The sequence below is a fragment of the Tauraco erythrolophus genome, chromosome 6 (genome assembly GCF_009769465.1).
Source record: "Tauraco erythrolophus isolate bTauEry1 chromosome 6, bTauEry1.pri, whole genome shotgun sequence".
In the NCBI taxonomy this organism is placed as follows: domain Eukaryota; kingdom Metazoa; phylum Chordata; class Aves; order Musophagiformes; family Musophagidae; genus Tauraco; species Tauraco erythrolophus.
In genome coordinates this window covers 26592819-26664907 of record NC_141470.1, presented here as the reverse complement: position 1 = coordinate 26664907, position 72089 = coordinate 26592819, and the positions used below count along the sequence as shown (strand labels likewise).

The 72089-nt window shown below is 42.5% G+C and overlaps 1 protein-coding gene and 1 long non-coding RNA gene across 2 annotated transcripts; one reads left to right on the top strand and one right to left on the bottom strand.

Annotated features, from left to right (window-relative positions):
* Window positions 1–29733: 29733 nt before the first annotated feature.
* On the top strand, window positions 29734–38492 carry LOC147528552 (signal peptidase complex subunit 3-like). Its single transcript, XM_086613803.1, is given in 7 exon segments — window positions 29734–29876; window positions 33560–33633; window positions 36212–36291; window positions 37702–37723; window positions 37726–37816; window positions 38299–38332; window positions 38334–38492. Coding segments are annotated over 7 exon segments (588 nt in total). The 3' UTR covers window positions 38478–38492.
* A 171-nt stretch (window positions 38493–38663) lies between these two features.
* On the bottom strand, window positions 38664–63175 carry LOC147528551 (uncharacterized). The gene is made up of 4 exons (XR_015222215.1): window positions 63094–63175; window positions 44030–44101; window positions 43339–43448; window positions 38664–39760 (listed from the first exon to the last, which is right to left on the bottom strand). It is a non-coding gene; the product is annotated as an uncharacterized LOC147528551 (long non-coding RNA).
* Window positions 63176–72089: the final 8914 nt, after the last annotated feature.

Below are 72089 nucleotides of genomic sequence, written 5' to 3'. Positions count from 1 at the left end.
ACCCACTCATAGGTGCTTTTTTTTTTACCCTAACCTCCTAAGGGCCTGGTTGCAAATTGCTTCCTGAAATCGGGCTCCTTCCCTGCACGCCGGCAAGCCGAAACAGTCACGCCAAGCTGATAGAGGCTCTGGAAAATGCTGGATCACGCTTGGCTCTTTCAGTGCCCTGCACCAGGTGCAGCAGGCGTTTCAGTCCTCGTGCTTCATTTCAATGCCATTGATATTGACCTTTTCTTTCCTTAACGAGAAAGGATTCAGGCAGGTAGGAGGGACAGGAAAGGAGGTTTGTTCTTTGCTCTTGATTTTTGAGCTGAGCAGAGGAAAGACACCCGGGACTGGGCCGGCTGGTGGTTATTTGCTCCTTTGTTGCTCTGCTGAGGTGTTTTGCTCACCTCAGTGCTCCCGTTCCAGCAACCAGTTTGGGGAACGCAGCACTGGCTCTTCCTCACTGGCAGGCGAGCACATGAAAAACTGAGTGGCCAACGTGCAGACCACATTGCCTCAGGGGACAGATCACCTTGACATTGCTTGAAAATAGAATTGCTGGGTCAGGAGGGTTTTGCTGCTTTCTGCACTGCAGGAAGGGGCTTTGCCACAAGGCAGAGGAGATTGAAAATTTTCAGGGACATTGAAAATCAGATGTTCTTTGGGGTTTTTTCCCCCCTCTTCAGTCCATAGATCAAATAACGGGTGCCCAGCAATGGCACCAGTTGTGCGTGCCACGGCCAGAGCATTGCAAAGTGCAGAATCAGGGTGTTCCGCGGGCACTGGCTGCTGCCAGCAGCCCCATGGCAGCGAGTGGCTCAGGTGCTTGCTGTTGGTGTGACTGTGATTTCCCCCTCTGCCACCTTGGTAACACCCTTGTGTCACTAGCAATTTAGGGCAGAAAGGACATGGCTGGGGTCCATCCAGGTCACTGGTTGTCACACCACCACATCTCCTGCCGCCCCCAGCCCGCCACTGCACAGCAGAACCACTCACTCCTGTGCTCCCAGAGGCTCCTTCTGTGCCGGGGAAGTGGTGGTCTCCCAAGGCTGCAATCCAAGCTTGAGACCTCCAAGCAGCACCAGCCATGGACAGCTTTTAGACACTGAGGACATTAGTCCTGCCAGGATATTGGCCAGAGCCTTGTGCATGGACCTAAAACTATTGCAAGGAGGAGAGGTTTATGTGCTTGGGCAATCAGGGAAAAGGCTGAGCAGAGGAAAGAAGAACTATCCTGTGGTGTCCAACCCCTTGCCTAGCCAGGAAAACTTCCCAGTAGGGCTATTCCTGCAGGTGCAGCCTGGAGCAGGCAGAGGTAGCTGTGATACCTCTGCTTCCCCATCGCAAACACGGCTCCCAGCACAGTGGCTCTGAAGAGCTGATGAAACCATGGCAGCGCAGAGACCCTGGCCTGAAGCAACATCTAGGTACTATAGAAAAGGGCACGCGAACCTGTGAAAATCCTCCCAGCAGAGAAACTGCAACTGGAAATCAATCAGAAGCCCGCCAGGGAAAACCTGAAAGCAAATATACCCAGACAAGAGAGATGATCTCAGGGCACTGACAACACCCCAGGATGGAGCAGGGAGGCTGGAGCAATCCTGTGCTCACTCCATCCACCCAGGACCTGCGGTCTCTCAACAGGGATGCAACAGAACCTGCTGCTCTGCTGACTGTAACATCATTATTCAAGACTTGTATCAGATCTGTCCCAAATCCTGCTTTTTAAAAAGAAATCCAGTACAAGGACCTGAAAAAGCCACAACAATGCTTTGAAAGATATTGGGAGCGTGTACGTCCAGTAACACAGCTATCAGGGACAGCAGAAATTTTCCTGCCTGTGCTGGTTGCTGAGTCTTCATGGTCCAGCCCCTGTGCTGGGAGGAACAAAACCTCTTAGCTCTGCTCCTCTCTAACTGGAGACAGGAGGCACAAACTTGAAGTCATCTGGAGTCAGGCACTGTAAAATTTTAATGATGCAGGACAAATCAGGGTGACCAAAAATAGCCAGCAAGAGAGAGACGGTCTTGTGATTTAATGCTTTCCACCAGGACTCAGGGCATCTGGGAGCAGTTCCCAAGTCAACCACAGGCTCCATGTGTCACCTTGGCTGAGTCATTAGGGACAAACACTGACAAAAATTGGCTTAGGCATCTTGCAAAACTGAGATAGGTGCTTAGAAGACTGACTCATATAAAAAGTCAGGAGGATTAAGGTATTTCAAATGCAGCTAGGCCCTTATGAGGGCTCCTAATTCTCATCAGATAAGCTCCTCTCCTTGACGGATGGTGGACTTGAGCTGAGACCTACCTGGTGACCTGAGGGTTAACTGTTTTGTGCTCCACTAAGAGGACTGAGGTTCAGCATGAGCCTAAGGCAACTTGGCACTTCCTCACTCTGTCTCTGCTACAGCTCTGGAGCAAAGGACACTCTGCTGATATGGCAACAGTCTCACTCAGCTCCCTGGCCATCATGCCGAGGTGAGTTTGTAGCCCACTCTCCCAAGCGATTGAGCCAGCATCTGGCCAGGCCACTTCCACCTCCCCATATGCACTTCCTGCAAAGCCTTAATCTGAGGTTTTAAATGGGATTTAAGTGACGCCCTGGCTTTATGCTGACCCCTCTGTAAAGGCAATAAATTCAACCCCTGCTAGATGTGAACAAACAAAAGCAGCTCTCCCTGTAGGGTCTGTAACACCTGCATCCCTGTTAAATCCTTCTCTGACAGCCCAAGGAACAGCTGATGTAAATCTGCAGTGGTCTCTAGGCTTGAGAGAGTGGCACTGATTTACACTCCCTCTCCCACCCCTTCTCTCCTCTTCCTCCCGCTTCACCTCTTCCCTTGTTGCTACCCCCCTCACCTTACCTCTTTCTCTGCTCTCAGGAGATAAATAGCCCTGGATATGAGGAAGATAAAGGGGCACTCAAAAACTTTCACCTGTTGAGAATTTGCTCCATCTACCTTGAAACGGGAAGGGGTTTGTCTAGTACCTTCATAGCAATTCAGTGCAAGAAAAGTCATCTCCAGGAATAGGAGGGGGAAAAAAAAAAATACATGGGCAAAGTTACAGATCCCTAATCAGGAATGGCTTGCTTTCTAGCAGGGTTGAGGAGTCCAGGAGGGGAAGAGATATTGCTCTTAGCCCAGCCTGAGCAGCACATATTCCCCCAGACCTGGCATCTGACGCTGGCACAAGGCTGAGCGTGAAGCCAAACACTGGCAGGAAGATCTGGGGAGGAGGATTCACCCTTGGCTTCACGAGCAGTTAGGAGGTGGGTGGCAGGAGCCTGCCAAAGACAGGCCAGGAAAAAGCAAGATGATCCAAACCAGGGCACGGCCACACACGCAGCATCACGTGGGAGACAGCCAGGAGGATGGATGGTGAGGGAAGCATAAGGTGCTTCCAGCAGCTGCAGAAAGCAGAGGGGAGGAAGGCAACCACAGGAGCCACAGAGAAGCACCAGGTGAAAGACCCTGGCCAAGGCACTGAGATTATTAGTGGCTTCCTACACCCCCCAGCATGCCTGCAAGTGCTTTATATCTCACTGCCACTCATCCGAGTCAAGCATCACCTGCAGCATGGAGAAATCTTCTGGCCGCTGCATCCTGTGAAAGTTCTTTCATCCAAGCACAGTTTCATAAATTAACTTATCCCCTAGCTGCTTCCATACTTCTGAGCTAAACAGGATGTTAAGGTCAGCCAGGCATTCATGTTCTGCTGCCCAATTTAGTAGCTCACAGAGAGCTTCATCACTTATTTTAGCGCCTGCCATTGCAGATTTAAGGATGGAAAACACCATGCTCTCTTTTGCAGAGTTTTGTCCCATCTTTCTAATCTAGAGTTCAAGCCCTTGGAGCCCCATGTACGGAAGCACGTACCTTCTGATCTTAGTTGCAGCCAGATCACGTCAGGGTCACCAGTTGTCACAACAGGAAAGCTTCGGGCAGCTCCAAGCAGGCCAATGTTCCAATGCAACAGGAAGGCTTCAGGCTCTACTCTAAAGCAAGCCCACTGTCCTAGTTTTAGCTAGGACAGTTTTTTTTTTAACAGCTAGAAGATCTCCGTGTTTTGGTTTTACTCAGAGGCTCACTCTGAGAAGAACGCTGATAGCAAGCTGCCAAGAACTTTTCAGTGTGCCGGAGTGCAGAAGCACGGCAGGATAAGGGGGGAGCATAGTTGGGGACAAGGGGGACACGATTCCCCTTGTGATTTGTGTGGAACTTAAGACTGAGGGCCAAACTGGCCAATTAGTATTCCATATCATGCAGCGTCATGCCCAGTATAAAAGTGAGGGTCAGCCGGGAAGAAGGGCTTTTGCGCTTTGGCTCTTTTGCACTTGCTGCGCTGTTGCTCTGCTGTTTTTCTCTCTCTCTCTCTGCCCCTTTCTATTTCGGGGCCTTGCGTTCATCCGGGATTTGCAGTTTTCGGGATGAGACGGGCTTCGCATATGAGGGGGTGGTGAGCACCTATCCTATTAAATCATCTGTATTAAAATCATTCTTATCTCAACCCACGGGTTTTCCGTTTATCCTTTAATTCTCTCCCTCATTCCTGGGCGTGGGGGAGTGACCAGCTGTGTGGGGGAGGAAGTTTTCAACTTAACCCACGACACCCACACTCCTCCAAACCTCAGGAAGCAATGCCTCACTCTTAGAAGTAAACGCCCCGCCTTAATTAGTCTGAAGTCACTTGGTTTGCTAGATGGGTCAAGGCTATTGGTCACTTGACCATCCATCTCCCAGGGTGATTGGCTGAATGCTACAGCACCTGTTTCAAGGTAACTTTCCCAGTGTAACGAGCCACAGGTGTTTCTTAGCCAGCCTGCACAGGGAAAAGCTGTGCTGGGTCACACGTGGGACCATCCCACCCGGCATCCTCACTCTCCCATAGTCAATGGTGTGTGATAAGCCAAGGGTATGAGAAGTGAGCGAGGATATTTCCCTGTAAACTCTCCAAACCTGCAGCAGGCTGCAGCTCTAGGAGTTCCTGAGGCCAAGGCTTGTGTAAAAATACTGTATTGAATAGTCCTAGCCTAGCCAGTTATCTAGGTGAAAAATGCTCCATATTTTTGATCATTAGTTTGTTGGTGAGAACAGAGACCAGAACTGCTCACAGTATTCAAAAGGAGAGAAAACCAGGAATTTGTACAGTAGTTTTCCCTCTTTCCTCATTAACTCTTACCTGTCTATTTGCTTTCTTGACTGCTGCTCAGCAATGAGTCGATGCTTTCATCAAATTTCCTGTTATAACCTCAGGATCCTATTCCTATGCGGTGTCAGTCAGTTCAGAGGCCCAGCACGTGTGTGTGACGTTAGCAGTGCTTCCTCTGAGGTTCATCACTTACATTTATCTCCACTGATTTCATCTGTCATTTTATCAGCAAGTGTCCTGAGGTCCTTCTGCGGTTGCTGCTGTCGGTCTTTCCGAGCAGCTCGGTGTCACTAGCACCATCGCCACCTCCCCACCCACCCTCACTTCCACATCATTGATGAAGACACTGAGTAGTACGGCTTCCTGCACAGATCTCCACCAAACTCCCATGGGCATCCGTTCACTGCAGAGACTGACCATCTCTGTCTGGCCTTTGTGGTTTCTGTCTTTAAACCACTTGATTTTTCAGGGCTCCTTACTCTCCTCAAGTGCCTTTGATGAAGGATTTTGTCAGAGCATTTTGGAAACCTATGTCTATTACATCCATTAGATCTCTGTTGTCCACCAAATCTTCGGCTTCATCCAAGGTTTGCCATAGATTTTGTGAGTTATAATTTCTCTCGCCAAAAGCTGTGCTGGCTCTTCCTCAGTACACTTAGACATACGCTTATCCTCGTGTCCCACAAGTTTCACAGCATCACCATTGGGCTTATCGCTGCCTCCATGATTGCCATCTCCCATTGCTTCAACACCAAGGTAATGTTAAGGGAGCACCTGCACGCTACGATGAGTATGTTGCCATTTTTTGAATTTTTTGCCTCAGTCTTCACTGATAAAACCTCTTGTCTTACCACCCAAGCTGTGGAAAGAACTAGCAGGGACTGTGAGGATGAACCACCGCCCACTGTACTTGAAGAGCAGGTTCAGGAACATCTGAGGAACTTGAAGGTGCACAAGTCCATGGGACCTGATGAGATCCATCCGCGGGTCCTGAAGGAACTGGCGGATGAAGTTGCCAAGCCACTGGCCATTGTATTTGAGAAGTTGTGACGGTCTGGCGAGGTCCCCGATGACTGGAAGAGAGGGAACATAACCCCCATTTTTAAAAAGGGGAACAAGGAGGACCCGGGCAACTACAGGCCGGTCAGCTTCACCTCTGTGCCTGGCAAGGTCATGGAGCAGATTCTCCTGGGAACCATGCTAAGGCACATGGAGAGCAAGGAGGTGGTGGGTGACAGCCAACATGGCTTCACCAAAGGCAGATCATGCCTGACCAACTTGGTGGCCTTTTACGATGGGGTGACAGCAATCGGTGGACAAGGGTCGACCAACGGATGTCATCTACCTGGACTTGTGCAAAGCTTTTGACACTGTCCCGCACGACATTCTTCTCTCTAAACTAGAGAGTCATGGGTTTGATGGATGGACCACTCGGTGGATAAGGAATTGGCTCAATGGCCGCACTCAGAGAGTAGTGGTCAACGGCTTGATGTCCAAGTGGAGACTGGTCACGAGTGGCGTCCCTCAGGGGTCCATGTTGGGCCCGGCCCTCTTCAACATCTTTGTCGGTGACGTGGACAGTCGCATGGAGTGCACCCTCAGCAAGTTCGCCGATGACACCAAGCTGCGTGGTGCCGTCGACACGCTGGAAGGGAGGGATGCCATCCAGAGGGACCTCGACAGGCTGGAGAGGTGGGCCCGTACCAACCTCATGAAGTTCAACCAGGCTAAATGCAAGGTCCTACATCTGGGTCGTGGCAATCCCAGGCACAATACAGACTGGGCGGAGAATGGATTGAGAGCAGCCCTGAGGAGAAGGACTTGGGAGTACTGGTGGATGAGAAGCTCAATATGAGCCGGCAATGTGCTCTTGCGGCCCAGAAGGCCAACCGCGTCCTGGGCTGCATCAAGAGGAGCGTGGCCAGCAGGTCGAGGGAGGTGATTCTCCCCTCTACTCTGCCCTCGTGAGACCTCACCTGAGTACTGCGTCCAGTTCTGGAGTCCCCAACATAAGAAGGACATGGACCAGTTGGAGAGGGTCCAGAGGAGGGCCACGAAGATGATAAGAGGGCTGGAGCACCTTTCCTATGAGGACAGGCTGAAAGAGTTGGGGCTGTTCAGCCTGGAGAAGAGGAGGCTCCGGGGTGACCTTATGCGGTCTTCCAGTACCTCAAGGGGGCCTACAAGAAAGATGGGGAGAGGCTGTTCAGGAGGGCTGTTGTGATAGGACCAGGGTAATGGTTTTAAATAGAGGGAGGTAGATTGAGGTTGGATATTAGGAAAAAGTTTTTTACCATGAGAGTGGTAGAACACTGGAACAGGTTGCCCAGAGAGTGGTGGATGCTCCATCCCTGGAGACATTCAAGGCCAGGTTGGACGAGGCCCTGAGCAACCTGATCTAGTTGGAGATATCTCTGTTCCTTCAGGGGGGTTGGACTAGATGGCCTTTGAAGGTCCCTTCCAGCCCTAACGATTCTATGATTCTATGATTCTATGATTGCACCTTGGCTCCCTGCAGTACCCTTGTGCAAAAACCAGCTGGTTGTGCCAATTGTAATTATCCCTTTGCCAATATGATCTGTGAGCCCTTTTTCTTGTACTTCAGCTTGAGATGAAGCCTCGATGTGTCTCTCTGCAAAGAAGGGTCCCAGCATTGGGAATCTCCTAAGCCTCACCATGACCCAGATGGGACACCTCATGCATCACATCACATTAGAATAGGAAGCACAGCAATACATCTCTTGCTGTGGGCTGGCACGGACGCAGGGACAGGTTCTGGGGAATCTCTGGCAGTTTGCATCTTCACATACTTCTGGGGAATGATTAAGTCCTCAGCAAGATGAGGATGTTTATAGAAAGGTGTTGATGGTTTCAGAAGGGGTTATTCCAGTTTTCAGAGCACTAATTAGTTTCCAGGAAGATCAGGATAGATTCCTTGCTGAAGATTAATTCTCAGAATGGCAGCTCAAGGGCTGGTGCTTGTTTGCCAAAGGCCAGGCTGTGAAGAGTGATTTTAAAAAGCTTAGAGGTGAAGTCAGCCCCGTAACAGGGAGCTGGGATGACTTTGACATTCACAACTAATAAAGTGAAACAGTTCTTTCCTTGGCAAGTCACACTTATGCTGTCGAGCTCCTTGCTAAAGGAGACCAGAAGAGGTTAGGAAAAGGATTTGGCATGGTGAGAAGAAGGAGAAAATCCATTACATGAAAGTGTGGCTTTGTTGAGATAAAGATACCTTCTTGCTTTAAAAACAAAAAAGTCCAGCTGACGTCTTAACAAATTCTCTAATGGCCATAACCATTCCTCAGACTCCACTGCATTTTCCTCCAGGGATTGTATAGATCACTTGTTTGGAACATGGATTTTGGTATGAAGTGTGGGTGTGGGACTGAAACCATGTAGGATAGGTTGAAACTCTATGGGTCTGACTCTGGTTTTCTTGCAGATCAAGTCCTGTGATGGAGCTTAGATGAGCAGAGAAAGTCAGGGTCAGGCCTGTAAGTGCTTAACCTGGTAGCACTTGCATGGACTCTATCCATACACATTTCTGTCTCCCACCCTTGTACCGAGGGCCACCTAGGAGTCCGGACAGCTGTGTGTAACCTATCTTGGTTCTCACGTTACAGTTCATTCCACGCTTTGATATCAGCTCCCTTAAGGATGCTCTTTCTTTGCTTTCCCATCATTGGCCCTTCCTTTGTATCAATTTGTGCAGACTCTGTATGAAGAACAATCCCTGTAAAGCCCTCCCAGCCTTTCAGACCTTCCTACACGGTTGATTGCTGAGAAAAAAAAATCATACAATATACAAATAGCTTGACTCCTTATCCAGAAAAAAAAAACAACCTACTATTTACTTAAGCTAAATGTTACACACTATTAATTTGGAGGTTTGATTTGCGCCAAAAGCAAGAACTACTTCTGCATGAAGCCCACAGCCTTATCTCATGCAACAAGGTTATTCCAGCGCATGTGGAAATCCAGCCATGTATCAGATTGCTGCTCTGATTTACGTGGAATAGGAAGCCCTGGGAAATTGATTTCTTAAATCTGAGCTGACAAGCACAGAAGGCTGCAGCTTGGCAGAACTTTGTCAGGCAGCTCGGACGCTGATCCCGGATGTCGTGATCACCCATGTCACCGGTCGGACGAAACTTTGTCTCCATTGCTCGTCCGAGTGGGAGCTGGACCCTCCCGGCGCCGCTCCCATCCCGCCTCCAGGAGACGGCCCGCGGTCCTCTGCAGCACAAGCCACGGCGGGAGACCCGCACCGAGCCTCCTGCTCTGCGCAAGGCCGCCGTCCGACGCAGCACCCCTTGTTCCGGACACCGGCACCGCCGCCCCAGCGGCGCTTCCCGTGTTCCCTACAACTCCTGCCGGCGGCGGCGGCGGCGGCGGCGGGAGGGGGCGTGGCTGCGAGGGGTGACGTCCGCGCGCGGGGCGGGGCGGGGCCGTACGGGCGGGCGGGGCGGCCCATTGTGCGCAGGGGCTGAGGGGGCTTCGCGCTGCGCCGGCAGATACGGCGGGTCCGCGCCCGCGGGGTGAGTCCACCGCGCTCGGGCAGGGGCTCCGCCGCCCCGCCCCGCCCTCCCTTCCCTTCCCTTTCCTTTTCCTCCCCTTTCGGCTGGGTGTTTTTTGGGGGGGTGGGGTGTTGCCTTTCTCCCGTGCTCCCGGGGCGCTGCGTGGGGTTGTTCCCTGGGGCGGGGTGCGCCGAGGCCCCGCGGCGCCCCCTCCCCTTCCCTCTCCCAGCATCCCGGGTCTGCGGTCCCGCGGGGCCTGGCGTGCCCTCCGGCGCCGGCGAGGTGGATGGGGGAGGGGCGCGAGGTCCCGCCGCTGTGCTCGGGCGGTGGCCGCCCCTGAGGACGCCGAGCAGGGTCGCCCACCCGCGGGCGTGGGATGCGGGATGCTGCTGTGCTGCCTTCTCCATGGCGACGCCGCCTCCCAGGGCTGCTTCGTCCCCGGCTCCTGCTGGCACGGCGCTCCCACCCCTGCGGCAGCTCCCAAACCGACCTTGGGCTCCGCAGGGGTGGGATGTGACCCGACGCTTACCCGCAGAGCCCCGGGGATGGGGTTCTCCTGGCTGAGCAAAGAGTTTGGGGGGGGTCACTGCCTCCCCCCGTCCCCAGCTCCATGCTTCCTCACTAGGCACAGCAATTTGAGGCTGCCTCATCGTCTGTATGTGCCGAACCGCCTTGCTGTGGGTGTGCGATTGCTGTGGTCGGATCCTGCCTGATCTTGACTTGCTTGGCACAAAGTCATCAGTATTAACAGTGGGGTTTCATCCTTGGGGTCCACGCTGCTTGCGGATGGTTGTGCTGCTTCATGCGTCGGTGCTTGTGTGAAACTGGCTTGCTGCATCTCTAAGTGATCAAGGTTAATTTAAGGCAAAACCGGGTGATAATTCTTCTCCTGACGAAAGCTGCTTGAACTGATGGGGCCGTGTGCTGCCAAGCCGGGGCTGAAGAGATCCTCATGGAAATCAGAGGTGGGTGGGAGATCAGGGAGTTAGGCTGAGCCTGCTTTGCCAGGTGCCAGAGTGAGGGGAACCCATGGGCACAGGCTGCCCTGGAGGCATTGCCAGGCCTGAGCACAGCAGATGCTTAGCACTGTACAACCAGCCAGCTTCTCCCGGCTGCATCGAGAGGGATGGCAGAACAAGGCTTTTTCGTTTGTTTGTTTGTTTTTCACTCTCTAGAGGTCGATTCTGATACTGCATACAAAATCGGGTGGTGGTGCGTGTTAAGGCCACCATAGCAAACCACAGTACAACCTCGTTGTCCTTGCTCCTGAAAACGACATATGCCAAAGCCGTCAGCATTCCCTGCCTGCCCCTTTTTCGGTCCTGCCTGCTGTCTTTCAGGAGAATATGGGCCCCGCAGCATCTGGGCCCTTTTCCATGGGTTCTGCAGTTCATTTCAGTGTGCGTTACGCCCTGACCCTGCGGGTCAGGTATCCACCTTGCTGTTCCTCAGTTAATGAGTGACTCGCCTCGCTCTCCCTGTGACAGTACGCCGGGACCTGCCCCTGCTCTGTTGGGAGCAGGAAGCAAAGGCCAAAGTCACAATCTCTGACCGCCTGACATGTGACAGCCGGACAGCAAGAAGCACTGATGCTTCCTGGCTCCGGCCAGCTCTCAGCTGGTGTGTGGTTCTGCCGTTCTGCCGGTGGTGCCCCTGCTACGGCCCTGGGTTTTGAGTTCCAGCCAGCCAGGCGTAGGCAAACAGGATGGGCGAGTTGTAAAACAGTGCCCGAATCCGCACCCCTGGAGCTTGAAATGGAGTCAACCAGTCTTGACCTGAGTTGGCTCCTTATCTGACCCTTTGTTTGAAGCAGGGGTGCGGGAGGGAGCAGGAAAAGGATGGCCACAACAGGCCAGCTCCTCTGGACCCACACAAGCCCTCTTGCCGAGGATGCACAGGAGCTGGGGACAGCCTGTCTGACATCTAAAGGGAGATGTTTATCTCCCTTTGCTTCCGTGCTTTGTTTTGTTTTCTTCTCCTCCTGTGCTGTCGTTGCCACAGCTGAGGAACCCAGCACAGGGGAGGCACCAAGCTGTTGGGTGGCCAGGCTCCTCACCAGTGTTGTTCACCAGCCGGCCAGGAGCGCGGCTCCTCTTGCGCTTACTGCTTTGCAGTCAGCGTGTGCCCACCATCGGTGCCGGCTTGCTGCCTCAGGGTCTTTGGCCAATGCGCTTATGGTAACCCACCACATGCACAGGTAGCAAATTTACCTGCTATATTTATAGCCTGAACTGGTTAAAAACTGGCTGGGGTGCTGATAGATGCACCACTCAGAGCGGGTGGTCCTCTTCTGCCCATCCTCCTGCTGTACAGATGCGCACTGAGCTGCAGCTACACAGGCACTTTTATCTCAGAAGTATTAATAAATGAAGCTCGCCTATTTATATGAGCCTTTTTAAGAGGCCGGCAGGGCTGCCTTGAAGGCTCGCTTGGCACTGCAAATATTCAGAGGTTTTTTTAGCGTGTGCTCTAGCAGTCGATAAGCCAGGGCATACAGCTGTCAGCTTTGGAGATTGCCAGAGCCTGCTCAATGAGATTTCTGTGGGCTTCGCTCACAAATGAGGGTTTTGTTGGACGCTTTGGTTTCTGACTTGATGCTGGTAATTAAATATCTTAACATGGCTTTGGAAAGCTGCCACTGCTGTGGAGTGACTGGTGAGCCATGTGAAGCAGGATGCGCTTGTTCTGCTGGAATTGAGTGTGACCTAACTGCATTCTTCAGTCTGTCTTTTTTTTTTATATATATAAGTAAAACTCTTTTAAAAAGGGGAAGAAAAATCTTGCATTTTACTGCTGTGCTGTTGAGCTTGCATGGACCTGCTGGGACAGCTGTTTATTTGCAAGTCGTGGCAGCAGAATGCTGTAAAATTCAATCATGTCCGTATTGATTTCCCCTCTCCCCCCGCCTTTTAAGACAATCATATGTATACTTTCACTCCTGCACCACAACAGCCATCAGTGCTGTGCTGAAAAAGAGGTGATCTGAACAAAGGATTGTAAATTGGAGAAGAAATACTGAATGTCTGATCCTGACTTCTGTATTGGTTAATCTTGCTAAGCCATATAGATTTCCTTGCTCTATGTGCTTACCATACTAGAGGATGAGAGAAACAACTAGTAAAGGGTTGGAAAGAAGCTAAATATGCAGAAGCTTTTCTGCATATTGCATTAGCTCCCTCACCCTTAATGACACATTTCTAACTTTCTGTTATTTCCTGCAAAAAATAGAGTCGCCAGCCCCTTGCAAGACACTGGGTGTGATTTGCTGTTTGCCTTTGAATCTTCTTTACCCCCACCGCTTCTTCAGTCTGAGCTGGGTTGGGAGAAAAGCTGTGCTGGTGCCTCCTTACTCTCCTGCCCTCTCAGGAGATTATTTGCACTTGGTATCTCCTGTCCTTGTGGTGTTACCAGTAAAACTGTTAGCAGCCAGGAAGAAAATTCATCTACACAAAGTAGATAAACAGGCACTCCTTTATTCCAGCGCTGGGGGACAGCTGCGTCCAAGCGTGTCCACCCTAGCATCAAAATCCATAGGTTTTTATACACTTATTTTGTGGAGTCATTGTTACATAAGTTCTTTTACATAGAATTGCATATTATTCTCACTCTTAATTTTGACCTTTAAAGAGATTGGTTTTACTAGCTATATAACCTTATCGATATTCTTATTCTGTAACAATCATATGTTGTTCTACTTAATTTTACTAATTAGAATCCTTGATATTCAAATTAAGATGGGAAGGGGCAAGGGGGTTTCCAAGCAGCATCACCGGTGTCCATGATGGTTTCCTGAACTTCTTAAAACAAACATAGAAAAACGCAGTAGCTGGGTGATGAGGTATCCATGGTTCCTTGGTTTAAAACAATACATAGAAAGATCCAGTAATTTCCTAGTGAAGTCTCTATAGTTACTCATTAAACTTAACAATCCTAACTTATACGTTTTACTTTTCAGTTTTCTATCTAACTTTTCTACTTGATTAAATCTTGATTATTTTGTCAAAGTTTTGTAACAGTGGCGTGTCATAACATTTTGGAATACACTGAAGAACGAGGAGTTCTCGGGTAGTGTAGAAAATCTCAGTGAGTCATAAAGCATTGAAATCTTTGTGGCTGCTGAGAAGAAGACCAAAGGAGATGGAGATGAGAGAATGGCCTGGCACACCACGAAGATGTGGTTAGTTAACTGAGGAGTTTCATGATCAGAGCTGACAGGGCTTTGTTTAGTGATTGGTGTGGCCTCAGCACCCGCCACCTGAATTACAGCAAATTAACCAAGTGAATACATGAAGTCGTCTGAACATCTGGCCCATGTTTTCCTTGTGGTGAAGTTGGGTGGGGTGGTTCCCAAGAGCATCCTGTCCCACACTGTGCCCAGGTCTGGAGCAACCTCTGTGCTCTGCATGAATCTCCGATCACCCTGTCCTTTTGTGCTCCCTCCTGCATTCACCCCGCAGCCCTTTGGGGAAGTTTGTTGTGAATTTGCTAAATGGAAGAGGTTTGTGCTGCCTGGAGCACCTGGTTGAGGAGGTCGCTTCTGGCCTCTTCCTAAATCAGCCAAATGGATGGGGTGGCCCAATCTAGTGACAGTCATTGATGAGTCATTATTATTGTGACTCAATAAATTACTCAATATTACTCCTCATGGATTGAGATGTAGTGGATATGACCTTGTAATATGCTTTAGGGACAGAGTGTTATTTACTAAAGGCAGCCTTAGGAGCATAGAGCTGGTAGCAATAGCTCTAGACACTGAGAAAAGTCAAAATAAACCTCTATCCAAAGTATTTTTTAATTTGTTTTATTTTGGGGTAACTAGGGGAGAACAACAGATGAACGGATGATTGCCGGGACACTTTTAATATTCTTGGTTTTATTGCCACCTAGATTTTTTAAATTGTGTACACATGTAAAAGCAGAATGTAATATCGGATAACAAAAATAAGTTGGTTTATGAAGTAGAATAGTTACTTCTAATTTCTCACCAACCCATCCAATTAATCTTTATTAGAAATCCAGGTCCTAATGTCTTGAACAACTGATTAAGTGAAGGACTTAAAGATGACTCTGGCTATTTTTATAGCCTTTGTGATTCTTGATGGTAAATGTTGATTTAACAAGCAGTAGGATTATGTGACATTCATATTCTTGATAGTTAATGCAAGTTTCCTGTATTGTTCTCCGTAGGTATCCCATTGCATAGATCCATGCAATATAGATCATGAGCAATTGGATCTGCATAATCTTAAGTACAGATGTGAAACTGGATTTCAGCTGAACAAATTGGTGCTGTAATAGTCCTGGACTAAGTAGGAAGTGTTACAAATACTGCTTTCTAAAGACTCTCAATGCTTTTTGCCAATAAACATGTAAAAGGAACTTTCTGCTCTCAAGCTGGAAGTGGTTGGAGAATTGTCACTGAAAATACTGGTTCAGTACAGGCAGAAATTCACATAAATAAGGTCAAATAAATATTTTGTACTTCTTGTAGTTGTGGATTTTCATCCTTGGGTTTGGGTCTAAGAAATGCATTACTTATAATTGCTAGAAATCCAAGAAGATGGATGAAATAAAAATTCTGAATAGCTTCAAGTGAAGCGGTGCTTTGTCTTGGAAAAGCAGAGAGTAGTCTACGGTTCCTGACGTTCTGGCATCTAGAGTTGCCATCTTTCTGTTAAAAGGAGAAGGGGAAAAAAGAAAAGAAAAAAACTTCCCCATATCTAGAAAGTAACTTAAACCGTTGACTCTCTGATAAGTTGATAACAATTCTTGTTCTGTATTTGGAGAACAGCTCTATTGTAGTGTGTAAGGTTAATTTTGTAAGATAGTAAAGTGTCTCATAAGCTTGACTGGAAAGTCAAAAAGCAGAAGTCTGTGCTGCTTTAAAAACGTGCTGCGTTTAGTTTTAGAATTCAAAATAACATCTTTGACCCAGGTATAGGATACTGTTTGTGGGTTTTAATGTTTTTTTTGCATCTCAACACGCCGATTTTAATGCACATTCTTACTATATGAACAAACGACGTTATCTTTTTTACTGTTTAATAAAGCGTAACAAATGAACAGAAAGACTGGCAAAGCCACTCCCTAGCACTACTCCAGAATAATGTTAAGCTGTACTACATCTGAAGTCTCTAAGGTAAAGGGTTTGCAGATTTAACATTTGTCATTTTCTTAAAATGGATGGAATTTGTCCTTGCAAATATTTAAATCTGCCAATAGGATATTGATATAAAAATTAATGAAACTTTTTGTGATGTAAGAGTGGATAGCTGTTGTCTTTGACTTGGTGAACAGTCAGAACTATTATTTTCCCCCGTCTCCTAGTTTTATAAGTTATTGATCAAAAATTTGAAAGCAGCTGTTGACTTCCTGAAAATGGACAGTAGGCCACTCCTCAAAGGCAGATAATTCCATGTAGGAACCCATCAGTATTTTTTCCTGGATACTTGGAATAATTATAATGTCATGAGTTCATTAGTCATATGTCTCTTGTTTAATGCTCTCCCTATCCCATCAGGAGGAAGAATTGTTCAAGTACTACGAAACTTCTGACTTTTTAATAAGTCACATAAGTGACATCCTTGCATTTGTCATCTCTAAACGCTAAATGTCTGGTGACATTTAGGACAGTGTTGTTTAGTTTATCCCTTGGATTTGACCAGTCATCTGTTGCAAATGACGAGTCAGGACTCTGGGATATTATTCTTGGCTCTTCTACAGATCTTTCATGGACCAAAGAAGTAGTCATAGATGACAAAACTATGGTACAGAGCTTTAAAATATGTAGGAGCAACGGTTGGTTGTCTCACAAGCACTTTGAAACCTAATTAATTGCAAATATAAGTCAATTTTCTCAACTTTGAATTGTATGGGTAAGGGTTGCTGTAGAGACTGGACAATATAATTTTTGTCATGCTCCACTGTTGTGAATATATTTAAGGAAATTTTCAATGTGTTTATTAACTGCCTGTTAACTGTTTCCTGTAGGGAAAAAAAGAAAACAACAAATATTTTTCCTGAATATTTGGGCAGTGGAGCACTGAATAGCTGTCCTTTGACATGGGGTGGTATTTCGTACAGATAAGTGCATTGACCCCGTTCTTTAAGGTAAATGTCTGTGTTCTGGGCATCTACCTCTGCTAAGTGGTAACAGCTGCTTCCCGAGGAGACAAGATACAAGTCAGTTGATAGTGCTGCAGGAACATGAGTCTCAAAGCAGCCTTGGTTAGAAACAACAGGAAGGATTGAGCATGAAATGAAAACTGCTGCCTTGGCAGTTCCCACTGCATTAGAAAAAACCCACTATCACTATTTTTATCCTCACCCTACCCAACTTTAGTCACTACAAATTAAAAGGACTGAAATAACTGACGTACGAAAATATGTATTCTGCATATATGTAAGAAAGAGGGAGGACTACACCTGTTGGGCTTTTTTTTGTACCTGTTCCAGAATGTTGTGGGTTTTCCCTCATGCACAAACACTAGGAAAGTCTTTTTGATCAAAAACAAAAAGGAAAGACAAAGGCTAGATCTGCTACAAATAGGGATCAATAGTGTTCATAAACCACTTTGAAAGTGCCCAGATAAAATATGAGAGAAGGTGGCCTCGTGCGAAGGTAACAAACTTGGAAGAAAATCTTAACACGCTCCTCCACCTGTTACACCCTGCCTCAGGAGCTGATACCTCTGTAGCACCACGTAAGTGGTGGGGAAGTAAAGAGCTTATTGATAAAGCGCAGTTTCTCTCTGAAAAAAGAAAGTAAATCTACTCTGTTAGCTGTGCATAGAGAGTAGATTAGTATCTGCTTAACGCTGCACTTAGCAGTTTGTGGTGCAGGACTTGAATTCTGCAAAGAGCTGACTGCTTTCTCTGGTGTTAAGTTTCTCCGCTCTTTGGAGCTGTCTTTGGGAGTGTTTAGCAGAATATGTGTAATACTTCAAAGGCTTAGGTCTTTAAAGTGTTAAATTCAGTATAACAATACTGTGAAAACTAACACTAAAACCGGAACGAAGTGACCAAAAAAGAATGTGAGTTGTAATGTGATAAGCCACAGATGTGGCTTATCTGTGATGGATTTTTTGGTTTAATTTTTATGCACTTTACACATGTGTGATGGAGTGATGTTTTCAAACACAACTGTCTTTCCCTCCAAGTTCTTCTGTAAATGTCTTTTTCCTAGCTACCGTGTACAGCCCCACAGGAGTTTCCCTAATGCTCCTCAAACTAAGTCACATACTTGATTTTACAGTGTGAGAAACGTGCTCCTACCAATCGTGATTCTTCTGGGTTGGCAAATGGAACAGAATCATTTCTTAGGGAAATGGAGTTCAGCGTATTAAGATTTTACCTGCTGCTGGTATGTGTCTCTGCATATGGCTTCTGTTACATGACTGCTTAGAAGACTTACTTTCTCACGGATGCTTGTAGCTGTCACGTTAAAGGAGTCATGTTTCTCTGGGAGTTGAAGTTAAGATTACAGAAGTAGTATTTTTAGTGGTGACTTGATGTGTATACAGCACTGAGAACATTAATAGGCTAAAATTGCCTGTTAATCCGCTAAACAGAAGACACTGTGTCATATACAGTCATTTTCATGTTAATTTATCAGCGGTCCTTAACTGTGTCAGGCAAACTCTTTCAACTGTCATCTGGAAGAGCTGCTTCTAAATGTATACGTTCTGACCTTTTATTTCTATAGTAGAAGACATACTAAGGCTTTTTTTTAATATGACTATTTAATGTTACCAGATATTTCTGTTGTTGTCTACTGAAAATCTTTTCAAGATCTTGAAATAGAGTGTACCATTTAATAAAAATACAACCTCAGACCATGCATAGATGTAGTGAAATAGGAAAGGCAATGTATGCAAATTCACAGAGCAATATTGCCTAAATATAGACATATCATAGAATAGAATCATCTGTTGGAAGTGACCCTCAAGATCATTGAGTCCAACCATTCACCCTGCATTGTCATGGTCCCTAAACCATGTTCCTCAACACCAAATCCACACGGTTTTTAAACACCTCCAGGGATGGGGACTCTACCACCTCCCTGGGCAGCCTGTTCCAATACTTCACAACCCTCTCTGTAAAGAAATTTTTCCTGCTATCTAACCTAAATTTCTTCTGGCGTAACTTGAGGCCATTCCCTCTCGTCCTGTCATTCATAACGTGGGAGAAGAGACTGACCCCCATCTCCCTACAACTTCCTTTCAGGTAGAATTGTAGAGAGCGATAAGGTTCCCCCTGAGCCTCCTCTCTCTCCAGACTAACAGTCCCAGCTCCCTCAACCGCTCCTCATCGGACAAGTTCTCTAAACCCTTCACTAGTTTTGTTGCCCTTCTCTGAACCCGCTCCAGCACCTCAACTTCCTTCTTGATGTGAGGGGCCCAAAACTGGGCACAGTACTCAATGTGTGGCCTCACCAGTGCTGAGTATAGGGGGACAATCACTTCCCTGCTCCTGCTGGCCACACTGTTTCTGATACATGCCAGGATTCCGTTGGCTTTCTTGGCTGCTTGGGCGCACTGCTGGCTCATGTTCAATCGGCTGTCGACCAGCACCCCAGGTCCTTCTCTGCTGTGCAGTTTTCCGGCCACACTTCCCCAAGCCTGTAATGCTGCAAGGGGTTCTTGTGGCCCAAGTGCAGGACAATCATGATATTTTAGGTGTGTAACATCACTAAAATGAGAGAATGTTTGAGAAAATGACTATATGGTTGACTCCATGAACTTTTCATTTCTGCGTATCAGTATGCTTTTGGGATTTTTTTTTAGCTTTTGCTTTAATCATTCTGATATGTCTGTTTCTTTACAATTTCTTTGGCCTGCCTCCCACAGCTATTCCTGTATACCAAGCGCTCTCATCAAACACCTAAACTCAGTTCAGTGGACTAGTGCAATTTTGCAAAGCTGGTACAACAGCCCCCAAAAGAGGGACATAAGCGTCTTCTCTTGGTATGCCTATGGACCATCTGGATTCTTGGAAATGTTGTCTATTGCAGAACTAAATTTATTTTAAAACTAGGAAAATTTCAAAGCTTCATTATCTCAAACTGTCGTTCAGTCTTAAAAGTACTTGTTTTGTATAAATGAACTGTATATGCACTTTCAAATGGATACCTACAAGAATGACATAGCACCTCGATCCATTTAAAGTCCTAAACATTTTTCTAGTAGAGAAAAGGAGCAGCAAACACAAAACACTTCTCAGAAAGACGGCAATTTTAAGGAGATCTTTTGGAAAGTAGAAGTCTTAAAGTGCATCTACTGTAAGACGATTCAAATTGTAATGGCTTAAAACATTATGTTGTTGGATACAGAAATTATACATTCCTGCTTTTAAATGCTATGAGTTTTTACGTAAAATTTTCCTTGTGAGAGAGGCATGGCACGTGGAAGGAGAGGACGACTGTGATTTTTCTTAACTCTGCATTACACAAATGAAGTAAGAAATAAGCTTGCTTTCTGCCTCCCTGTGAGAGAAAGATTGAACTTCTCCCCATTCTGAAGTGCAGTGCCCTCAAGTGTCATCGAGTTTTTATTTTTAAAGATGATACGCCTTTATTTCCATTTCTATATGCCACACATGATATTGTGTAGCTGTCCTCATCAAGCAGCCTCTTGTGGTTCCATCAAGGTTTTTTGACTGGTCATATTTTACTGATAAATAGTTTAAGTGATCAGATTATTTTTCTTCCTGCTCAGCCATGATTTGCTGCTGAGTTGTACTCTTTCTCAAACGTATCATGTTTATGCTGCTTTCATTTGTGCTGCTGTTTTTTTGATAACCTGGAACACAAAGCTTTCTGGTTTGTCTCTAACAGAGGTAGTACAAAGGTTTCAGTTCCTACATAGTAGTCCAGAGTGTAAACCCAGCCCCCTTTTACAGCAACTTAGTGGCTTGTCCATGTTCTTTTCAAAAAGGTTAATCAGAAGTTGATCTGAAGCCTGTGCTGAGCTTCTGCTTCATGTGGATGTCATTATGTAGCATGTGAGCTGGTCTACCAGGCAATGTACTGCTAGAGTTTAGATAACTTGGCTGGAATTTCATTATAGAGCTAGGTGTCCAACTCCTAATGAAATTACTTATTTACTGCCTGTACCAGGGAGTAGAACATAACAGCAAGGTGCTTGTGTTGCAAATGAGTTGGCTGATGCTATTGTGGCCTTAAAACTGACCTCTGCAGGAACAATTTTTTGAGTCTTCCCTCCACTCTACTAATAAATTACTTTGTGCTGATGTGCTTGTCCTGCTGCTTGTTCTGGATTCAGCTCAGGGATCTCTGCTGTATTATACTCTACCATAATACATTATTCTCTTCCCTCTTGAGGTTTTTTCTGTGAATCTGAGCTAAGCATGCTAGCTGGAAGCAGTAACAGACTAATCTGTAATCCGAACCAAACGTAGTGTGGGTTCGAAGCTCTTAAAAGGGAACATAGAAACATGGAAGTTAGTATTCTGGAACTATTGAATTCTCCTAGTGGCTTCAGACCAGCTATTTATTTACTGTCTTTATTTACTCATCTGTGAAAGAAGGATGATAATGATTTACCTCACTGGAAGTTTTAGTGGTTCATTAGTTTATTTTCACAGAGCTTCATGACAGCAGAAGCAGACCAGCATACACACCACACATTTCCAGTGGCCAGGACCTAGCAGCTCAGTTATGTTGATCCCTGCCCAAACAGCTGTCTCCACTTCTCCAGCAGGGAAGTTAAGCCTGGCTTCAAGATGTCCTATCTTTTTTTTTCCCCATGCCTGCCTCTAAATTTTTGTATTTTTATATATATATATACTTCCCCTCCGCCCTGAAGCATCTTCCTTGGTGTCCTTTATGAGTGTTCCTGAAAACCTAACTAACCAAACAAAAGGTACATTGACTTCCGATCACTATAGGAAGGAGATCCTGCGTCCAACTGACTTTTTAAACTGTTAAAGAATTGGGGTTTTCAAGAAACTTATGATTCAAGTTTTGTAGGAAAAACATGGAAGTTTGAGCTGCTTGCAGGGAAGGGACAACTACCAGCAATGGTAGAAAGAAGGTGAACAGTGGGGAGGTGAAGTTAACAGAATAAAAGTAATAGCAAAAGTCAAGAGCAAATCATAAAAAGGGCTAGATAAGGCCTCTTTCATTGCCTAGGTAGATGAAAATAGAAGCTGTGTTGTGTTAGCAAACCAGGCAGTGTTTGCCTGGCACTTGGAAATGCAGTTTTTGCAGGTAAGATGCGTGAGTTGTATTGATGCCTTACAAAAGCCTGCCCTGGCTTGTCAGAGATTACCAAAAAGCTTTGAGGCTATTAAACTAAAACTGCTTTTGCTTACCAAATAATGGACAAGTATTATATCTCAAATATACAAAGTCACACAAGATCTGAAATAAAGTAAGGCTTTATGCCTTTTTGGTAAAGGTTGGTTTGGATTTTTTTTCTTTTTCCCAAAAATGTATGCTCTATCTTCTATGATTAATTACATAAGCACATTAATAAACTATTTTATCCTGGCAATTCTTCCTCAACACTTTATAAGACTGGTGTGCTTAATTTTCAGTAGTGTAAGATACACAAGAAAAACACAACGGATTATAGTATCTAGTCTTTGAAGACATTTTTGAATACTAAAGACTCCTTAGAAATACAATTTTTTATAGCGTATACTGTGTCTTGAGTTCTGTAAAATATACTTACATCTAATCAAATCTTTTAAAATTATGTCCTTAAATTAGATTAACATAGGCTATAGAACAGTAATTACTCATGGCACAAATTCTGTTACAGTTAGTCTTAATAGTTTTCTTCAGTATTTTGGAGATGCATCTAAATGTCTGAATGTGAAAAAGGTTTTTTAAAGATGAGATATGCAATACAGTATAAGGAATTATTTGTGTGACCCTTTACCTGCATGTCTTTTGCCACTTATAAGAGATTTGGCTAAAAATATACAAGAAGTTAAGACAGGCGTCCTGGTTTTGAAACTTCTGGCTAATAACAAATAGAAGATAATTAAATGAAATAGGATGCCAGGCAGAGGAACTGGAACTCTTAGGTGCTTTGAAGAATGCAGTATTTTATACATCATAGACAACCCACTAGGAGAAAATTCTGAAAAAATGACTGGAAACCAAAAAGAGTTTAAAAATAAAATCAGTAAGAAGCCACTAGTTCTAGTACAGTTTCTGATGAAAGCATACAGTATATGAGCGTGGCCAGCAGGTCGAGAGAGGTGATTCTTCCCCTCTACTCTGCCCTCGTGAGACCTCACCTGGAGTACTGCGTCCAGTTCTGGAGCCCCCAACATAAGAAGGACATGGACCAGTTGGAGAGGGTCCAGAGGAGGGCCACGAAGATGATAAGAGGGCTGGAGCACCTTTCCTATGAGGACAGGCTGAAAGAGTTGGGGCTGTTCAGCCTGGAGAAGAGGAGGCTCCGGGGTGACCTTATAGCGGTCTTCCAGTACCTCAAGGGGGCCTACAGGAAAGATGGGGAGAGGCTATTCAGGAGGGCCAGTTGTGATAGGACAAGGGGTAATGTTTTTAAAATAGAGGGAGGTAGATTCAGATTGGATATTAGGAAAAAATTTTTTACCATGAGAGTTGTAGAACACTGGAACAGGTTGCCCAGAGAGGTGGTGGATGCTCCATCCCTGGAGATGTTCAAGGCCAGGTTGGACGAGGCCCTGAGCAACCTGATCTAGTTGAGATATCCCTGTTCCTTGCAGGGGGGTTGGACTAGATGACCTTTGAAGGTCCCTTCCAGCCCTAACCATTCTATGATTCTATGATTCTATGATGAAGGACTCAAAAGGCTGAGAAGCCTGAGCTACTAAAAAGGCAATGTCTAATTCAGCATGAAAAATGACCTGTTTAGTGACCTGCTGACTTGTATTTTAATAGGCGTATGGGATGCTAATCCTCAATACTTAGAATTTTATCTGACTCATCTAAAGTTATCAAATGTTGTTTATGTTTCCTCCTTGATGTATGTTCTTTAACCATTTTTTAATATTGTTTCCTATTAAAAGCATTCAAACTGAATAAATCTAGACATGGAGCATCTATTTTAAAATGCATTTGCTCATATGTTGTTATGCAAAATGTTATCTTAAGTTAACTTTGAAGTTATGGCAAAAGAAGACAGACATACCATAAAACAACTTTTAAAAATATCAATGTTCTTTTCAATAATATCTTTCATAAGTTAAGGATATTATGCATCTATGCTTAGGCACAGAAAAACAAACAAATCATATTTATCTGACAGCTGTCAGAAATTCAGAAATTGGAGTGACTGGAAGACATCAAACGGCTGCTGAGTCCTTTTCCAAACAGGAACTCAAGCCCATTAGCACAACCTAGACACTACTCTTTCTTTAGAAAATACGAAGAGAAGACATGATCAAAGCATGGACTTTGTGCCACTGTTCTGGGGGAATGAAAAGAAGAAAAGTGAGAGAACACCACCTTTGGTGCAGAGAAGACCAAGCTCGGTTCAGTTTGAACTGCTTTTTCACTGCGCTCTGTTGCTATCCTTAAAATTCTACAGACTGACTTGACCATATGACAAAGCCATATTCTAAGCAGAAAATCCTCAGAGTTGCTTTTGCTGTACAGCAACACAATATTGTAAAACAAACAAATGAAGGCTTACATCTCCTTTTTACAGCTTATCTTCCTGAAGTGTCGTGAAACATGTTACCCTCCTCCTCTTAGTAGTCATGCTCTGACTTTTGACGCCCGTTCTACCGAACAGCTATGTATTTAGACACCATTCCTCTTCTCTCATGAGACTATGAAACACAGCAGTTCATTTACAAAGATTTAACACAAAAAATTATCTTATACAAGTTCAGTTACGTATATAGTTTTCTCTCTGTATTTTGGTGTAGCACATTACTTCCATCAGTTCTCAAACTGCTCCAGAAAGTTCAATTTCATGCCTTTGGGTGGATACAGTAGTACTTTTTTTTTTCTTCTTCTTCTTCTTGGTATTAAAATCAGTGCTGTGATACAGTTTAGGTGCTATACAAGCCACGTTCTTCTGCTACAGGAACGATGCAACCTTTCATTTGTCACATCATGAAAAGTTTTCTTATTCTACTGCTAACTTTTAATGCATTTAAATCGGTTTTACTCAGGTGTTTTGTCTTTCCTGTCTGTTGAAAATACTACTCGTATCCTACAAAATAGTTCTGACATACAGATTTGTGTATCTGGATTTCCAGAGAATGGAATTACTAGTCAAGGATTTAAATCAGTCGGTACCTCTAGACACAACAGACATTCTCTATATCCTTATATATTTAAAAACATAAAAAGTAACCCAGATATTAAAGTTTTAAACTTTCTCAGTTCTCTGGAAGAATACACAGAAATTTTAAAGCTGTATCACTTTGTTATACACCCGCTAGACAGCTGCTTCTCACAATGGTGATAGATTCTGCTACAACTACAAGTCTTAATACTGAACAATCCCTGCTACCAGCAACATTATTGTATAAGTATGCTTGATCTGCTGAACCAGTCTATCTAACCACTGATGGTAAAGTTCTATACAGAAGGGAAGCAGGTGTAACTGACCTGCTTACAAGTAAATTCAATCTGAGTTCTGCTAAGAAGCATTTTAAGTTTGTCTCACAGTATTTGTTGCAGTTCTCTTTGGATACCTAACACAACCCTATTAGGAGTACTATAGAAGAAGATTCCAAGGCAAGTCATGTGTGTACTTGGAGACATTACTAAAACCAGAAACATGTCAGAGAGCACACACAGCCTGCTGACAAACTCCAGCAAATCTTGCCCCCCAGGAGTTAAAAAAGTTAACCACCTCCAGCTGCCCATTCCATTCCTCAGCTAAAGGTTCCTGCTCCTCTTTATCCTTTCCAGGAAATCAACAGGAAGGAATGTGTATTGGTATTCAGCCACTCCAGTTCAAACTCCAGTAATTTAAACTGTTGATGAGTTCAAACTAACCTGCTGGACTTTACACTGAGAAAAAACAATGCAGCCCCTACCACCCATTCTGCTACAGAGACAGTAGCCTCCTGTTAAAAAGTAGGAGCAAACTATGAGAAGAGAGTAATGTCAAAATGCACACACAAGCTGCCTCTTAATAAGGATATTTAGTTGCAATTTTTGATGGATCAATCTACTGATATGGCTGGATCAATGAAACTTGGAAAAGACTCCTTATTTTTCAATGTTTTCATCCCCAACCACACGTCTATAGAACTCCACAGATTCCTCCTTCAGCAACTAACTCGCCCTCTTCCTTATGTATGTGGTACTACAGCTACTACGCTTTTGATATTTGAACTAACTTGACAGAACTAACTTTGCTATTTCTCATTTCTCTAGCTGGCAGCGCACCCACTCTATTAATCTAAATTCATGTAACTGAACCTGGTATTTTTGCAGTTTTTACAGTTAATCTTTTCTTTAATGAACAGCAAATTGTCACATTCTTATTAAACAGCTGTCTCTAAACAAGTAAGTAAGTAAATCATAAATAAATCAGTAACATTCAAATCCAAGAAGAGCCATGATATGAAGATTTGGTTTTCATCACATACACAGTTAGTACACGAGAAATGAACTCAACAGAAATTTTCTGTTTCAACTGACAGTTTTCAAAAGACCAGACCTGTACCTGTAACTAATGCCTCTCTGCCACTTTGAAACCTAGATAGTGCTCTTCAGCTGTTTGAGTTAATATTAACTGGAGTTCAGAAACTGTTTTGGAACTATAGTATTTTTATGTATTTATGTATAAGGCCTTTAAATTGTGTCAAAAAGATGAGATGACTGTTAATTATTCTAAAGTAAAAGTTCGCTCTAAATAATATCTCCCAGTTGTGAATGTTATCTGTCACCATTTTTGAATTCCTTTCAAAATTGTAATTTTGTTCTACAGTATAGTCTGTCTTTTAATTTTTCTTTAATCATTTAACTGGGTTTTTTTTTGTCTTCATTACAAACTCTTTCTAAAAACAGTGAAATCATCCGTTTCCTTTAACTTTATACCCACTTTCTTCAAACCTTTGCCAGGTTTTCTTCTAGACTAAGTAAAAGTGGTTTCATTTGCCTCCTTTGTGTGTAAAGTACATTGTGGTGCCTATGAATGGTATTAATAAAAGGAAATTACAAAGTCAGTTTCATGACTTGGTAGGGATGAGAGTTAAAAGATTATTCTGCAAGCATATGTCACTGAAGGACTAGCAATAAGAATACAGAGGCAAGTAAAAATTTCTGTTTGCTTATCTTCTTATTCTTCATACCCTGTAAATCCAAAGCAAAAAAATGGCGATGAGAAGAAGGTTAGAAACAAAAACCCTTCAATGCAGTCCAGAAAGACTACTTCTCTTAGCCACGACTTTCCACAACGGTTGTAAAAACGGCTCACCTAGAAGAGCTGCTTACTGAAAGGGGGTTGTTGCAAATAGAGACAAAAACTCCCCAAGTTGCTCATGGTCACATTTATTTTAATCTTCATCTGCATACCCTGAGCTTCCTAAAAGGCTGTGTGTCGTTACTGTCTCTTAAAGAGTTAACATTTCAATAATTAATAAAGACAAATTCAAGAAAGGATTTAGGCATTTATGATAAAATTTAGGAAGTATTTACGTGGCTCTAGACCATAAAAAGTTATCTGTACAGTCCTCATCTAACTAAGTGCCAAAGATGCCACAGGCACCTAAACTTTCACCTGTAAAATTAGTTAGAAACTTAAGCCCCAAGAAGGCCAAACATGCTACCACCTGGGCCGAATTTCACTCCTCCCCTTTCCACACCACCTGGAATTCATAAACCATACACCCCAAACTGTCAGCCACCTCAAAGCTCCTATCATGTGTACCACATTAGAACAAATCTGTCTTTGGTGGAAGGAAAGATCTCATAGCAATCTCTGTTGATGGTCACTGCCAACACTTGCCATTTTGTTTACAGATGATTAAAGGAATCACTCACTAACTTGAACATCGGAGTAGAAACATCTCAACCAAAGCAAGCAAGCCACTGTCTCTCAGAAGACTAGACTAATCATCAGCTGCTGCCTGGGATCAATCCTGTTGAAGTGCCGACACTATAAAAAAGAGAACACATGACTAATAGATCAAGGAGTGCATAAGAACAATTCCAAAGTCAGATAATTCTGGAGGACAGGAGAAGAAGGGAGAATTGTATGTTTCAGACCTGCTCCCAGTCCCATCCCTGCATTTTGCTCAATTAGTTTGTAAGGAAATACTATGAAACTCCTTGAAGCAAGGCACTGCCATGCCTTAGGTGCTCTGCTGGTGTGGGCCTGAGTACGCTGCTCAGGCATACTGAACACCTTACACCCCTGCATCTTGGAAATGGTCTCCCAAACTTTTCTCCCTTTCCAAGATTCTATAAATTTGTTTGCATAACTATAGTATTTGATCCATTCAGACTAACACAACTTCTTTAGCTGACAGTGACTTCTGACATTATGCCGCTATTCTCTACAAAAAGAACAGATGTTATATTTTTCACAGAACAATTTGGAACTTACCAGCCAACGGCCATTGTGAATAATCCTCTTCCCTTCTTCCTTCACAACTGCCTTCTTAGTTTTTTTTTTTTTCCCCTCTTTTGATTTTGCAAGATTTCAGTCATTAAAAAGCTACGGAAGGTTTCTTTGTTCTGAAACAGTAACGGATCAGTCCTTGAATAAACTACACCATCTGTCTTCCCCTGCCTGCTGTGCTTTTAAGTGACATTTATTTAAGGGTTCTATTAAAATAAATCCAAAACTGAGCAACAGACACGTTTATTCATCTGTCTTCAAAACACATGCTAACATGAATTTGGCTAAACCTTTTGATTTTAGTCTTCTTCAGGTACTTGACTGCTTGCTGCTTTGGAAATTTCACTACTTTACCCCTACAAGTTCCGACTTAGTTACTTGATTTCCCCAACAGCAGAGTTGTTTAACATCTGATGAAAAACTCTAAACAGCAACTATAAGAACAAGAGCAAAAGCAACTGAGCTTTTTGTTTGTGGATACAAGAAAGAATGGTGTTCACATTTGGAACCATCTTTTTGATTATAGCAGAGATTTCACACCAACTTAAATGTTTAGGTTCCCAAGCTTGCAGTAAAAGCTTCCTTGTTGCTCCTAAGTCTTCAAACGTTTGGCGAAAAAGTACCACTTTTCAGTAACAGTTATCCAAAGTTTCAGTAACATTACATTCCAGACCATAAATCAAAAACCTTTACCTCCTAACAATTAATGTTTTGAATAGCAAATTAAACATAAAATACTAACAAGCTGACAAAAACCTTTACACAAGAAACTCTCTGTCTTTCTGTAACTCTTCTGGAGTTATCAGGAAGGTCGAGAATTACCACATGCAAACCAGCAAAGGGTTTATCATCGAAACATAGCTGAAGAGCCTATCCTCTTCAGGCCTGTGACTGATTTCATTATAGCAAATGCACAGATACACAGAAACCAACAGCATAGCAGAACAGAGGTTCCCAACTGCAAGGAATGTCCCCATAGGTACCTTCACATCCTACATTTAGTAGTAGTGCTAAACAGAGACGTGCTACAGATATTCAAGCTAGGTGGAAACAGAGCATTAGCACCATCTTTTTCCTCTTCTATTCCCTGCCTTTATTTGCAAAGATTTTTCTTCCCTGAATCACAGACCTGACTCAGTTACAGGGGAGGAAAAGAAACAGCACCAGGCTACCCTGGATACGGACAAGGCTGAGGTACCCAATGACTTCTTTGCCTCAGTCTTCACTGGCAAGAGCTCCAGCTGCACAGCCCAAGTCACAGAGGGCAAAGGCAGGGACTGGGAGAATGAAGAACTGCCCACTGTAGGAGAAGATCAGGTGCGAGACCATCTAAAGAACCTGAAGGTGGACAAGTCCATGGGACCTGATGAGGTGCTTCCGCGGGTCCCGAGGGCACTAGCGGATGAACTTGCTGACAGGGTGCGTCCCAGCGCCGCCGGGCCCGCTGGAGCCGCCCCCGCCTCGGGGCAGTGGGTGGAGCCCGGGAGCGCGCGGTGCGGCGGGTGGACGGAGCGGAGCGGGAAGATGCAGACGGTGCTGCATCGCCCCGGCTCACTTCGCGCCTTCTTTCTGAAGGTGATGGCGGTGGTCGCCTTCGCCTGCTTCATCAGCACTGCCTTCAAGGAGCGCAGCGTGCCCGTCACCATCGCCGTCTCCCGGGTCATGCTGTGAGTTCGGGCGGGAGAGGGCAGGGAGTGGCGGCAGCAGCAGCCCGCCGGGGGGGGAAGGGTTTGCCTGGAAGCTGCGGTTCTCCCCGAGCTGCCCGCCGAGGCGCCGCTGCGTGGCAGCTGACGAACGCCCGCCGGGCAGCCCCTCACCGCTGCCGCTCCGGCGGCGGCGGCATCGGCCTGGGCCGCCAGGGTCTCCTCTTCCTGCCCGCTCCCTCGCCAGGTGTGGAAAACGCAGTGCCGCCTCAAAAGCGCGTTGTCTACATGACACATTGTGCTGATGCAAATTCGTGCCAGGGAAACCTTTTTCTACATTTTATTTTCTGCAAAAGGAAGCCTTGCCCCAGGAAAACTTCATCGAGTTGAGTGTGTATGATGTGGAGGGCTGCAGTTTCACAAACAGTTGAGCGGCTGCTACTGGCACCGAAAAGTGGCGGTCCTTGCTCCCGCTTCCAGCCAGTGGTCCTTTACCAGAGCTGCACAGGGGAGTGGTGCTCATAGGATATCTTACTGAGCTGCTTTAACTCGACTAATGAGGGAGTTTGGTTTGGTTTTGGCCAAGTTAGTGAGCTAAAGCAGCTCATGGAGCTTTGGAGCCACCCCAAGGTAAGTGGCAGGAGTGGATGGCCAGCAGAAGCGTTTGAAAGGGAATGAAGGCAAATAAAGAATGGGAACTGCTAAGTTGAATACCTTAGGAAAACAAACCCTGTATTTAGATTGAGGATTGCAAACGCATAGAACTGTCATAAAAGCAGATTTTTTTTTGAGTGGTTTGGTGGATCTGACATATGTGAGGTAGCATACTACTGCCTCATCTGGATGAGATTTATATCACCGATCCCTTCCAGGATGCACAGATGTGATAGTAATGAGAGGCGTTACACCTTAGTTGCTTTTCTTGAACTTGTAAGGAAGTTCTGCAGACCCCAGGCTTAAGGCCTGTTACTCCACCAGACCGACAGTGATTCAGAAATGAAGTCAAGTGCTTGATAAGGGTTAATACTTAAAAAGATGTTGCTTTTTGCAAAAAGATGGAAATTCACAGCAAGTCTTAAACTGGGAAGTTTTGGTGGTGATTTTCTTAACTACTGTCTCCAAAAGTTTTTTTTTGTCTTCTGGTAAACTTTTTTTTGTTCTTTGAGATTACTAAATTCAGTTTTAATGAAATTATACTTCAATGGACTAATTTTCAAACTGGAATAAACGTAACTAAGTTCGTAATTCCTAAATTTTTTCTTCCACGAGGAGTTGACGTTCATAGCTGATTGCCAGCCTGCTCATGGTCTTCTATCTGTAGAGAGTAGCTGTGTCGTGGTTCAGCCCGGCCGGTGGCTGAGCTACCACCAGGCCGCTCTCTCACTCCTTCCCTCAGTGAGGTGGAGAGGAGAAAATGCAATAAAAGGACTGAGAGTCGAGACAAGAACAGAGGGAGCACCCACCAACCATGGGCCCGGGAAAAACAGACTTAGCTTGGGGATAAAACAATTCAATTTATTGACAGTTTCTTGAGAGGATAGAGAGAAAACAAGGCCAGATCTTAAAAACAACACCACCTCCCCCCGCCTTCCCACCTTTCCTTTCTTCCCGGCTTTCCCCACTTCCCACCGCGGCCGTTTCCAGCGCGGTGGCGCCGTCCCGGTGCGGGCAGGCGCCCGCCCAGAGGACTGGGGGGGAAGGGACAGCCCCCGCCTGCAGGTCCGGAGCACGGAGCACCCCCGGCTCCTTTGTCCCCAACTTCAATAGGGCAATTCGCAGAGGCGCCGGTGGCCCTGCCCCGGCCCGAGGGGGATGGGGGTTCCGACTTGGCCCGAGATGGGTCTGACCCGGTCTGGAAGCCCGTGAAGGTACAGGGGGTGAATCTCCTTTGCCGCCACCAGAACCCCTCCACACAAACCCAGCACGCTTTGATAAATCGATTCGCTTTGTGAATATGTATGAAACCTGCTGTGTCCTGTTATTTTCCTTTTTTTTTTCCTAACGTGGTTTAGAGTGGCAATGTCAGATTCTCCAAATGTGGATTTGTAATAAAGTCTTCCAAAACGATAACATTTTCTGTAATGTAGAAGAAAAATAAGCATTTCCTTTATACTGCTACTTAAACACATTCCAAGGAGAAATCTTGTAAGTCATGTGAACTACAAACATAAACTGAGTTTTGTCAGAATGGTTGGAGAGGCTTTTTTTTTGTGGAAAGCTGAGAAATAGTATTGAAAATGCTTGCCAGCAGACAGCTATGCTGCCGGCGTTCCAATCGACTGTATCTATTTTGGATGGCTAACACATATTTTACTAAAATGAAATATAATGCAGTTTAGGTACAGATTAGATACAGATGATGGTTTTTTTTTTTTTTTTAACAGGAAAAGATCTATAGGCTATTTGTATAACTTAGAATACTGTGGTGGCAAGGCCTGTTGTTCAAAACTGGAGCTCCATAATTTCTGGAAGGCAGGTTTTATTTTGGAATCATAGAATGGTTAGGTTGGAAGGGACCTCAGAGATCATCTAGTTCCAACCCCCCTGCCATGGGCAGGGAAATCCTCCACTACACCAGGTTGCCCAAAGCCTCATCCAACCTGGCCTTGAGCACTGCCAGGGATGGGGCATCCACAGCTTCTCTGGGCAACGTGTTCCAGTACCTCACCACCCTCAATGTAAAGAATTTCTTTCCTATATCTAACCTAAATCTGCCCTTTTCAGTTTAAATCCATTGCCCCTTGTCCTATCAATACATGCCCTTGTAAAAAGTCCCTCTCCAGCTTTCCTGTAGGCCCCCTTTAGGTATTGGAAAGCTGCTATAAGATCACCCTGGAGCCTTGTCTTCTCCAGGCTGAACAGCCCCAACTCTCTCAGCCTGTCTTCATAGCAGAGGTGCTCCAGCCCTCTGATCATCTTCGTGGCCCTTCTCTGGACTCGTTCCAGTAGCCATGTCCTTCTTGTGTTGGGGACTCCAGAGCTGAACACAGTATTCCAGGTGGGGTCTCACAAGAGCTGAGTAGAGGGGCAGAATCACTTCCCTCGACCTGCTGGCCACGCTCCTTTGATACAGCCCAGGATGGTTGGCTTTCTGGGCTGCCAGTGCACATTGCCGGCTCATGTTGAGCTTCTCATCCACCAGCACTCCCAAATCCTTTTCCTCAGAGTTGCTCTCAATCCATTCTCCGCCAGCCTGTACTTGTGCATGGGATTGCCCCGACCCACGTGCAGGACCTTGCACTTGGCCTTGTTGAACTTCATTAGGTTCTCACAGGCCCATCTCTCCAGCCTGTCAAGGTCCCTCTGGATGGCATCCCTTCCCTCCAGAGTGTCCACAACACTGCACAACTTGGTGTCATCTGCAAACTTGCTGAGGGTGCACTTGATCCCACTGTCCATGTCTCCAACAAAGATGTTAAATAGCACTGGTCCCATACTGACCCCTGAGGAACACCACTCGTCACTGGCCTCCACGTGGACATTGAACCGTTCACCACAACTCTTTGAGTGTGACCATCCAGCCAATTCCTTATCCACTGAGTGGTCCATCCATCAATGGATGGTAATGTTGATTATATTTAGCCAAAAGTATTTAAAAGAAACTACAGAAAATGGATGAGGAAAATATGTAATAAGAATAATAACTTCTGTAACTTGTGCAATAGAAAGAGTGAGAAAGGATAATCTCGTGTTCTGTTTTGTCTTAGGCAAAATGTAGAAGATCCCATTATAGCTGGACAAAGACGTGATCTGGCAGTCATCACACTTGACTTTACTGCAGATATCGTAATGGAAAAAATGGTTTGCGAACGTTTTGACATAAGAACATCTTGACATCTGTTTTTGTTACCTTATAATCTTCAGATATTCAGGACTTGAGAAAACTAGCAATTTGTCTTTAAAATCTAAGTTTAAAGTGGTGAAAAGTAGTATTTTACAGAGCCAGGGCAGTAGGATAGAACTTGGAGTAGCTGTCCTGTCTCTAGTAGATGACACAGGGCGAGTTGTTTTCTCTCTCTTTTTTTTAATGCCCGTTTTTAAAATCAGGCTCGATAGTGAAGTGCGCTGTACCTAATGATGGGAAGTGCAGTTTAACATCTGGACAGTGTTATCATTAAATGAAGTTTATATTGGTGGTTTGAGGAGTGAATTATAGGGTTTATATAACATACTGTTTTGACTGTCATACTGAATCTAGAACCTCCGATGCACCTTTCAAGCATGTTTTGTTGTGAGGCTTTCGAAGTTGCAGCCATGCCATAGTTGCATACAAATAAATACCTGTCTTCCCTTGAAAAGTAAAAGATGTTGTAATCCTTTACTTGCTTAGACGTTAAATTGTCAAATGTTTAACATTGAATAGTATGAAATTCATGGAGAAGCATATGAAGTACGAAAAAATTTATCACATTACTTTTTAACCTCTTTCTCATTGCTGTTACCTTTTTGCAACTTTTCTTTTGTATTTCTCTGCTTCCCTGTTAGTCTGGTTTTTATTGGGGAAAAAAGGGATGTTTGTGGGCAGTTTGGTTTGGTTTTGTTTTGGGTGAGTTTTTTGACAACAGAAGGGAATTATTCTTAGCATTTAGGGTATTGACAGGAAAAAAATTCGATGTTTTTCTGCAGAAGTCGGTACCAAATATGAGGCAGCATGCTTTACCTCAGATGATTACACACACTAAGCCTTGCTTTGCAGCTGGGCTGAGATTCCTGGGATTTTCCCCTGTCTGCTGTCTTTTGTCACCATGTTAGGCAAGACATCAATTACCTCTGTTTGGTTTCCCTGTTTTGGAGAATACTACCTTGTGTGAGCAAGCACAACAAAATACAGATCTTGGATGCATGTGAATGCTGGATAAACAGTTTAATCAGATCTTGGCAGGTGTGTGTGGCCCAGGAATTCTATGCCGTGTATACAGGGGAAGGCAGAGCAAGGCAGGACAGGACCTCTAAAAGAAACGTTCTTATATAAAGATTAGCCTGCAGTATATGGCCATAAAGATTCCACATTAACGACTTTTAATCGTAGCAGTAGTTTTGAATTTTTCTTACAGAAACTCTGATTTAGTCTTTCATGTCTGGCATAATTAAACCTTGCAGTGTGTAGAGCTGTAAACACAACTTTCTGGTTGGTTTTTTGGGACAACATTTCTAGAAAGATACCGGTAACATGGGCTCTCAACTAACAGAAACAAGTTGTTAGGCCTAGGAAGAATTAACTAAAATGACAGTTAGAAAAAGAAGCTAGGTAAAGGAAAGAAGAGGAAAGAGTTTTCACAACTCTTTTTGGCTTGCTTAATGTCTAACTTTAGCAAGTGTTAAGAAATCCTACAAAGGAGATCTTCAGAATCTTGTTGTTGTTTTGAATTAGATGGTGAAAAATGTTCAAGTAAAATAGCTCCAGCTGTTCTCACAGCAACAGCATTTAGTTAATTCTTCCCTGAGTTGCCTTTTGAGTTAGCGGCTTAAAAACATGATTCAGTCTTGGGATGAGTGGAACAAAATAGAATGGATTTTGAGGCTGTTTGGGGAATGTATTTAATTTATTCTTTGAGATAGTCACAAATATATAAGACGACAACTGGGAAATAAAAGGTTACAGCTAATCTTGTTGTGGGTTAAAAGGTCTTTCCCTAGCAGTCACACTCAGAGCATTTTATTGCTAAATAAACAGACAAATATTTAGAATATCAGCTTTATTATACTGACGGTCTCAAATGGCAGTCATCAGTTCTTTCCTGTTGATCAAAAATCTGAGAAGTGTTGTTCCAGTCTAATACGCTAACTTTCTTTTGTAGTAGGTAGGTAATTAAATTTGCTGATTCCTAATGTCCCTTGCAATATGAAATACTTCCCATCTGCTCTCTAATGTGGGTGTTACAGGCTCTTTGAACTCTCTACGCTCCACCAGTTTCGTATTTATATATCGTTTAATGCTACTGTATCTCAATCCACAGTGGGATACCAGAGTTCTTTGGTAGTATAAATAATTGCTTTGAAGATATTTACTGAAGAATTCTGTCTTGCCTTTTATGTCTAAGGTTTGTAATAGATTGTCTAGCAGTGGATTATGATTACTAGCTTGCAGTGTCAAATATAGAACTCTTAAGTCATTGGAGGAAATAGCTGTTACATTTCATAAATAGTAAAAAAAAAAACAACCCCAAAGCAACCCAAAAACCTGTCGCTTTAATATGATTAAATATATGTTAGAACGCCTGAAAGTGCTCTGATGTATGAATAAGATGAGGTATGTTGAAAGGTAAGAGCTCGCTGTAATGATCATAGTCTATTTAGATCTAGTAAAAATAAAACAAGGTTATGCAAGTACAATGTGGTATTTTTCTTAACTCGCATACATCTGCAGAATGTGTTCGACTGGAACACATGGAAATTGCTTGCATGTTTGACTGTGGAATATTCAACAAAACCAATGTAAGTATCAAAAAGAAACTTGAAGCAATCACCCGTTTTGTACAGCAGCTGTTTTTAACAGTCTGAAGTTCTGCTGGGAAGAGTTAAGGCACCAGCATTCCTGCTAGCTTGGACTGTTTTCACTGGCCTTCGTGATTTTATTTTCTTGACAGTTTAACTGCAGGGTGGGAAATTCACCCTCATGAAACCAAACTTGATATGTGCCCAGCAGAATGGGAGAAAAGTAGCACATGCCTTATTGTTCACTCAACAATAGTGGACTGTAAATGAGTCTTTTCACTTATTTGTTCTGTCCGTTGTACTTTTCCCTAACATTCTCCAGTTGACTGCTGTTAGAAGCAAGAAATAGTGGCCTTTGGTCTGGCCAGGTGTAGTGGGTCATTTGTTAATAGATCACAAAAGTGTTTGCCTGTACCAGTTACTGTAGCCCCATAAGGCATTTATGTTATCTTGTCATATTTCTCAAAATAATTGGCCTTGCTGCATCTTTTAAATTGGTTGTTACTGATATTTCACTTTGGATAGCTGAAGGCTTTTTCACTGATGTGGTAGGAGCTGTGTGAAACAGCTCATGGAAATAAATTATTTCAGTGAAGTACCATGCTGCCATGGTACCACTAGTTTAAGCTGCTGTGGTCACATTACAAGGATATAGCGAAGGCGCGGGGGTTTTTTCTAAACTTGCTGTACAAAACTATCTCCCTACTTTTTTTTTTAAAGTACGTTAGTTATTTTACACATTCTGGTGGATATTGTGTTTGTACTAAAATAGTTTTTAGAGTTCTTTATAAGGGTCTGGGACTTCATTGCTTTGTTTAATCTTTTAGTAGTTTGTTTTTTTTTTTTTTACATAAATAACTAGTTCTCACTAGTAATAGATAGAACTAGAACTCGCTATTTCTCACTAAATATTGAGAAATACTTTTTCTGGATTGTTCCATAAGCTACTAAACAAGACTGTTTAGCACCTAACTACTTAAAAGAAGAGTATACAGTTTCAAATATTAAAGAATTTGGGATCTGTCTTCTGAATTGCTCATACAATTCTTGGGGTTACGCTTGCAGTTCAAATAGAGATTTTTCTTTTTCCCCATTAAAGTTGGAAAAATGTTAAATACCTAGGCAGTGTCATGATAGCTCAATTTAAGTCCTTTATTTGAAATGAAGAAGAAATACTGCTTTAAAAGCAACTTACCTTTGCAATTCAAAAGGAAAACCCATCATACTTTGTAAGTCTTTGAAAACTTACGTCTTTTAAAAATGGCTTTCTCATGTTTTATTGAGCTGTTCCTTGTGGTTGCCATTTATTCTGTGCCACACTTCAGTGTTTTTAGATGAATAATGCTATAATTTGCAGTCGCTGAGTCTGATCTTGTAAGGTACCTTGCTGACCTAATTATAATTGTATTTTTAGGCTCTAAACCAGGTGGTCCTTTGGACAAGGTCATTTTGAGAGGAGATAATCCAAGGCTGGTGTTAAAAGGCATGGAGCCAAAGTACTTTCTCCTTGATGATGGAAATGATCTCAAGTAAGTAAATCATTTTCTTGTCCTTATTATTCATGGTGTCTTGATTTACTCGCATACTTTGCATTTTAGAGTGTTTTTACTGCTGTGATGAGGTACCTGTTCTATCTGGTACTCCATCAGTCTATTGCACCTTTGTAGTTTGATTGTTAGAAGATGACCTTGGGATACAAGACATCCTGTTTCTTCTGTAGACTAGAAGGTGCGCTGCTAACATGAGCAATAAGCTTCTGGGTTTCTGCTAGTCTGTGTAGAATTGGTTCTGTGATGCACTCAACTCCTAAGGAGTTAAGTAACAGAAAAAAGAAAAAATTCTTATCTGGAAAATAGGTAATACTTTGTGTGAAGTAACTACATAAAATTAAAAAGCCCATTGCTTCTGAATCAGAAAAATAATTTGTATCCTAAATGATTTAATACTCATATTTATTAATTAAATCAGTTAACTTGAGTATTTGTGCTGATAGTCTTTGTTGCTTTTGCAGGGGAAACAAGAACATCACGTTTACTCTCAACTTCCCACATTGTACCATATGTTGGCATGGTGTCTTCTGTTACAGGATCAGGACACGTGTCTGTACCTTTCCCAGACATCTATGATACACCAAAATTTATGATCCTGAATCCTAAGCCTATCCTAAGGAAATTAAATACCTTGCCCTGAAGGGTTGCATGGGATGTGAAAGAAACTACAGTAAAATTTTTTCACAAGTATAAAAATATATTTATTTTTGAACACAAATATATTTATTTTGAACACAAATATATTTATTTTTGAACACATATATATTTATTTTGAACACATATATATTTATTTTTGAACACATATATATTTATTTTTATACTTGTATATTGTGAAAAAATTTTACGGCAGTTTCTTTTCACATCCCATGCAACCCTTCAGGGCAAGGTACTTAATTTCCTCAGGTCTAACAGCATAGGAAAAGGAAATGAAAGTTCAGGGTGTTTTTTTGTTTGTTTTTTTTTTTTTTTAATAAAACATTGAAGCTGAGACTTAAGGGAAAGGTAAATTGCAGAGTAATGGTTTTGGGGGGGTAAACTGAGGATTTGGTGGGTTTTTTTCTACTGGCCATCTGGGCATGGATCTCCTTTCTTTTAAATAAACGTTTTTAAACCAGAAGACAGTCTTGCTGTGTTTTTTGAGGTACTGAGATATTTAATCTGTGTGGGACTCAAATACGCTGTCTGGAGTCAGTTTCTGTGAGCGCCTGAAGGAAATGGCTATTGTGTTCTACAGCATTTTGCTAAACGCGTGCTTAGTGTGTTACAGTAAGGTAAGCGTGGTCCTGTCTGGGGCTGCCAACAGCCCTTTGAAAACTGGTAGTTCGTTATCTGTCAGGCAGCCTGTAGCTCTTGCTTTGGGTGCCACTGATGCAGCCCACATACAATTCTGTATTATAAAACATTTTAATAACTGCTTATAATGCAGCTAACTGGAAGAATAAAAATAAATCTTTTCAGTATATTAACCAAAAGGCAGCAGAAAAGCAAAAGCTTTAGATAAAGACTGTCTACAAAGCAACCACTTGTTTTTTGTGGGTTTTTTGTTTTTTTTTTTTTTTATTGGAATCTGCTCAGCAGGAAGAATGAACACACTGTTCCAGAGGGGGCTGGGACAACTAATATTAGAGGGGTCCTTCCGTAGCAAGGAAAGGGACTGATGTTCTCCAAAACAGTCTGGGAAAACATTTAATAAATAAAAGGTTTCCCATGGGAATGTGTAGACGTTTAGACAGATTTACCAGCTTGGATATGGATATGAGTCTACCTGCAAGTCTTGCTGATTTGCGTCACCCAAGAAAGGTAGCAAGCAGCACGCAGTGCTTCCAGTCAGCACCTCCGCTGGTGAAGCGACCTCTCTGTGGCTGCACATCCTGCCCTTCGTGTCCTTTGTCACTTGGCTACCGCCGCAAATGCTCGTCGGATCTGGGAGAACAGGAAGAAGATGTACGCGTGTATGTTCAAACAAAGTATGGTAGAAGTTAATTTGTTTCCAGATGTCGAATGTTCTGAATGTGCTGGAGACTTTCAAAAAGAGCACACGGTCTGAAATTAAAAGTGAGTTTTTTAATAAGTGCAAATCAGAACAAAAATAATAGGAAAAATGAGAATTGCAGTGTTACAAACCTTTCAAAAGAAGAGATGGAACAGATTGGAGCAGTCTCCCTCTTTGTTGTGAGTTCACCTAAAAGCTGGTGGATTCTGAGGAAGCCAACTTGCTTTAAAAAAGGTCTCTTCAATATTTGTGAGTCATCTCTAAGTGAGTAGTACATTCTCTGTGTTTGTGTATCAAAGAGGTGATGAAAAAATTTCCAAGCAGCACTTTGTCATTACCAAAAAAAATTGTGCTTCAGTGTGAAAACTAAAAAATTATTTTCACATGAATGTTTTGGGACAATTTGTCATTTGTATTCAGCATATTTACATGAATTTGAACTTGTGCTGTTTTCCACAAATTAGCACAATCAGCTGAAATACACCCTATTTTTTCCGTGCTTTGATGTCAAATGCATATATTGCTCTAAAAACTTAACTGTTACAGGGAACTTAATACTGTCATGCAGAAGGGAAACAATTTCTTTAGAGATAATTGGGCAAAGTTGTGGAGTTGTTCTGTTAATTGCCAAGGAAGTGGTTGGTTTATTCATAAATTATATTGCCGAAATGTTTACTGAAACTTCTTTCTTGTGGCTTGGCATTCAACTGCTTCCTGTATTCCTTTGGCAGTACTCTCCAATGAATATGAAGCCTGTCTATGAAAGAGATGTTTTAACTACAAAGATAAGGATCTGCCGTCAAAAAAAAAAAAGTGAAATCTACCTTCTTTCCTCAAAAATGGAATGTATTCCCCTCAGCGGATAGTAAGAGAATTTTAAGACACTAAAATTGTAGCTTCAAACATGATGCTTGAAGCTTTTCTAGCCTTTTCCAGTGAAGGGAAATTTTAACATTGAGGTAAGCGCTTTAGGGGGATGAAGAAGAAACCGTCAGTGAGTTTAGGTTCAAGTTTAAAACTTGGTTTTATCCTGAGGGAAAGGCCAGCACAGATGAGCACTTAGGGGATATGGTAATAGCTTATTCGTGGCTTTCTCAGGCACTGAGTGGGACGGGATGCTCTCTGTTCTTGCTTCAGGGAGCAAGGCAGCAAATTCCTCAGTTGGTCTCTTTAAAGCATTTCAAAAAGTAAAACGACTCCTGTACTTCGTAGTGAAAATTCTCAAACTGATTATAAAAGAACAGTCTTTTATGGAAACAAGCGGCATTTAGTTCCTCTTGTCTCTTCTGTTATATCTTATAAAAAGAAGTAGCGTTATTGCTGGCAGCTGATTGTTCTCTTAGCTGTGTCACTGACTAATCATAGAATCATAGAATGGTTAGGGCTGGAAGAGACCCTCAAAGGTCATCTAGTCCAACCCCCCTGCAAGGAACAGGGATATCTCCAACTAGATCAGGTTGCTCAGAGCCTCGTCCAACCTGGCCTTGAACGTCTCCAGGGATGGAGCATTCACCACCTCTCTGGGCAACCTGTTCCAGTGTTCTACAACTCTCATGGTAAAAAATTTTTCCTAATATCCAACCTGAATCTACCTCCCTCTATTTTAAAACATTACCCCTTGTCCTATCACAATAGGCCCTCCTGAACAGCCTCTCCCCATCTTTCCTGTAGGCCCCCTTGAGGGTACTGGAAGACTGCTATAAGGTCACCCCAGAGCCTCCTCTTCTCCAGGCTGAACAGCCCCAACTCTTTCAGCCTTTCCTCATAGGAAAGGTGCTCCAGCCCTCTTATCATCTTCATGGCTCTCCTCTGGACCCTCTCCAACTGGTCCATGTCCTTCTTATGTTGGGGACTCCAGAACTGGACGCAATACTCCAAGTGAGGTCTCACGAGGGCAGAGTAGAGGGGGAGAATCACCTCCCTCGACCTGCTGGCCACGCTCCTCTTGATACAGCCCAGGACGTGGTTGGCCTTCTGGGCCGCAAGAGCACATTGCCGGCTCATATTGAGCTTCTTGTCCACCAGTACTCCCAAGTCCTTCTCCTCAGGGCTGCTCTCGATCCATTCTCCGCCCAGTCTGTATTTGTGCCTGGGATTGCCACGACCCAGATGTAGGACCTTGCACTTGGCCTGGTTAAACTTCATGAGGTTGGTACGGGCCCACCTCTCCAGCCTGTCGAGGTCCCTCTGGATGGCATCCCTCCCTTCCAGCGTGTCGACGGCACCACACAGCTTGGTGTCATCGGCGAGCTTGCTGAGGGTGCACTCCATGCGACTGTCCACGTCACCGACAAAGATGTTGAACAGGGCCAGGCCCAACACGGACCCCTGAGGGACGCCACTCGTGACCGGTCTCCACTTGGACATCGAGCCGTTGACCACTACTCTTTGAGTGCGGCCATTGAGCCAATTCCTTTCTTACAAGCTTTCATGAAAGACATTGGAGTAATCAGACAAATGCACTTTGAGACATAGAGTGTGTCTCTGCTGATGTCATAGGAGTTAAAACACTGTAGCTTTGAAACAGAAGTGCCATCGCAGTCTCCAGTGCTGCTGCAGCTATCTTTGTCATTTGTGGGTGGAGTATGAAGAATGTTGTATTCAGCATTGTGCATATGATACAATGTCTGCATTGCACTGCAGATCTGTTTGCTAGTAACTTCCTCAAAAAACATGAGAGAAAATCCAAATGTCCGTGAGCCATCTTCACGAGTAATAATAAAAGAGTGGAACTGAGGTTCTCTGAAATCTGCCTGTGTCTTGAAAGCAAGCCCTTTAGGCATACACAGCTATAAAAAAAAAAAAAGGGGGAAAGGAGATAATAACATTTAAAACACATTTTTCTCTCCCCCTGCCTCTAGAAACATAGGTGAAAATGGGATTTAGAATCCACAGACTGACATTGCATTTCACTTGAAATTCTATTAAGTGTTACATCTCTATACAATACAGCAATATGCATCTAAATCAGAAAAACATATTAAAAGGAACATATTAAAAGGGCTGTACATAGTTTCTGTTGAAACTCGTAACTATTTTGTCATCAACCTCAATAGGAATAAAATAACAGAATTCAAACTCAGACAAAGGCAAGTATTTTGGTCACCAAACCAGAAATGTGGCAGAGAAAAATACTATATTTTATTTAAATTAGGAAATCACATCGCATTTCATTAAATAGAAAAATCATGCACGAAGAAGACTCATTAATTGCAGGCTAATTTATTTCTCTACCAATTCTCTAGACTGTAATAAAAAGTTGTAAAAGAAGAATGAACAAAGAAGTCTCCTAGGGACTTATCACTCACATGTTTTAACATAATTTCCTTTAAAAAAATCCCGATTAAATGAAAACACCTTTTGAGCCTGCACAATTTAGAGATATTCATTATTATTTCCAATCTACAATAGATTTCACACTATTTTTGTCAAAGAAAACACAGATCAATGCCTTCAATTGTTAAGGTAGGTTTTGTCTTAAAAACAAAAGCCATTAAGTGATACTGACCATTCCCACTGCATCCTGGTCAAAAGGGTTCCATTCAACATCCTTGGGATAGCGAGCAAGAACTTTGGATTTAAATGTGCGTCTTAACGGAGTCTGTTCAAAGTTTTCCCCTGCAGGTGAAAGAAAAATACAGAAGTAATTATTTCATTCTCTTTTTAAGCTCAAACAAGGCCAAAAAGCAGGACATCAGCAGGTAGATGTGAGGATAAGTGACTTAAGCACACACTCCTTTTAAGAGAAACAGAAAATGCAAGACAGTTAGTTAGCATATAATCAGACTGCAGATATTAGCAAGGATTAGCACTGTAACATTTCTATGTCATTAACTATCCATGCTTTTCCTTAAGCATGACTATTGTGAGATTGTGGTCACGACAGCAATGCTCTAAGCCACTATTCAAATATTCAGATTCTTGTTAAAGCACAGCTAAAGCTTCAGCTTCAGTGAAATTTTGTTACTGAAGAAAAGAACAAATAGACAAGATGCAGGTTTAAGATAGACATACAAGTAGCATCATTTAATTTCTTCTTCAAGACTTAGAAAAAAGAGTATCCACCATCTATTACAAGAAGTGAGCTGTGAAGAGAGTCTAGAAGGTTAAAAGATCAAGAACCACAAATGCCCATGAAGATAGGGTATCAGATGAACAAAAAATTGTGCTTTTTTTTTTCCCCACACTTTTTCCTTTACCTTCTGTTGCACTTGAAATGAAACGGCTGACACCATCTCGGGTTTTAGAGGCCTATATATACTGGCATAAAGCTATATAACAAGTAAAAACAACACTGCATTATAAATTTCATACTGTCGACTGTAATTACGTAGCTAACACATACCAGTAAAAAACATACAAGTATTCTATACAGAATTAGCATGCATAATAGTCTAATCTCCTAATATGCTTTTTACAAATATACAACTTTTTACAAATTTCTCATTTCAGGTACTTATTTCTTGAAGAAGATGATCAGTTTGTAACACAAGCTCATAGTTCCTGTAGATGCAGCAATTGGAATTAATTGCTTGTTAAATGAGAGTTTTAAATGTTAAATTATAAAATACTTCCTAAGAGCAGATGATGAAACTAACCCCAAGGACACCACCATTTCAAGGCCTTTAGAATGGTATGAATTTAAGTGGCACAGTCCAACTTTTCACAGATGCTATCCATACACCAGACTGGCTGATACAGTCTTTTTTATAAAGCTCTCAAATTTCCTCCAGAGCAATGATTTTCATTGCAGTAGCATAGAACTTTCTCCAGCAAATATTCTGAATGGGGGTAGTTGCTTTAAAAAAAAGAAAAAAAAAGCCCACAACTGCATATCTTAAAATAAGCTTAGCTATCTTACTAGAATGCAATTAGCTAAATGAGCATGCAGCTGTTGACAGCTACACTAACAATCAGGCACAGTTGCATGAAATCATGTGCTTTAAATAAACAGAAGTATTTTAGCAACACCTGCAAAAGAAAACACACTTCAACTCACTTTTTTCTTACATGCAGCAATTATATAGCAATAGAAATTTATTTCAGAATTGGCTGGGTTTATTCTGGACTTTTACAGTAATATTTAAAGCTCAATTTCTACGCCAATTTACAATCTTTATTTTGCACAACACTTATTTCCACAAAGTAGCCATACACAGAGATAGTTGTGAGACTGCCTACAGACAATAAAGAACCTAACAAACACATTACACTGAACAAAACTTTGTTTCCATGGAATGCTTAAGAAGTCCTTCGACAGTTGAGAAGTCATGTAACTCTGGATTTTGTTTAAACTAAGTTTTAAATATTACCTTGCACAGGGAACTTACCCTGAATCAGGACCTAGGACAGGTTTCAAACCACCCAAAATATTCACATCTATTTTGCTAATCCCGTGGTTTCTAACACTGAAATTAAAGGTGGGATTGTTTTTCCTGTTTGTCTGAAAAATCAACAGCTCAGCTGATTTTCATACAAAACCACTCAGCTACATTATTTATTATTTTGTTCAATAATATCATTGTTCAGAGAGAAAAAAATGCATATTTGGGAAAATCTGAAATGTTTAGAGAGGGATAATTAGGAAAAAAACAGAACACAGCTTCACTGAAATATAACCATCTTGGGAAAGAGCAGAGTCAATGACAGAAAACATAACAGCATTTCTGCAGGAGCTAAAAACAATTTTAAAAGATTAAAATAAGCATTTAAAGAAACTTCCAATCTCTCAGAAAGAAAAATGGACATAATGCCACATCTCTACTGACGCAAACATACACTGAAGCAAGAGAGTCCTCTGTAAAGGAGGTTTTAAAAATAAGTCAGGAGATTTAACACACCTACTATTTTCTATATTTACATCTGTGCAGATGATGTAATGTCAACTTTTAGGTAATTGAGGAAGAACCTCAGACATTTACTAAGCTGTTTTATTCTTTTTTTTTTTTTTCTTCCACATACATATAAGCGAGAAAATATCTGAAGGCCAAATTTTCTCCTAAACCTGGAAAAGACACACCACAATCACTCAGTTTACCTATGTGTAAGGTCACACATGTTTTGGAAATAGAAAAAAAATCTGTGACTTGAAGACCTTTTCATTAAGATTATTAATATTGCAAAATACATGATGCTGCTCTTCCCTTCTGATTAAAACAAACAAACAAAACAAACCACCAAATAGAATTACATCTTTTAAGAAGCCTTGCCCCATCTCATCCCAAGAGACGTTCTCTCCAACACATGCTTAAATTTTTCAGGCCTGAAGTTTGTCTATAATTTAATGAAGGTACTGAAATTGATTTCTGGAAACCCACTGAGCCCTGATCCAGACAGAACCGTAAGGCAACGCTAACATGCCTTCCTGCAAATCATCACACAATTCAGATGTGGAACAGACACTGCTCTTGCCAGTGTCTCCATATTACACTTCTTCCCTAGAGCCACTCTGCTCTGATATCGTATTTGTTGTGTTGACTTCCACATCAGTGTGATGCTCATTTTCTCCCTCACGGGAGCAGAGTCTTCCACCTTTAGCTATCTCTTTTTGTAAGAGCCTTCATGCTTGCAATACAGCAAACCACTGGACCTTCAGGTTGGGCAATGCTGACTTCCAAAGATACTGCCAGGGCAGGGAATCTCAAGTGACAGCTCACTAACATCATCTGGAAAGTTCGACCCAGGAACAGAAAGGTGATCTGTGCAGCTCTAGGACACTGGCCACCCTGTTTTCTTGCCTTTAACTAATAAGAACTTGAGCATCGGCAAGCTCATCACCCAGGCTCCCCCTACACTTCTGTCACTAAGCAGCTACTGGTTGTCACTAGATATCCAGCAACAGACAGGAAAAAAAAAAAAATTAAAAAAAAATAATCCACAAACAGTATTTGCTTCTATCCAGAGTCAAAAAGCAATTAACCCTAAATTTCTAAATATATGATCAGTTAGAATCCTCAAACACAAACAACCTGCTCCAGCAAAATACCAATTGCAGCACATCCCCAGCAGGCAAAAATAACTCATTGTTTCAAGATCTGCCTTTGAGTGAATTAGACATCTGATTAATTCAGTACTAATTGAAATGTTTTTGATAAAAACACTGAAGACAAGAGCAGACTTAACAAATGCAGGAGACAAACCCATCAGCAAAAATGGACAAAGCTTTATGCTGGAACTGAGAAAATGAAGATGTAAGAGAAGCTAAACTGATAAAAATATGATGTATCCCACAAGTTTCAGAGTGAGTACAAGTTCCCATACTTAACGACTATCAAAAGACTGCTATCATCAGATCATGCTTTTCACAAGGTTCCTCTCCTCTAGCAGAAGTGATGGCTAGAAAGTACTTTCCTTATTGATCCAGTTACAATAAAGACATCTTCAAACATGATTGCTCTGTAAACGATTTCTTTTGTGCAATTTCCATGTAAAAGGGATTTTTTTTTTTCAATGGAACACAGAATTGCCTGCTGATGATCTTTACACACACCTTAGACTCAGCTGTTTGTCACAGCATAGGAAGAGCTTTAGAAAAATGAAGATGCAAACTGCCCCATAGACTACAAACTTGCAACTACTTCAAATTTAAAGCAGAAACAGTAATCACATAGCTACAACTACAAGATTATTTGTCAGCAACTGTCACATATGGCATATAAAATCCATAAACATAAAAAATTCCAGGAAAAGGGAAAAAGGCCCAGGAATACTTCAGGAACTTCAAGGCTAACGTGCTTCTCAACGTCTAACCTTCAAAACAATAATAACGCCATTGTATTTTGTAATGTAAAAAATATCATAAAAGCATAAAGAAACACCATTTCACTAGGCACTGTACAAATCAACAAATACCAGTTTAGAATGAGACTTGGTGCTGCATCCAGTGAAGCAGAGAATCTCAGAATTTCTTTTTAATTGGAAAAAACACTGTCTGTGGCATCCCACTCAAAATAGCATCAGTGAAACAATTTAGATTAAACATAAATAAATAGAGAATGAAGAAAGGGTTAACGAAGATTTAGTCCATGTCCACACAAACAGCTTAGTTAGTGATTCTCCAAACAGGAGGGAGGCAAAGGGTAAACCACTGTCACAGAGGTTCTTCAACTGGTGCACTGAAGAAAGCACGGGACTGTAGCGTAATTTTAACAACCTGCATGGGTAACTGAGGGCTCCTGAAGCCACCCTGCTCCCGAGGCCCAGCTCGCCCACCCGCTGGCTCCCGCCACGACGAGTAATAGATTTTTCAATGCCAGCAACCACCATCTGGCTTTGGTAATGCCCTCTCCTTCCTCTCTCTTCTTTCACACTTCATCAACCCCCTAAGACTCCACCACAGGGTGGAAAAAGAGCAAAGACGCTACAGCAATCAGTGACATAAAAAGATTTGAGCCACCTGAACCGTGGCAAAAACAAGGTATTCCCACTGTCACACTATGTAGGCAGTTGGCCTCGTTACAGTCCTTGCTCTCGCCTTATTTGTTACCATGTAATTTAAAAAGACGCACATAAAAGACTGAAGTTCTTAGCGGCAGCTTGCTTATCAGAAGGGAAGCCAGTGCTAACTCTCCAAGTATCCTACGTTTGAACTAACAACTACACCTCGTTTTATGGAGCAGTGATACCTTACCGAGTCACCTAATGCTGAACGTAAGCCATACCACAATGCAGATTTGTAGCGCGTGCAGGAAACCTCTCTAGCTCTCATTTTCATGCTCCTCCCTGCTCTTACCCGTATTACTTTTCTTGCTGCTCAGCCTGTGAGCAGAAGAAAGGTGTGTCTGTGTCTCAGTCTGATGAAAATTCAGACTTACAAACCCAGAGATACTACACGGAGTTTCCAACCTGTGCTTTGGAAGTACCTGCACGAAACTATCCATACCAACAGATACCACTTTTCTAAAAGATTATACAGAAAGAAAAAAAAAAAAAGAAAAAATATAGAAATCAGAATGAACTAAAACAAGTCTTCAATTCAATAACCTGCAAAATGTTATATATCAAGCTCTCCTCAGCTCTGAAGGGGAATAAAACCAGTGAATTCTGAAGGTCTAATTTTAGCTCTTTCCTGATTTATCCAGAGGGGGGAAAAAAAAAAAAAAAATCTGATTCACTGCCTTCCATATTCCTCTTCAGGAAAAGAAAAGACAAGGGGGCAAGGCAGGGGGAAGTCTTCCCAACACAGTAATAAGAAAATGGTTGGGTTGTACAACTCGCAGTTCCAATTACTTATGTCCTCCCCTCAATATATAAACAATTACAAGTTTCAACTGAGAAGTGGATTTACTGTAAATGAAAAAGATGAAATCTTGAATTCTCAACAAAACAAGACGACAAGATCTTTTAACAGGCTGGAAATTTAGACTTAAACCTTTCTCTTTTTTGACTATATCGTTTGCAAAGTTCTGTTTACAGCCTGAGCCATGGAGGAGTGCAACTGATGGTTCCTATCCTATGTAACCATGCTAAATAGTAACATATTTCCTGTCAAACCTTCAAGTGTGGTCATGAAATAAGCTAGACCTGTACTGAAACCTCTTAACACATACACTGTAAATTCAAGCTATGCCTGCCAATCACATACATCTTCTCAGGTAGCTTATAGCAACAGAAGCAACACATATCCAGATGGATTGGCTGCAAACTTCTAATTCAAATTCCCAAGAAAACTGTCACATGATTATAACAATTCAGTTTTCCCTGCTGAGTAGTTTGTTTCTTTATAAATATGCTTTTAACCCTAGATTTTTTTTCCTCTTCAATATATCAATCGATCATTCTTCTTTGTAACCCACACCCTGCCATGAAGTTTCCATTCCTGTAATAAAGTTCTATCTAGTACAGAATAGTACCGCGTGGTTTAAGTTGTCATTAATTCGAAAGGGCAAACTTGATGCAAAAAAAATGCCAGGGACACTTCCAAACAGAACTTTTAAAAATTGAATCACAGCCTTCTGTATATGCTGTCAATTCACTATTGATTTTAGTAGAAAGTGACTGCAGTGCTGCAACTCTAAAAATTATGCAAGATTAAGAGTGTACAGGAACTTCTCCCTGCGTACTAGCTAGAAAAAAAGTCTTTGAGGTGCTACTTCAGAGGTAAAGCCTAGCTCAATTTTCCCTCTCTAACAATAAAAAGAAGCAAGTCAGAAAAAGCTACTCTATTTACCAGAAAAAGTGTCTGATGAAAGAACTGAATGGTTGCACAACACTGATTTTAAATAATTGTTAATACTGCCACCTTCGTTTGTTCAAGTCCGCTGATCTGTTCAAAATAATTACAAAACAAAGACATCCAGAAAGCTCTGGTAATTCTGATTAAGTGGTTTGTTGTTTTCACCCTGTCAAGCAGCTTCTTTCTTTAAATTTTTGTGATACAGCCCATTATTCATTCAATTCCTTCAGTCTTGGTGTACTTTTATCGTATACATGACATCTTCAAATACAAAATATTAGATGGCAAGCAAAGATTAACTTCATATTTCCCACATAAGGACACTCTTATAGGAGTCTTTAGAGGCTGTATATGCAATTCCTGCTGCCACTAAAATGAATGTCTTAATAAAGTAAATATAAACCAGCTTCAACATAAAACAGTCATATTGCTGTAATTAAACAAATGAACACGAAACAATAAGAGTCTGTACCAGCAACAGAAACTATGAGCCATATGCTTAGGGCAGCCTTCCTGTACTATGCAGCATGCTGGAGAAACTGAACTTAGGATTCAGAAGACCTTACAGAACCCTATAACTATACCCTTTACCTCCACACTTTCTACACCACAGTTCAAAGAATCTTGCAATGGTGGGAATCATCCCAACTTGTGCAGGGTGGGGGCTTGAGACTGCGCTGGCCATGACAGTCAAAGAGTAGAGGTTTTCCAGAGTGTGGGCTGCAAGTCAAAAGTCAATCATGAAGGAGATTTGAACAGTGCATGAATTAGAAACACTATCTAGAGAACAGTCTAATTCTATCCTGCTTTCAGTTAAAAAAATACAATAGAGCACAAAGCCATACTTATGTAAAGATGGACATCATAGGGCATTTTAAAAACAAACTTTCTCATTCTTGGGTTTTGAGTGAAAACAGAGCAACTGCAATAATATGCCTGTCAAAGGGCCTAACACATTGGAAAAAAGTCTGAAGTGTTTCCAAAGACACAAGAATGGCAGCAGTCCACAACACATTTAGAATTAAGTTAATCTAAAACCAGCAGCTAATGTCATAAACAGCAAGAGGAGTCCCAGTTCAGCCAACAATTGTTCTCAGTACACACAATAAGGCTGTAGATATTACAGTAAATAATTATATTTACTGAACATAAAATTACTCCAGCTCTAAGATCATGGTCCAAGTCTAAATAAAAATAGTTATGTGGGGGGAGGAGGCACTGGAGGGAAGAAGCGGTTTGTACAATGAGAGGTTTGAGGACTTCTTGATTAGTCAAACTGACAGAGATCCAATAGTTTCTGGTCCAATAGGTCCTGGTTACCGTGTAAAAGCAAATACAGGTGCTTAAGATACATGTAGACATGGAAAGACAGTAAAGCCAAGAATCAATATCTTAAAATCAAAGGCAAAAGAAGTCTGTTAAAAATTACTTGCCATATTTCCACTTGCCAATGGGAACAGTCAAATATTCTACTACCAAGACTTAAGAGCAAAATTGTGATAATTAAACAAGTAATTAAATTATATGGCCTGTACCATACTAGATGTGAAATATCGATTCATTCTGGTCCTTAAAAAACAGACAAGGAAAAAAAATCCCCAGATCTAGCCTTCTGGAAAGCAATATCTTTCTGATTTCTCAGAACCTCATTTTCTAATATGAAAGAAAAGTTCTTTCAATACATTTTCAATACATAGCTAGAGAACTAATAATATACTAATAAAAACAAAACAGTAAGTTTGTCTGATTCCTTCTTTAGCAAATATTAAACCATATAAAACTGAAAAAAAACCACAACCCTCTACAATGGAGGAAATAAAGACCCAAAGTTCGGCAGACAAAAGTAAAAAATTCATTAAACAAGGATTCTTGGAATAAAAACCATGACCCAAGAAAAGCTGCAGCTGCCAGATGTGTAAGCAACCAGCCACTCCATCAATGGACAAATGCCTTCAGATTATGACTTGTTTCCTTCCTTTCAGTTCCTCCTCCTGAAGCAGAACTGCACATATTTCTCGTTAGAGAGGACTCCCTTCACCAGCAAATCTCTCCCTCAGATATACACAAAAAAAAACAATTCTTCCCTTTTATCCTGAAACACATAAATCCTCTGTCCTTCACTTTTATTCCCCCTCCTCCCACTGCAAGACCATCAGGCAAAGTGCAAGCTGAAGTGGTGGCTGGACCAGTTAATTTCTTACTGGAACTGGCACTTTAACAGTTTTTAAAGCAGATCAGGTTATCCATATGAGAAAACCTTCAGGATCACATTCATTTTATTGCAGCACTGGTGCAATAAAAGCAACTGGAATCAGTGGTTTCATTCATTCTCTCTAATGAATCAGGGGCTTCAACTACTGTCTCTAGCAGCTGTCATTCCATTGGACTTGTATCTACAACCTATGATTTTCACATCTGGGACTTCCTTTAAAAACTTCTTCATGCAAGTTACTGTTCCACTTTCCCTGACAAACGAGCTCAAAGGCAAAGGAATTCCACTGTCTGCCTTTCTAAAACAAAGGTGAAAATACGTGTTATGGACGTGCTGCCCTCTATTTAAGTATCTATTTTAGGTGCAACCGAGGGTGTCAGCCTTCATTTGTAAAAGTTTAAGGACTTTAGAGGACGTAGAGAGAAGAGGAAGAAAATAACCAGAGTGCTGAAAGGCTCTATTCTTTTCTTGGCCTGTTTATCATCTAGGGAACACCCAAACTTGCCTGTAACAATCCCTTATCCCAGTCCCATGAGAACACATTCCTTTCAGTATACAACATACATATGAATGTTCAAAGGACAATGCAATTCTTCCTGCTGCAGTCACTAAAAACTAAAACACTGTGCGTGTCCAAAGCAAGTTGCACCAGGGGAGGTTTAGATTGGATATCAAGAAAAATTTCTTCACCAAAAGGGTTGTCAAGCATTGGAACAGGCTGCCCAGGGAAGCGGTGGAGTCACCATCCCTGGAGGTATTTTAGAGATGTGTAGATGTGGTGCTTAGGAACATGGTTTAGTGGTGGACTTGGCAGTGTTAACGCTTGGACCCAATGACCTTCAAGGTCTCTTCCAACCTAAATAACTCTATGATTCTAAAAAGGTGGGAAGGACAAAGAAACAAGTAAACTCTAATCTGTTGACTGTAAAAGATCCTGTTGTTTTCCCATTTTATTTTGCATTCCAGAATTCAAGAACTGTAATGTTTCAAGAACTGTAACACAAAGAACCTCACTGTGAACTAAAATAAAAAACAAGGGTTCATTTCACTAACTGGATATTTAGCGTAAACTCCACTGAATACAAATAATCTCTTGACCATCCATTGCTTTGATAGCATAAATTCTTCCAAGCCCTCTATGGCAAACAAAAACTTATAAATTAATAGATATCCATTCATCAATTAAGTTTCAGCGCTCATCTAGTTGATAACAAAACATATTCACACACACACACACACTGGAATAGTTTCAAATGCTGCAACAATGAATTTAAAGCACCACAGAAAAACAGCTGACATCTGCATTCTGTGATTGTAAGGTCAAGAAATCAAAAGCTTTTGTTTTTATTTTTTCTGGTACCATTTCAACGAAGGCGGGAAGAGGTGGGGCAGGGAAGGAGCAGAAGAAACCATCAAGAATCTAAGGCAGCTTTTTAAAAAACAAACAAGAACACCCCTGCTTCCACCTCAAAAGTCCTCAGCTTGCATCTTTAAAAGCATCCTAAACTTTTTTTTTTTTTTGCTGCTTTGCATGTAACACAGGAAAGCAGATGGACACAATGTATTTCAATCAAGACTGCCTGGCAGAAATTTTCAAGGAAACGTTCTTAAAAACAGAATTGTTTTACAAAATTACTTTTCTGCTTTAGCCACAGCAAAAAGACTTACAGAAAGATATTTTGGTCTGTTTCCAATGGAACAACAGAAGCAGCATTCAAAATTACAATGACAGGCGTGTTCTCAGCCACGGGGCGGGGAGGGGTGCGGCACACCATTTCCATTACACAGTAGATCTGAAATATGTGCCACAGAAGACACTAAGAAAGGAAAAGGGTGGCTTATCTTTAGAACAGAACACAATTCTTTCCTGTGTACTAGAAATATAAACCAAAAGCAGGGGAAAGCATATTTTAAGTACATTTAACTTAGAAATCAGCTGTTCCCCTCATGCCCATCTAAGCTGGGCAGACCCAGTGAGTCGGCTTCAGGAGAGCCTGAGCAAACAGAAGCACAGACCATCTCAGGCAACCTTCCTGAACCACTGTGGATCTCCTTTTACAGCAACATGTCCCATCCAGTTAAACATTCCTACTTTCTGCACTCCCATTGACCGCCAACTCCAGCTCTGAGGACTGATGGAAACAGTTCTTTGTAAAAGCACAAGGATCAAACATTATTGAAACATCTGTCCAGTCCTTTAACCAAGTGTTTGTATTGCTCTGGAATACCACTGAATTTTTGCACTGAAGAGGAAAGCAATATTTTAAAATACATGTGAAGCCTTTTCAAGCAGGTTCCAATGATATAGAGAGGTTAGTAAAATACAAAGAGAAAGGGGCATGACAGTCTTATGCTGGTTAGAGCTAGTGTTGTCTAGCCATGAAACAGTTAAAGGTTTAAATGAAGATTTGCTTGAATTTGGGAAGACTTAGGTTAGCAGCCTGCTTGCTTGTATGTATATAGTAATTTATTTGCATATACATAGATAAAGCAAACATGTACATAATGCCCGAAAACAGGAAGATCATCCCTGAAGTGTCACGTCATCCTTAAGAAAAGAACATTCTGGAAAACATGTATTGATGCAAAAATGTATTAGACATTGTTTCATTATAGATAATGAGGGATAACGAAGGAGCCTTAGAAAAATATGTCAAGAGGAGTGCACGCATCCTTGTAAGTCCAAGACATCTGGCTGTTAATCCTGAAAGGAGGAGCCAAAACAAGGACTTCAAAGACTGACGGGGAAAACATCTTGTTATGATAAAAGGTTAATGAGATTGGAAGAATACCACAAATATTAAGCGAGAAACAGCGATAACTGGGGGAAAGGTAATTCCAAGAGGGGGAGATAGTGACCACTGACTCACAGACCACCTACCCTAAACACACCTCAAACCCAAAAGAAAGGTGCAGAGGAAAGGGACTGAACATGTTAAGTAATTTACATGCAAAGTGAGAGAAAATTAACTAATTGTTTAAGAGAATAACAATGAATATGTAAACATGCTAATACACACTGTATAAACATTTACTGAATTTTAGAAGGGGTGTGCTGTCTTGGGACAGGCACCCAAACTTGCACAACTTTGTAATAAAGCAGTATCTCAGCTTAGTGCATGGACTGGCTTATTGCACACCAGCCAAACAAATCCCTTTTTTGGGAAACACTAGCACTGGCCTTAAGTTATAAGGGACTTTTCTCTTCCCCAACACAGTTCTGATGACAGTTCAGTAGGACAGTGCTGGGCTTGGGGAGCAAAATCAGGAAACAACAGTTGGTAAAGGAGCTTGCTGAAAGTAGCAAGCTAAGGAAGAATAAGTAATATATGCAAATAGCAAAATAGCTCATAAAAATTTATGCTTGTAGAGGATGGAAACAATGCACAGATCAGTAAATTGCAGCAACCTCAAGATCTGTGGCCACAAATTTTTGCAACACAGTGCAACTGTAGATACAAGCAGTAGGAACTACAATTGCAAAAAAAAAATTTCCAAACTCACCTGAAGTCATGCTGAAAGAATATCTGTTTCTGTAAAACCAACCTTTTTTCTCACTCAGTCAAACATTGAAATGCTGCTATATCTGAAAATGAAAAGGTTGCTTATGACTGTCATATTATCTGCAGATCACTCACCTTTGAAACACAATAAAGTTTCTTTCTCAAGATGCTTCAGTATGAACATGTAAATTACTCAATACAGAGGTACACATTGTACCTGACAGTGGCTGATCATACAACCAGTAAAAACCAAAAAACTAAATAAAAAGGGCAATATTTTGTGCTTCTACCAGGAATTTCAAAACTAAAGGTCTCTTGCCCATCAAACCATAAGCAAAGTAGCATTTTCCTGGAAAGACTAAGAAACAAACCTTGAGCAGAAGCACTCCAAGTAAATTCTTCATCATTCATCAGTTTGTGTTGGAATGCTTGATAATTTCTCTGTGCAATAATATTTTATGCCTCCCAGGGTTAACACTCCCTGCAAACTTGACTACAAACCACAAATCCAAAAGGGTTGTCAAGACATTCAGAGAGAATAATTGCTGCACAACATACATCAATAAGTAATTGCTTCTGACATTGTCACTTCACACGCGTTATTTCTGCTACATGAGCCCTGCAGGTTAGAGGGAATTCAGAAGAAAAGTATGAGAAGTCATTACCAAGAACACTCAAGTAGGACATCACTAAGTCAAAAGGCAGATAAAAACAGTTGTAGTGTTTTGTAACTACAGGACCAACAATTTGAAGATTTAGGGGGGTGGGGGGGAAATTGCATTTTATTATTTGTAAATGGCAGTATTTCCTATACAATTTATTTAAGATGTTTTCTTTGTGCAGTCTCTCCTTGCAAAAGAAACTGCAAAGAAAACAAAACAACACAGAAAATCCCGAAGGAACAAAAAGCCAAATCAAACAATCTTTGTATGTCTTGCTCTAATAAGGTGAAATTCCTATGGCTTTTTCAAAAGGCTTCAAAAGTCAGACTTGTAAACTTTAATTCTTTAGACATTTTAGTCTATTCTCAAATCAAGAATTTGCAACCTTTCCCCTCCCCCACACCTTACCTAAGACCCTTCCAAATAAGCCCAATTTGTAAATGAAGGGTGGAAGAACAAAGAGTTTTGGGGATTTTGAGGAGATGATTCTGTAAAGCACACAGCTCAGTTTAACCTAAAATACAAATATGATAATCACAAGATTGGCATTATAGAAACATCACCTAATAAACTGTGGCTTTAAATGTAGTTCAGCAAAGCACAGCTGCTTCCCCCTTACATCAACTCTCCCATTCTTTATTCTACATACCAGCTACCCTAGCACGTCTGCCTCAGTTCCCAAAGAGACGAAGGATCTTTCTGGCACTCAAACATGGCAAACAGCTCCAGCTTCTTGGGAAAAGATAGAGGGAGTAGGGAGGAGTGGAATATCCGGATTAAAACGTTTCACATGTGCCAGTGCAAGCCCAGCCAAAAGTTGTTGCTATCTACTGCCCGTCTGCAGTGACCTACGGGAAGCCAGTGTGTGGTCTCAGCCTTGGTGCTACCGGAGAGGCCTTCCACGGAGTTAACACCTTGGTTAGCAATCTCAGAAAAGCAAAGAAACTTAAAAACCTCCCTTTCAGTCTCAGAATGAATCCCCAAGGGAAAAGGCATATCACTAGGGAACTGTGGGAAGCTTGCAGCAATACCATCCATTACGGACAAAGAGAGGAAGTGGCGAAAAAAACCCCACCAAAACCAAAACCCCAAAGTCACAGAACACTTCAGCCTTTGGAAAAATCAAGCAATCGCTCCCACCAACGCAATTCACTTCTGCAGCAAGTGTTGGTACTACGATAGCAAGGACAGAGAAATTTACTCACATGCTGTTTACCCAAGGAATAAATAGTATTGCAGAAGAGCTTCACCGCAAGAATCACAGCTGCCTCCAACCCCAAATGCCATGTTTTAATTCCAAGATAAAAACGCCCAAAAGAGGAAAATACAGAACAGGTCAAATGTCAGGCAGAAAATGATATCTCCTAATTGAAATTACGCTTGCTTTTCTTCATCCTCCTTCCCTTTAGCTACCCCTTACGAATACCTTTCAGGCAAAACAAAAGCCTGTAACTACTGCAGTCTGTTGAACTTGGAAACTAACACAGGTGCTGAAATCTGCATTACTACATGAACTACCTACCACAAAGGAAACTACCACACCGAATTCTGAAATACTCAGCAATTTATTGGTTTATATATGTGACAAATGCCTTCAATCATTTCATCGCACTCATATTTTTATGAAGTTTATATTGATACAGAATGCTGTTAAAACAAACCCTACCAACAGGAAACGTATGAAGATAAGCTGTCATTTTAAATCTGAAGCCAACAAAATAGAAAAATAGTGACACTTCTATTACGGACAGAGGGGATGAGGTGAGACATCTCTATTTTACTGGTGAGGAGAAACACTTGCTCTAATACCAGTTTGTCAGATTGATTTCAAGTGGAGCTAGGTGAATACTATACACCATGTATCATCTTCCTTTAGAATTTCACACTGCAGCACTAATAAAGTGTCTACTGTGCCAGCATATAGATGCCTTACTCATCATCAGTCCTGTTATGCTACATAATCTAGACACACACAAATCTTGCCTCAACACTATTAAAAACAAAAGACAAAAAAAGGTATGAGAGACAAAGAATAATTAAAATGGTATCACATTATCATACACTAGAGTGACAGGAGATCTATCTAATAGGGATCCTGAAAAGCCACATGAATGATGTCTGCAGGAAGGATATTTCCTGGACACACAGGCTTCTCCTAACACTCATTTTCATCCTCGTTTAAGGATGAAGCTCATAATCATGTGGACAACTCAAAGCACCATCATAAGGACCTTGGTAAAAGGAACACAAGTCCATCTACCGAACAAATTAATTTTGGATCAAACCTTAAAAGACCAGCTCAGACTGGGAAGAAAGGCAGAAAAAAATACAGGCAACAGATTAGTCACTGGCCTTAGTCTTCCAGAGTAAGGTTTATGTAAAAACTATCCTATTATTAAATCATCAGTCTTTTCTCACAGATTATAAGCATTTTATTTAAAAAAAAAAAATATTTCTCCTTCGTAACATTTATTTCTGAAATAACTATTATCACCTTCATGATATGACATTCAAGATTACTACGGCATGCACAATAAAAAATTCTAGATTAAAATATAGCGTCCAGATATTTGGATCTGAGTTCCACACTCTGTTATAGCAACTCCCAGACTACAATTACACACAAGTGTAACGCAATGGCAAGTTGATCCTTTGTTTTGCCACTCCATAATAAACAAACTTTATTGACAACTGATTGTTAAAAACTAATACACCATATAACAGGAAAACAAAACAAAATCTTTAGTGAAAAAGAATTTAGAACAAAAACTCCAACAGTTCCGTATAGGGCACGTTATTTCCACCATCATTCAGATCACATCTAACTAACTCGACACGTAAAGGACTCCAGTTGAAAGATGAGATGAGGCACCACTTCATTCTCATTACCTTTCCAGAGCACAGTCATACCACCTAAATTAAGAAATCCTATCATAATGTTGCAGCATTGTGATGTTATATTACACACAGAAGATTTTTGGTAGTTGATGTATGTCATTATTTCCTGGTGGACACCAAGCTGACCATGAGCCAGCAACGTGCCCTCACTGCAAAGGCAGCGAAGAGTATCTTGGGCTGCATTAGTCACAGCATCGCCAGCAGGTCCAGGGAGGTGATCCTTCCCCTCTACTCTGCACCAGTGAGGCCACACCTCGAGCGCTGTGTCCAGTTCCGTGCTCCTTAACACAAGACAGACATGGACATAGCAGAGAGAGTCCAGCAAAGGGCCACAAAGATGATTAAGGGTCTGAAGCGTCTCTCATATGAGGAAAGGCTGAGACAGCTGGGACTGTTTAGCCTGCAGAAGAGAAGACTCAAGAGGGAGTCTTGTCAATGGATATAGATACCTGAAGAGACGATGGAAAAAAGATGGAGCCAAACTCTCTTCAGTGGTGCCCAGTGACAGGACCAGAGGCAATGTACACAAAGTGAAACACAGGAGGTTCCATCTGAACATTTTTCACTGTAAGGGCGACTGAGCACTGGCACAGGTTGCCCAGAGAGGTTGTGGAGTCTCCATCCTTGGAGATACCCAGAAATCATCTGGACACTGTCTTGGGCAACTGACCCTAGGTGGCCCTGCTTCAGTAGAGAGGCTGGACTTGACAACCTCCAGAGGTCTCTTCCGACCTCAACCATTCTGTGATTTCCTCTATGAAGGAAAAGTACCTATAACAGACCTTTACAGTATACTTATGAGATTTCTGTCATGACTTCTGGCACATCAACATCACCTGGAAACGTGGAAATGTGCCTCAGCTCCTCTCTCATCCAGCTCAACAAGAAACAAGGTTCATCCAGTGTTGATTTTTTTGTTGGTTGGTTGTTTTTACTGCCACCTAGTAAGGTTTTTCTCTCTGCTTTAACTGATCACTCAGCAGGAACACAATTATCAAAATAAGAAAGGATGCCCAGATAACCAGATCATTTGAATTTGGGGATTAAAAAAAGCCCTAACAATAGAGAATATGCTGTCTTTAACTCATGCCCTAAATACAGTATTTCTCACTATATTAAAAGAAAACAAATATATACATACACACATACACTTTGCACCTTCCATCAATCAGCCAACTTTTTCAGGAAAAAGTGTTACAGCTGTGCTATTTAGTACGCTTCCAACATACAAAGGAAAAACGCTACGAGAGATGTCTCTTCAAGCAAAGTAACTAGACTGAGCATTAATTCATGATCTTATGCTTCATTTATAAGCCTGCAGAAAACGCTGTATCATCAATATTAAGGTTGAATACTTGAAATACACAATTTCATTAACTTAGGGAGAACAAAGTCTGCCGGCAGCATCCCCAGGGGCCCTGGCAGCGACCGACAGTTGCCTGCAGCAGTGGGGCAGCGATGACATCATGCCAGGCTGAGCTCCGGCAGCTCTGGCGCAGAAAGCCCTGGAGAGACCCGCTGTGCCCCACTTCACCATTCTGGGGAAACATCCCGCTCCCTGCCCCTGCACCCAGAAGCTGAACTGCCAGCACCTCTCTTCCAACAATGGACATTTACGAAGCAAATTGTTTCAACAGTACAAAGATTCAGAATCTGTTTTTCAGCACAGAAGTAAGGAGGAGAAGAAAAAAAACCCAGTGCACAATAACCCTTTCATTCAAAGAAGAAAGCCTTCCAGGAAGTACAAAGTATTTCAAAGCTTCATCCGAAACCCACTGAAATCAACAGAGGCCCTTTCCATTTATATCAGTGGACACTGGAGGAGGCTATAACTTAAGACACAATTTGAAAGCGTCATCAGTCACACTATCATGCATTATTAACAACACAACAAACTCAGGAAAATGCACCGGAATTCCAGCTAGCTCACATGCTGTGACGTTACCATAAATTTATCCTCCTCCTTGTTTCCCCCCTTGTTTTTTCAAACCTTTTCCTCAAATCACACAAAAATCAGTCTCCCCCATAAACACTAAAACCTATCCCCCTCTCCACAAACCCCACACCTTGTCACAAGCAACACCATTACAGTATCATGGTGGAACAGCAGAGTCCAAGATATATTGCACACTACAGTTTTACATACTATAGACATAGTCCTTGACAGAGAAAGCAAATACAGAAAGAACATCATGCTCCAGCTTTCAGACCTGCACACTCAGACAGAATACTTTAGAAAGCCATTGATGTCTTCCAGTTTACTGTTAGCTCAAAGTAGTATACTGCTAGTTTTAAATTTAATTATGTGAGGAGAGTTATTCCTGTTCCCATCGACATCAGGGAGTATTCCTGAGTGCGCCTTGCAGTAGGTTACACAGATAGATACATAGTAAATAAACAACAAAATTAACATCAGAAACTATTTTCAATCTAGAAACTTTGATCACTTGTGATTTAATCTGGAAAATCGGTGAAACATCACATATGCTTCAATAAAATTATATTACATTTTGTTATCTTGGATTTCTTAAATTAAATTGATGCTGTAATTTAAAGTGCCATTATAGAGCAGACCATTATGCTGTATTCACTCTTCAAGAGTCCAATTGCAGCGTACAGTTATTTTAACATTAGACAAATATGAATTCTCTTAGGGTAAGGTACTGCTCAGCATGAGGAACAGATGAGAAATTTTGTTTGAAGTCAGTAAAAGAAAAAAAGAAAGTTTCCATCATAGCCAAAATTCAGGAGAGTTCACTGTAGAAAGTGAGTTCTAATAACACAAATTTCACTCTACAAGAAACAAGTGTTCATTTAGTGTTTTTTTTTTAAATACGATTATGCAAAAAAATACTTCATGATAAATTATAATAGCAAGCTAATTAAAAAAAAAACCACACCTACAAACATATCATTGGTCAAGTTCTGAGCTCAAACACACAAAGTAAGTACTGATGTTAGGTCAGGTTTTCACCACTGCATCCCTGTATCTTTCTGAACAGCTAAAGGTGCTAAGTAGGAATTGTTAATTAAATTAGCCGTTTTAAGTTAAATTAACCGAAGACAGTAAAGTGAAACTAAAGCTGAAATAAGGTGCTGCTAAAACAAAGAACAGATTTGTAATCTTAAAAACACAGGCTGGACACAGTGCTGTGGGATAGATTGATATGGTTTAGCTGTGTATTGGTGTGAACATTCTCAGCTAACAGAGATTTTTAATCCGACTTATTTTCAGATACTGCTGGAACAGAATTCTTATCCTATGCTACAAAAACAAACAAACAAACTTATTACAGAAGAAGGAAAAAGTCTTCCTTTTCTCTCCAAAGTCGGAGTCATTAAGATTACCTGTGTGTTTCAAATGTCCAGGAGCCTGACTAAAAGTTGATAAACGCACCCGAGCTCCAAAATCGCCGTTAAGACAGAGACGATCTGAAACAATACCGCTCCACCGCACAACCGTCACCTTGCAAGGGCCGTTTAAAAGCGGGGCTTTGACGGGGTTAAGAAGTTGTGTGCACTTCTACAAACACACGCCCGTCCGCAGCCGGGCATTTCTGCACTGGGGCAGCTACAAAGACCCCGAGGCTCCGGTGCCGGCGGCGCGGGGCACAAGCGCCGCTGCTCGGGGCGGGGGGCGCCGACGACTCCCGACGGCTCCTCCCGCAGCGCCCCGGGGCCGCCCGAGACGGCGTCCGCCGAGCGAGGAGGCGGCGAGGCCGAACCCCGCCTCCGGGGCTGTCGTCCAGCCGCTGACCGCCACCGCAGAGCCGACCGATGACGGCCGCCCACCCCCGACCCCGCGGCCACTCACCGGAGAGCTCGTCCGGCTCCAGCCCGGTCTCGGTGTCCAGCCCGCAGATCACGAAGTAGTCGGCGAAGCGGCCGGGTGCCGAGGAGCCGCTCCCGCTGCTGCCGCTCATGCTGGAGCCCGAGGGGTGCGCGGGGCTCAGGGGGTGCGGGGCCGGGCGGCAAGGCTACGCCAGCTGCCTCCATAATGGAACGGAGCCGGCAGCGCCGCACGGCATTGTGGGTCCAGCCCCCAGCTGTTCCCGCGGGGGGGCGGCCGGGGCCCGGAACCGCAGTGCTGCGCCTGCGCCCTGCGCTCGGGGATGACGTGATGCTGCCGGTCTGGCTCGCGGAGGGAGGGGGGCGGTGCGCGCGGGGCGGCTGTCTGCGGCGCGGCCGAACGCTGAGGGGACTGCGAGGCGGGCGGGCAACCAGCCATCAGGGAATGTGGCCGGACCGCCGCGGGACAGCAGCTCGGCTCGGTGCCTCATGGCGAGGGGTCCGTGGTTACAGCACGGGCCTGAGCTTCGGGGGTTCGGCGGCTGAGGGGTTCCCCTCAGAGGCTCTCCTCAGCCAGGGGGAGGCTTTGCCCCTCTCCGCAGTCAGAGGGGACAAGGAGGCTCTGCCAGGGGCTACTCGCTCAAAGCAGGGTTTAGTGGTGGTGGTGCTTTGAAATCACGTCTGGACTTGGGTCTTCCCTGGTGACCTACAGCCTCGCATCCCCACTCCCTGAAAGCTGCTGCCCCAGTGGTTGTCGTGACTCCACAGCTTCGTGGACCAGCCATACCCTGAAACCGGTCCATGTCATGGGGGAGAGAGGGTGAGTGCAGGGGAAGTGCTTTTGGGATTGTTTGCCTTTTTGGCAGCTTAGTGGTGGTTTTTTTTTCTGTCTGAATTAATATCAGAGCCATGACTTGAACAGTTGGGCTTGCACAACTCAGTAAAATCCCCCCCTCCCCTCCAGCTCAGCATGGAAAAGAACACAAGCCCTGAGGAAGGGGGGAAGAACAAGAACGACTCAAACCAAGTTACTGAGGGACTAGTAACAAGTACCCATGCTCTGAGTTGAGAGCACATCTTTCCGCTGACAGTAGAGGGACCTGGGATAGCCTCACTAGACTAAAATTAGGTCTGTAAGCAGTTCCCCTTCCTCTCCTCTCCTCTGTCAGTTCTCTATTTGTGGCTTTCACATCAGAATTCTTCCATATCTTGTAGGGCTTATAAGAGGAGAAATTAAAACTTCCCAGTCTTTTAGGATTATTATCTAGGACTGCCCAAGTAATTAAGGTCACATTCATAATGCTGAATTAATCAGACACTAATCTAATTTAACATGCTATCAAGCATGTGAAACTTCACATATTTGATCTTACATTGCCAAGAAGTAAGAGTTCTTCGTGAGCACTAGAGACAGCAATACAGAAATCACTGTCAATGGTCTGCAGCCTTTTGCAGTACAGTAACTAAGCTCTTAGCTGTTTTTTGCCCAATGAATTGTGGAGAGCTTTCCCATCCTTCTGGGAAATAGGAAAAACCGTAAGAAGCACTGGTGGTATCCACTTGATTAAGACTGCATGGGCCACAGAATGGGTTATCAATGAATGAAAGTATTGCTTAGATTTGGTTGACACTTCAATTTTAAACCACTAGTGAACCTGAGGGAGACATTTCAATAAAGATAGCAGGATAATTAGGAGCAATATTAGAGTAAAAGTCTGAAGTTAAGTCTACAGTAAGCACACACATTTAGATTATGTTGAGCCTGCCTGGTATTGTGGAAGACAGCAACAGTGAACAGAACTAGCTAAATCTGGTTGCTCTTATTCTGCTATGTTCTCTAGCCATTTTTGGCACATTTTGCTTCCCAGTCTGCTTTCAATGTGGCAAAGCACAATGCATTTACCACATGGTAAACTTCTTTTGAGGAAGCCTGAACAGTAGTTTAACCCTCATAAAGAGAAGTCATAGCCTGAGGGTCTCAAAGTCGAGGGAAGCAGCAGAGATATTGGTAGGGAGAGGGGGATGTTGCCAAATAAAGAGTAAAATGGGGAAATAAAAAATTGTTCTTACTTGCACTTTAACTGTTCCAGCAACAACCATGTATTTAGAAGGTTTAGCAAAGAAAACTAGATGGGCCAGTAAGAAGAGGATTACTAGAAATACTGTTGAGCAGCAATATTTAAACGCACGCGCGCACACCTTGCAATTCAACAGGGTAAAAGACAGAAAATATTTTTTAAAAGGAGAGTCTCAGACTAAGAAATTCAAGATTTGCTTTGAATTGCTACAAGAAAGGAACAAGAAGCGAGAAACTGCAGGAACCAGAATCAACAAAAGGTTGATTAACCAAGAAAGATAATCAAGTCATCACAATTTTTGCTATGAAAAGCTTGTTCTTTGTCAGACAGATAAATGCTCCGCTTTCACAGCCCTTACAGGTGCATTGCAGCGAGGTTGCAGTTGCATCACACTTACAGTTGCAGCAAGATCACAATTGCATCGAGCCTGTAATTGCATCAAGCTTCTAACTGCATCCAGCAGATGTACCCAAACAGCTCGAGCTTTCTCCTCCCATTTTGTCAATGACTGCCTCTTTTCTATTGTATTTCCCCTTCCTCAATTTCATTTCTGAAATACTCCTTGCCTAACGACCACACACAACATCTGTGATGTTGAACTCAAAGACCAGGAGCTTTAATCTGACAGTCTTCTTAAACAATGTTTCCATCACAGGAAGCACCCAAAATACGGCAATTTTGTCAATAAACTTCGCAAGTTGCTTAGGTGTCCTTGAGTAAGGTAACGTAACTCTAAACTACATTATGAATTCTTAAAAGTGTTCTTTATGATGTCAACAGAAATCCATGGAAACTATGACTGTTCAGCCAGAAAATCCTAACGATACATTACCAAATAAGATGTGATTTAAAAGATTCATTTTCTATGGCAAGACTGTCAGCATTGATTCAGCTGCTGTTTTTGATGGCAAAGACTGGGATTTTCAAGCTCAAGCCTTAATTCAAAGAGAATAAAGTATTTTAAAGATAGTGAAAACTTAATGTGAATGTATCTTGATTATTCCTCATACCAGTTAATTCAGACTTTTTTTGCCAACAATCACAATCATTATTATTGGAAGAGTTTATTTAATAAGCAGTAAGAAACTCAAAGAGCAAGTTACAGTTTCATTGAACACTGCTCAGAGAATTGAAGAAGTCTGAAAGGGGATATCTGCCCTTTTTCTGTGCAGCTGTTTCCCAAGATGGGGTAAGGTCAGAAGGGTAGCAGAGGTCAAAGCATAAACAGGATCGCTACAGTTGTCATGGTGCTGATTGGATATGGTGTCTTTTAACTATTTCAATTACAAGATTTACCCTGAATTCTTAAAATAAAATAAATTTTAAAAAAAACACACCAGTGACACTTAACGTTAAAGCAATCCTCTCCAGTCTGCAAAACTGGACACTTGAGACTGGCTGTGATTGCTTAACAACAATGCATTTGGTGTAAGCAATATCCACGCAACATACTTCTGGAACGTAGCCTGCACACCAGATCACCTAACACACATCCTCCCACATCAGGGCACAGATCAGAGGAGAACTGTCACGTTGAGGTGGTAACCTTTTCTTAAGATCTCGTGCAGCACTGTTTCTCTTCTCCCCAGCTCCAGGAGCCCACACTTGGCAGTGCTGCTTGTGAGCAGGTCATAGATCCGTTGTGCAGGTGTATCTACTACAAAGGCTCCCAGAGCCTCAGATGGGCAGTGGCACCAGGCCACTTATCAGTGAGGTCCAAGAGTTTGTCAGTAGCCAAGATGAGGACAGACGGCAATTATCTAAGAATCTGGTTTAATGTGCTTCCACTACTTTCAGTTCCACTTGTTGAGAACGGTGCCCCAGCCTAAGGACGCAAAGTCCTCCAAGGTGGAGGCAAAGGCCAAGGCACTAACAGCCAAGGAAGGCTCTTGAAAACACCCACAGTTTCAAGGTCTGCACATTTCCTGCTTGTGAGAGGCCCAAGACTCAATCCGGTGGCTGCGAAGGCAGCCCAGGAACCCCTGCAAGAGCACCCTACAGCAGAATAAGCTTGAGCTAGGTATTGTTATGAAGTTCCCCTTGACTACAGAATCAACAATGAAAAAGAAACAAGATAATACCCTGACTTTCATCATTGACATCAAGACCAAGGCAAGCATAGGATTAAGAAGCTTTCAGGAAACTACACAATATTGACACAGTCAAGGTCACACATTGGTTACATCTGAAGTCTAGTTTGAAGACTTGTGGCCGTCTGGCCTAGTGTTTTAGTTGAGTCAGTGAGCTACATCCACAAAGGGGACCTGGGTGTCAAAATGTCTGATTTACTGTATCTGCTTAATAATTTTTTTTATTCAGACTAAGCATCCCTTAACACTGGAGGAGAATCAGAGGCTATTACAGGATATAATTCAGGATAAGTCCCATCAAAGTCAGCATATCAAGATAGAAACTACCTGTAAGAGGGCCCTGAAGGCACTAATAGGCCTTAGTGGCCCTGACCAGTCTCTCAGCTTGGGTCTCAAGCCCACTAACCATGGGTCCATTTAAGTTGGGCCGTTGGCCTGTGTCAGACCCTGGTTATCCTTATAGGGCCTGATCCCAACCTTGTGTTGCTGACTTCCATTTCTGGCTTCAACTCAGAGCTGTCATAGATTCATAGATTTCTAGGTTGGAAAAGACCTTAGAGATCATCGAGTCCAACCATCCCTAATCCCCATTAAACCATATCCTCAAGTAGCTCATCCACCCTATTCTTAAACACATCCAGGGATGGGGACTCAACCACCTCCCTGGGCAGCCTATTCCAGTGGCTGACAACCCTTTCAGAGAAGAAATACTTCCTAACATCCAACCTGAATCTCCCCTGACTAAGCTTATGCCCATTTCCTCTTGTTCTATCACCCATCACTAATGTAAAGAGCCCCTCCCCTACCTCCCCACCATCTTTTCTCAAGTATTTATAGGCTGTAATCAGGTCTCCCCTCAGCCTCCTCTTCTCCAGGCTAAACAGCCCCAACTCCCTCAGCCGCTCCTCATAAGTTTTATTTTCCAGCCCCTTGACCAGTTTGGTCGCCCTTCTTTGGACTCGCTCCAGGAGCTCAATATCTCTCTTAAAGCGAGGGGCCCAAAACTGGACACAATATTCCAGGTGCGGCCTCACCAGTGCCGAGTACAGGGGCAGGATCACTTCCCTGCTCCTGCTGGTCACACTATTCTTGATACACGCCAGTATCCCATTGGCCTTTTTGGCCACCTGGGCACACTGCTGGCTCATATCAAGCCGGTAGTCAACCAACACCCCCAGGTCCTTCTCCGCCAGGCAGCTCTCCAGCCACTCCTCCCCGAGCCTATAGCGATGCTTGGGGTTTTTATACCCCAAGTGAAGGACCCTGCACTTGGCCTTATTAAAGCTCATGCCATTGGCCTCAGCCCAATGATCCAGTCTGTTCAAATCCCTCTGAAGGGCCTCCCTACCCTCGAGTAGATCGACACAGCCTCCCAGCTTGGTGTCGTCCGCAAATTTACTGAGGGTACATTCAATCCCCTCATCCAGGTCATTGATAAAGATGTTAAACAGAACTGGACCCAGCACTGAGCCCTGGGGAACCCCACTGGTGACCGGCCTCCAGCCGGATTTAGCCCCATTTACCACCACTCTTTGGGCCCGGCCATCCAGCCAGTTTTTAACCCAAAGGAGGGTGTGCCTATCCAGGCCAGCAGTTACCAGTTTCTCCACCAGAACACTATGAGAAACTGTATCAAAGGCTTTACTGAGGTCCAGGAAAACCACATCCACAGCCCTTCCCTCGTCAACCAGGCGGGTCACCCTGTCATAGAAGGTGATCAGGTTTGATTGGCAAGACCTGCCTTTCATAAACCCATGTTGACTGGGCCTGATCACCTGGTTAACCTGTATGTGCTCATTAATAGCACTCAAGATAACCTGTTCCATGCCTTTGCCCGTCACCGAGGTCAGACTGACAGGCCTGTAGTTCCCCGGATCCTCCTTCCGCCCTTTTTTGTAAATGGGGGTAACATCCGCCAGCCTCCAGTCCAGCGGAACTTCCCCAGTGAGCCAAGACTGCCCAAAGATAATGGACAGGGGTTTGGCAATGACATCCGCCAGCTCTCTCAGGACTCTCGGGTGGATACCATCAGGCCCCATAGACTTGTGGGCATCCAGCCGAAGGAGCAGATCCTTGACCCGTTCCTCTTGGATCACAGGAGCTTCGATTTGCTCTCCCTCCCTGCACTCAGACACCGAAGGCCAGCTCACCTGGGAACTGCTGACCTTATTATTAAAGACTGAGGCAAAGAAGGCATTAAGGACCTCAGCCTTGTCTTCATCCCTAGTGACTAACGTACCCCCTGAGTCCAGTAGGGGCTGGAGGTGATCTTTAGCCCTCCTTTTGTTATTAATATATTTATAGAAAGACTTTTTGTTGTCCCTTACGGAGCTGGCTAGTCTAAGTTCCAATTGGGCTTTTGCCTCCCTGATTATCTCCCTGTAGTGTCCTATCACTACAGATTTGCTTGATGACCTAGACTCTTGGTTGAGGCTGCGCTCGGCCTGCCCTGCTCCCTCACCGGAGGCACTGGACAGGCCAGTGGGGCTCTGCCCTTCCAACCCCTGTCCTGGGGATGTTCCCTGTGAGAAATCATTGTAACACAGAACGAATAGTCAAATACAAGAATGATTTAGTGATCTGCTCAAAACACTTTTTTGTGGCATGGAACTTTCCAAGTACAGTAAACGCTGCAAGTTTCACATTACTGGATACAACTGCTCAAGTGCTAGGTTGTGGAAGAAAAATCAGGAGTTATGACTATCGTAACGTTAGATACCAATTCCGATGCAGAATTTTAAAAGCTATTTGCCACTACAGCACATCTCCTCTCCAGAGCCTACTAGCCTTGTGTCTACTAACCTTTTAAGGCTATGAAGATATCCAATATCGAAGTCCTAGAGGTGTGCAGAAGCAGAATTCTGTTTTGAAGATTATCTACAGGAAGGAGCTTTTATGAGGCCTCTCGCATAGTTATACACCAGTCATTGATCTTACCTCTCAGGATCCAGACCCAGATACTTCCTTGTGTACTATAAAACAATGAATTATTACACTAAGGGGAATATTTTCACAAGAGGAAGTGAAGTTACAGTATGTTAGTAAGCATATTACGCTTTTACCCATATTAATTGCCATTATTAAAAGGCCATGACTTCTTTCAGTTTGAGTGACCTGGATCTATAAAGCCACCAGCTGAGAGTTAGATAGAAACATGTGTCTTTGCAAAACATCAATTAGTCATAAAAACAATCAGAATAACTTCTCTTTAAGATAAATTTGAAAAGCTCACTCTGGATCCTGCTCTCCTGTCAAAACTTCTTTCATTTCCCTCTTAACACTGTCGCATTAAAATATATGGTTCACAAACCTCACGCTATTTATGAGAGAAGGAAAGCTTTCTACAATTTGACCTGTATCCTTTTCAGCCTTGTGGGAAAAAAACATCCCCCCTAATTCATGATCTTGCAAAAGAGATTGTCCTACATTATTCATTACATATTTGAGGGATAGTTTGACTTTCCCTTTCTGGCACTGGCTCTGTACTGGGTACCAAGGAATGGACAGGCATGCAGCATCATGGGACAGGATTTGTTCACTGTGCCAAACTTAATTTTGAATGGAGGAATTTGACTAGAAGGTATGAGTCTTGGTGCTTTAGTTCCCACAATTCTCACTGTTATTACTTACAAGAATGAAAGAATGAAAAAATCTTGTGACTACGAAACAGAAAGAAATGCATTTCCTGGTTTGTTCCTTTTGAATATGTTTGTAGTGCAAAACACTAGAGGCTATGAATTTCATTCCGGTAGCAACAGCTTTCACAAAGGCATCTGTTTCAGTTTGTCCTTACATTTGTAAAATTGTACCTGCAGTAGCTGCTGGGGCTTTCAGTCCTTCCTTGATAGCTGCCTGGTTGAGTTGATTCTGCTGTTTTTTCAGCTTAATCCAGAGTAAACTGCATGGTTCAGGGCAGGCAACACGCTTCAGTTCTAATGCAAAGCAGAGCAATCCATACCACATTTTAGTTACTGTCATAAAACTAGGTTATCACAGACACTACACATGATGAATGTTCACAGGAACAACACACAAAATTCTTCCAAGTTACCTGACAAAAACATGTTTTGACTTCACATAATATAGTTCACTAACATTTTAAAGACAGACTTGCATTTTTTTAACTTTTGCTTCTTTTGTCTTAACCTTTCAGCAAGATTTCAACATCAGCTTTCTATATGAGGCAAAAAAAGAATTCCATAGACTAGACATAACAGAACATTAAGGGAAGGTGAATAAAGCTATCGCAATAACTTCAGCACATGAGCGTTCCATCAGGAGTTCATTAAAAAAATAATAATTATGCAAATAGTTCTACTTGAGGAGACAAAACCAGTTAGAACCAATTGCCTTCCAGTGCAAAACAAACTTTTCAAAATTACTGTTGTATTAAAAAATTAGTATCAGATGGGAAAGGACATCAAGTTTACCTAGATGCTCTGAACTAAAGGTAGAAACAGAACAAATCTCTTCTACAGATATAGTCAGCTTAATTTTTAATCAGTCATTAAAAATACCATTTAAGAACTCATCCCTTTTAAACAGGTTAATAAAAAATTAAGCTTAGTGGGAAGTTCAGCATGCTTCATTGTACTCAAAAATAAAATGTTTCATGTTTTATATAATAGCTTTATTATCAAATAGTAAGAGACATTCAGTAATGATGTCATGCAGGTATCACAAAAAATTCCAAAAGGTCACCTAACAGCTCAAAATGCTTTGCAATTAAAAAACAAAGCTACATCTTCCTGAAATCCCAGTTTATTTCATGGTAGACACCGTTTTCCTGACAAAGTGTTACGGCTCCTCTTGGATGACCTGCTGGATTCCCTAAAGGAAAGAGTAGGCTAGTA